General features: G+C 34.7%; 2 protein-coding genes and 1 pseudogene across 2 annotated transcripts; all 3 read left to right on the top strand.

Moving 5' to 3' along the window:
* Nucleotides 1-16,816: 16,816 nt before the first annotated feature.
* Nucleotides 16,817-26,764, top strand: LOC124087394 (olfactory receptor 9K2-like; annotated as a pseudogene).
* Nucleotides 26,765-40,958: 14,194 nt separating this feature from the next.
* LOC124087392 (olfactory receptor 9K2-like) lies at nt 40,959-41,900 on the top strand. The gene has a single exon (XM_046436284.1). The coding sequence runs from the start codon at nt 40,959-40,961 to the stop codon at nt 41,898-41,900; it is 942 nt and encodes a 313-aa protein (XP_046292240.1).
* A 25,665-nt stretch (nt 41,901-67,565) lies between these two features.
* Nucleotides 67,566-68,507, top strand: LOC124087391 (olfactory receptor 9K2-like). Its single transcript, XM_046436283.1, has one exon. It carries the CDS (start codon nt 67,566-67,568, stop codon nt 68,505-68,507), a length of 942 nt encoding a protein of 313 aa, XP_046292239.1.
* The last annotated feature ends 3,582 nt before the right edge of the window (nt 68,508-72,089 follow it).

Here is a 72,089-nt window from a genome sequence, read left to right as displayed (position 1 = left end):
TTTTATGGACAATGTTAGGGAAGTTCCTGCCTTCCCAATTCATTTCAGTCTTTTTGTCACAAAGAAATGCTGGATTTTCCAAAAATTTTTTCTGTATCTATGGAAATCATCATCTGATTCTTGTTCCTAACTGTAATTACATCATGAATTACACTTACAGATTTGCATATGTTCAACCAATCTTGCATACCTGGAATGAAATCTACTTGATTGTGGTATACAATCTTCTTAAGGTAGTTTTTAATGTAGCTTGAATATTTTCTTAAGGATTTTTTTCATTTTTTCTCATCAAGGATAATAGTCCTTAGTTTTAATTCCTTGATATGTCTTTGTCTGGTTTAGGTATCGGGTGATACTGGCTTCAGAGAATAAATTTAAAGGTTTCCACTCATTTCTAAGAAAATTACTGTGAATTCCTAGCTACTAGTTCACCCTCTCAGCATTTATAAATCCTATCCTATTGTTAGCTACTCTCCACTGTGGTCTGACATCTACATTTACCTTTGGAATGTTATTTTACCTAAAGTTAATTTTCCACAACATATAATATTAGTTGTAGTTATACAACTAATATGTACATTGCACAACATATAATATCAAGAATCTTAATTTTTAAAAAATACAAAATAGTGAATTTTAGAGACTTCCTAAGAAACTGATATTTATTAAATAATGAAGAAGAGTTTATTTTTTTTCTTTGAGTCTAGAATATATTATTCACATTGAGTGTACCTTTTATAAATACTATCAGAAATGGGACTAAGATTAAGTATCTGCATTTAACATAAAAAGAAAGAAAGATCCTAATAAATATTCTAAATAAAGATTCTAAATAAATATTCTAATTGCTGAGAGCCATTGCCAAGTAGGTATGACACATGGCATAACCCAGGTCATTTGCAGTGACATTGCATGTAAGGTGACCTTGCTCAAGGACCAGGGCGGATCCAGGTTTAGGGTGTATCCTGCTGGGATTAGGGAGTATCCCGCTCCTTGGGTTTAGGGCGGTTCCAGGTTTAACTTGTACCCTGCTGGGAATAGGGCGTATCCTGCTGCCTCAGGCGCACCCACTCCTTGAGTTCCCGGGATTCAGAGCCTGGTGGAGTGTGTGGATTTGGCCCAGAACATGGATTTGCGCAGAACGTGTGTGTAAAGTGCCAGTAACAGTTCGAGAATAAAGAGTTGCTGTTTGAATCTACAAGGTGTGTGGTGGCTTGTGATTTTGTGCCCAGCCAGACTGAGGCATCTAATAAAGATCCTAAAAATATATTCTAATGTTATAACTCAAGGCACTAGAAAAGCAAAATGAACTGATGTCAAAATCAGTTGAAGATCAGAAATAATTAAGATCAGAGCTGAAATTAATTAAATAGATGATTTTTTAAGAGAAGCCTTCCAACCAGGAAAATAGCAGATGATTTCTCAGCTGAGTTCTATCCATGTTTAAAGAAGACCTCAAATTATTCAATAAGATAAGGGAGGGAATATACCTAGATCCAATTAAGAATCAATAAATGGGTTGAATTCAAACAAAACACTTTCAGCAATCAACAATCAACAACATAAAGAAACAGGCTATCGAATAAAGGAAAATCTTTGCCACATGCACCTCTGATGAAGCATTAATGTCCAGGATATATGAAAAACTCAAAAACTTAGCACCAAATAAATAAATAAATAAATAACCCAGTGAATATATTGGCTAAGAAACTAAACAAATACTTCACAGAAGAGATACGATTGATTAACAAATATATGAAAAAAGAATGCTCAACATCTCTAGCAATTAGAGAAATGCAAATCAAAACTCTACTGTGATTCCATCTCACTCCAGGGAGAATGGCAATTATCAAGAACACAAGCAAAAATAAGTATTGGTGAGGATGTGGAGAAAAGGTACACATACTTTGTTGATGGGGCTGCAAAATGGTGCAACCACTCTGGAAAGCAATATGAATATTCCTCAGAAAACTTGGATGGAATGATATTTGACCCAGATATCCCACTGCTTCATTTATACCCAAAGGACTTAAAATTAGCATGCAGCAGTGACACAGCCACATCAGAACTATGGAACCCAATTAGGTTCCCTTCAACACATGAATGGATAATGAAAACGTTATATATATATATATATATATATATATATATATATATATATATATATAAAAGTTTTTTAGTTTGAATTCAACCCATTTATTGATTCTTGATTTTACTACTTGTACATTAGAAGTGTTGTCAAGCAATTTGGTTCCTATGCTGATATGGTGGAGATTTGGGCCTATTTTTTCTTTATTAAGTTCAGGGTCTCTGTTCTAGTGCCTAAGTCCATGATCCACATTGGGTTGACTTTTGTGCAGGGTGAGAGATAGGGGTTTAATTTCATTTACTACATATGAATTTCTGGTTTTCCCAGCACTGTACTTTATATATATATATATATATATATATATATATATATATATATATATATATATATATAATGAATATATATGTATTATAATATATACTATATATATATTCATATATACTATATATATTCATTATATATATATATATATATATATATATATATATATAATGGAATATTTCTCAGCCTTAAAGAAGAATAAAATTATGCTATTTGCCAGTAAATGGATGGAATTAGAGCATATTATGCTAAGTGAAATAAGCCAAATCAAAAAAACAAAGGCTGAATGTTTTCTCTGATATTTGGATGCTAATTCACAATAAGGGAAAGCCTAGGGAAGAATAGAAGTACTTTGGGTCAGACAAAGGGAAGTGAAATGAAGGGGACTGGGTGTGGATGTAGAAATGATAGTAGAATGAATTGGACATTATTACCCTATGTGTATAGATGATTACATGACTGGTGTAATCCTACATCACATACAACCAGAAAATGAGAAGTATTCTCCATTTATGTATAATGTGTCAAAATGCATTCTACTATCATATATAACTAATTAGAAAAAATTTAAAATTTAAAAATTTCTTAGAAAACACATTAAAAAAATGGGTTTCATTTCAGGGATGCACACTTGTTTCAACATGTGCAAATCAATAAATGTAAATTACCATGTAAATATATTTAAGGATAAGAATCACATGATGATGTCAATAGGTACATAAAAAATCTTTTGACAGAATCCAGCATCTATTTGTGATAAAAACATTGAAAGAAGTTGGGATAGTACACATTTACCAGAACATTATAAAGCCTACTTACCACAATCTTAAAGCCAACATTTAACTGAAGGGAAAAAATGGAAAGCATTTCCACTAAAATCAGGAACAAGACAATGACTTTCAATCACCACTCCTATACAATATAGTTTTATGGAAGGCTCTATGTGAAAAACCAAAATCCAACATCATACTAAACAGAAAAATTCCTGAAAGCATTTCCTCAATAATCAGGAACAAGGCAAAGATGTCTACTCTCACCATTACTATTCAATATTGCAATTGAAAACTTGAGCCAGAGCAATCAGACTAAAGAAGAAAATTAAAGGGTTAAAACTAGAAAAAGAGGTAGTCAAATTACCTATGTTCACTGATGACATGATCCTATAGGGAGAATATCCAAAAACTCTACCAGAAGACATAGAGATGATAAGCAAGTTTAACAAAGTAGCAGGATACAAGGTCATTATACAAAAATCAATAGATTTCCTATACTCCGAAATTTAATCTGATGAAAAATAAATCAGGAAAACAGTCCTGTTCACAATAACCTTAAAAAATCTATCAAATATAATACAAGGGTATAAGCCAAACCACGATGGTTAAAGACTTCTGCAATGAAAACTGTAGAACCCAGATGAAAAAACTTGAAAAGCTTAGAAGATGGAAAGCCCTTCCACGTTCTTAGATAGGCAGAATTAAAATTATCAAAATGACCCTATAACCAAAAGTAATTGCAGATTTGCTGAAATTCCTATCAAAATACCAATGGCATTCTTCCCAGAAAAAAAAAAAATAGTTATAAAATTCACATGGAAATACAAAGGACCCAGAATAGCCAAAGCAATTCTCAGCAGTAAGAACAAGGCGGTAGGTATCACATTACCCAACCTCAAATCACACTACAGAGCCATAGTTTGTTTTTTTTAAAGCACAGTATTGACATCAAAACAGACATAAAGAACAGTGTACTAGAATAGAAGACACAGAGAAAACCCCACACAGAAATAGTCATTTTGACAAAGGTGGCAAAAACATATGTTGGAGAAAGATATTCTTCTTAAAAAATGGTGCTGGAAAAATTGATATCCAGAGGCAGAAGAATAAAATTAGATCCCTATCTTTTACCCTGCACAAAAGTCAGCTCAAAGTGGATCAAAGATCTAGAAGTTAAACCAGACATACTGCAACTGCTAGAAGAAAAGTCGGGTCTGCATTCCAATATTTTGGCACAGGCACCAACTTTCTTACCAATAACCCTAGAGCTCAAGAAATAAAACCAGGAATCAATAAGTGAGATGGCAGCAAATAAAAGTCTTCTGCACAGCAAAGAAAATTATCAAGAACATACAGAGAAAGCCTACAGAATCATGTAAAATCTTTGCCAGCTGCTCCTCTGACAGGGAGTTAGTAAATTTGTAGTATCCAGAATATTTAAAGAACTCAAAAACTCACGCCCTCCAAAAAAATCAATAAAATGTGCTAAAGAACTAAACAGACATTTCTGAAAAGAAAAAATCCAAATGTCAATAGTTGAAAAAAACGTTCAATATTCCTAACAATCAGAGAAATGCAAGGCAAAACTACATTAAGACTTCATCTCACTTCAGTTAAAATGGCAATAATCATGAAGACAATAAATAATAATTGCTGGTGAGAATGTGGGGGGGGGGCAAAGGTACACTCATACATTGTTGGTGGAACTGGAAATTAGTATAATCACATTGGAAAGTAGTATGGAGATACCTCAAATGACTAGGAATGGAACCACATTTGACCTGGCTATCACCCTCCTTGGTATTTATCCGGAAGAACAAAATCAGCATACTGTAGTGAAACAGCCACATTAATGTTTGTAGCAGATCAGTTCACAATACCCAAGTTGTAGAACAAGCCCAGGTGCCCATCAAATGGATAAATGAATGGAAGAAAGTTATATATATAACTTTTGTACTAGAATAGAAGATATAGATAGATAGATAGATAGATAGATAGATAGATAGATAGATAGATAGATAGATAGATCTCACAGAGGCAGAAGAATAAACTTAGATCACTTTTACTATATATATATGTATATGTATACACACACACACACACAATAACAATTCACTCAGTCATAAAAAAGAATGAAATTATGGCACTGGTTGGTAAATGGATGAGACTGAAGAACAAGATGCCTAGAGAACTAAGGCAGAACCGGTAAATCAAAGGTCAAATGTTTTCTCTCATATGTGAAAACTAGAGCAACATAAGGAGGGGAGAGGTTTCTCAGGAAAACAAAAGAGAGATCAGTGGAGTAGAGGAAATAAATTAAAGGAGAGGGATGAGGGATGAGAGAAGGGAAAAACTGTAGAATATTATTGATCAAATAATACTATGTACATAGTGAATGTACCATAATGAATTCCACTTTTATTTGTACCTTTAAAGCCCCAATTGAAAAATATTGACAGCTTCTCAGATTTCCTTTTGTTTTTTGTTTTGATCATCTTAAAAACAATGAGGAACACTTGTCAGGTATTTTATACACTGTCTTTCCATTTATTTGTTATTGTTGTTGTTTGTTTTTAGTACCAAGGATTGAACCCAGGAGCACTTAACCACTAAGCCACATCCCCAACCCTTTTTAAAAATATATATATTTTATTTAGAGATGGGGTCTCTCTGAGTTGCTTAGGGCCTCAGTAAATTGCTGAGACTGGCTTTGAACTGTCAGTCATCCTGCCTCAGCCTCCCAAGATACTGGGATTACCTGTGTGTGCCAACATGCCCAACTTCCATTCGTTTTTGTATGATGTTTTGCTCATAGATAAAGTGTAGGTATGGGTTTTGAAAGCCAGAGAGATGAACTGACTCATCATACTAAACCAGTAAGTATATATTACCAACAAGGCTTATCAATGATATTAGCTTGATCATCTGGCTGAAAGAGTGTTTTTAAGGTTTTTCCATTATCAAGTTATTCCCACACCTTCCATACTAGAATATTATATTATAAGCAATAGTATAGGCAATGCTATATTATAAGCAATTCACTGTGGGATCCTATACTCAAGTAGGCAGATGTTCTACCTCTTTGAGACTGGAAGGTCTTTCCTTAGATTTGGAGAACTTGACAAAATGTGTCTCTTCTTGCCCATTTATTTATTTAGTCAACCATTATTTATTATAGACTTGTACATACTTATTTTTTGACTTGAAATATAATCCCAAATTGTATTCTTTAAGTTATTGCTTTATGTTTTGCAGCTTTGACCATTGGAAGCTCTATCAAATTAATTCCTGTATCCCTTTAAAATGTCTCATCTGTTGTGTTTGCTAAAAGTTTCATTATGCTTTAACATGCAAGACCCTTAAGACTTTTCTCGGATGCTCCCTGCCTGGTCATAAAAAACTGCCAGTTTTGCAGTTTTTCCTGTTTACATTTGTTTGTTTGTTTTCTTTATTTCTCTTTGATTAGGAATGTTATTAGAAACCACTGTTGGAATGCTAGATGTGCTTGTTGCTACTGGGTGGCATTGCTTCTAGGATATCTCAACAAACAACTAGAAAATACACATGCTAAGCCATGCATACATATGTGTCTAATACTATTTCACCATTCATCCATCTTTATCTATATTGACCTTACGACAAATTCACACTGATGTCTCCAGCTCCTATTCCCATATCATGATTCACTCTAGACTTTTCCTTTACTAATCTATAATTCCTCATTCCAACAGTAAGAAACCTGGTGACCTCCAACATCTACCACACTTTTACTCATTTTTTCAATTCCAGATGCACACACAGAAGTTTTGAGATTGTAAATTTACAACCTGCAGGGGAAAAAATGCCAAAGAGTGTGTTATGTTTGTGTACCTTCCTTTTGTATTTAGTCTCATAGTTTCTATTTTTTTGTTAATTTAATTTTTTTAATTTATACATGACAGCAGAATCCATTACAATTCTTATTACACATATAGAGTACAATTTTTCATATCTCTGGTTGAACACACAGTATATTAAAACCAATTTGTGTCTTCATACCTGTACTTTGATTTCCTTCTTTAGGGTTCCGTAGTTTTCATTGTATGGATCTTTCACCTCTTTCAGTTGATTCCCAAGTATTTTTTTTGAGGCTATTGTAAAGGGGGAAGTTTTCCTCATCAGGATGATATACACAATTTAAACAGACCAGTATCACTCGACGAAATCAAAGATGCCATCAGAAGGCTACCAACCAAGAAAAGCCCAGGACCAGATGGATACACAGCCAAGTTTTACAAGACCTTTAAAGAAGAACTAATACCAATACTCTTCAATTTATTTCAGGAAATAGAAAAAGAGGCAGCACTTCCAAACTCATTCTATGAGGCCAATATCACCATGATTCCAAAACCAGGCAAAGACATATCAAAGAAAAAAAAAACTTCAGAACAATATCTCTAATGAACATAGATGCAAAAATTCTCAATAAAATTCTGGCAAATCAAATAAAAAAATATATATCAAAAAGATAGTGCACCACAATCAAATGGGGTTCATCCCAGGGATGCAAGGTTGGTTCAACATAAGGAAATCAATAAATGTAATTCATCACATCAGTAGACTCAAAGATAAGAATCATATGATCACCTCAACAGATGCAGAAAAAGCAGTTTACAAAATACAGCACCCCTTCATGTTCAAAACCCTAGAAGAAGTAGGAAAAACAAGAACATATCTCAACATTTTAAAGGCTATCTACTCTAAGCCTCAGGCTAACAGCATTCTAAATGGAGAAAAATTGAAGGCATTCTCTCTAAAAATTGGAACAAGATAGGGATGCCCTCTTTCACCACTTCTATTTAACGTAGCTCTTGAAACACTAGTCAGAGAAATTAGACAAAAGAAATCAAAGGAATACATATAGGAAAAGAAAAAGTTAAATTAGCACTATTTGGTGATGATATGATTCTACACCTAGAAGACCCAAAGAGTTCCACCAGAAAACTTCTAGAACTAGTAAATGAATTCAGCAACATAGCAGGATAGAAAATCAACACCCATAAATCAAAGGCATTTCTGTATATCAGTGACAAATCCTTTGGAAGGGAATTGAGTTGACTTTTATGCAGAGTCAGAGGTAAAGATCTAGTTTCATTCTTCTACCTATGAATACAATTTTCCCACCACCATTTGTTTAAAGGTCTACATTTTATTCAGTGTTTTGGACAGGTTTGTCTCTTATGAGCCAGGCTACATGGGCAATGACCAAACAGACTCCATTTTTGCCCTGAGACTCCACGTCATGTAAGAAATGCTTCTCACCTGGGAACACCCACCTCTGTACCCATCAACAGTTGCTTAGCATAGCATGTTTGGCAACACAAAATGGCAACTCTTATACAATGGAAAAGTGTCCTCTCTTTGGTTCTCATTTTTTTTAACAATGTACCCTTTCAGAGATTGATTGTCTAGAAGTTAGTTATCATTCTTTAACTTGTACTCAACTAGGGACATTTTGGCTCACTCCCTTTTCTGCTTATGATATTAGATCTCCTGATGTTTGTTTATGGTTTTGAATCATAGCAAGAGCCATTTATGCTTTAATATCATTAGGGATTATAAAATGTGTACTCAACCCTGGGAGGTGGTTGTAGGGTATAGACTTGCAACCTACCCTTGGCCCGCCAGCTGGTGAATCCAGACCACCAACCTGTGAATAAAGGTTCTGTATCCTGCTTTAAGATGGACAGGGTGATTTATTGCCATCTCGCCTTAACATTTCAACTGTAGTTCTTTAGTATAATTTGAAGTTGGGTCTTCTGTTACCTCCAGCATTGCTCTTGTCACTTAGATTTGCTTTGGCTTTTAAAGCAAGTTTTTAATTATGTCCACTTCTGAATAAGCTGAAATTCCCAAATATTGTTATTTATGTCCATGTTTATTTTCACTCTGTACTTAGGTTGTTATTATTTGTAATGGCTTGTGCTCATATTGTGCCCATTTCATCAACTCTTTTCCCAAATCCAAGCCAAAAGTTCAGAATAATGAAACTCTTTAGGTGTCTTCCCCAAGTAGCACCCACTAAGATTTTTTCAGATAGTATTTACAAAGATTTTCGCCTTAACATTATTTTTTTAATTTTTTATTTGAGCTTTTTATAATTATACATAGTAGTTGGGTTCATTTTGACAAAATCATACATTTGTCAAATCTGATTTCAGTCCCCTCTCCCCCACATTCCCACCCCATTTGCCTGCTGCATTCTCCTTTCTCTACTGATCTTCCTTCATTCCTTTATTTATTCATTTTTACTGGTACCTTCTACATATACATAAAGGTAAAATTCCATGAGGCATATACATACATTCCCATAATGTGATTTTGTTAAATTCATTCCATATTTCCTCCCCTTTTCCATTCCTCATCCCTCTCTTTTGATCTCCTTCTTCTATTCCACTGATGTTCTCTATATCATTGTAATATCTAATCCCTCCACACACTCCACCAACCTTCTTTCCTTTATTTTGCTCTAGCTTCCACATATGAGAGAAAACATTTGACCCTTGATTCTCTGAGTCTGGCTTACCAGCAAATGCCAACATTTCATTCTTATTTATGGCTGAATAAAACTCCACTGTACATATATATCACATTTTATTCACCCATTCATCTATTGGCAAGCATCTGGGGTGATTCCATAATTTGGCTATTGTGAATCCTGGTGCTATAAATATACCTTTTGGATAAATTCCAAGTGGTAGAATAGCTAGGTCATATGTGGTTCCATTCCTAGTTTTTTGTTTGTTTTATTTTTTTTTTAATCTGTACATACTGTTTCTTTTATTAATCCAAAATGGCATGCTACAGATACTGTAGAGCATGAACATTTATTCAGTACAAAAATGGCTTCCAAGCCTTTAAAAATGAACTTGGAATTAGAGTATAAAATGGAACAGTGATTTTCACAACTGTTAGGAAACATTGAAAGGATTCACACAAAAAAAAATTCTATAGTTAGCATTTTAATAAACCAGGAAAAATTGAAATGTTTTATAATTCTTCATATCATCTACAATGGCACTGATTAAATAGTTTTCAGTTTTATACAGCATTTTGCAACTTCATCACAACTAGTGTTTGGGGTTTTTTGTTTATTTGCTTGTTTTTAAATTCACTGCCTACTTGTATGTTGTGTACATACATAAAAGTGGCAGCTGGTTTTTCATTTAAGAATAATCCAATATACAGAATTTTGGCCCTTAAGTCTTTATGACTCTTCATTTAAAATGCTTTGGAAAATCTGCTACCAAACACATTTTTTATAGGTGACAGTAAAGTTACATACAAACCTACCTACATAACATCACAGCAAAACATGATGAACAAAAAGTACAGCATTAAAAACAGAAAAAAACGCTAAAGTCACTGGGAATTTTGGCACATCAAGTTTTGCACAGTGGGTCCATGCCCCTAGGGGTCTGGTCTTTTGAATAGGAATTCAAAAGGGAAACAGGCAGTTCCCACTGTTGCTCAGAAAGCTTTGCTAAGATTTCCTCAGTAATGTTCAACTCTTGTTTTACATAAAGGCTTTTAAAGCTACTTTTGTTGATGTTACTGATCCTTAATGCAACTATGAATGTCCATTTGACGACATCCGGGTTTCATACAGACAAAATAAATTAAAAAGAGAAACAAAAAAATTTATACATTTTTACATATAAATTTAAAAACCTTATACAAATGAGTTATTATATATTAGATGCAGATGATGAGGGGGAAAAACTTTATACAGTTTCAAAAAAAAGGAATACCACAACACTAAAGAACAACACCGTTGAACAATGTATATTCATTTAAACAATAAAAAGTAACACCACCATAAAAGTTGTTTCACACAGGAAAAGACAAACACAAACACACAATGGCGCTGCATTCATTGTGACCCTTTGGTTTAAAAAAAAAATGTAAGAAGATTCGTTCTCAAGCTCATATTTAATACAAATAATACAGAACAAATTCTATCTGGAGAACCGCTTCAAATTTGCTTTTTTTTTTTTTTTTTGCTGTTTTTTAATCAGTCTTTTAAAACTAAGCTCCCCAAAACTACATAACAGTAGCCAAGTGGCACAAAATGAAGAGTACCAGAGCTTTATTGTGGGGGAGGGCAAACCAAGGAATAGCCCTCTATCTTACCTCTTGGCCACTTCTTCCAAACTGTCCCAAGATTTATCTAATAAACTTTCTGAGAGAGGTGCAGGCCTTCTGCCCACCTTCCTGGGGTGGTGGAATTGGGAATAGGGAGAGGCAAACACCACACAGAATAGTAAGGGGGAGAAATAATGGGCAAGGTACTGTGATCGAAAAACAAGAGTTACAAGTTTTTGCCATGGTGGCACCCCATGCGCATGCTGCCCACCCCGTCCCCCATTCCTAGTATTTTGAGGAATGTCCATACTGCTTTGTAGAGTGGTTGTACTAACTTTATATCAATAATGTAAGAATATACCTTTCTCCCTACATCCTGCCAGCATTACTATTATTTGTGTTCTTGATAATTGCCATTCTGACTGGAATAAGAAAAAAATCTTAGTGTTGTTTTAATTTGCACTTCCCTCATTGCTAGAGATGCTGGAATATTTGTGATGTATTTGTCGGCCATTCATGTTTCTTCTTTTGAAAATGTTTGTTTGGTTCTTTTGCCCATTTATTGATTGCGTTACTTACTTATTCGTGTTAAGTTTTATGAGTTCTTTATATATCCTAGATATTAATCCCCTGTTGAAGGAGTAGCTGGCAAAGATTTTTTTCCGTTCTTTAGACCCTCTTCTGTGTTCACTTTTATGTGCAGAAGCATTTAAATTTAATGCCATCCCACTTGTTGATTCTTGATTTTGTTTTGGTTTTTGGTTTTGTTTTGTTTTAGTTTTAAGGGTCTTATTAAGGAAGTCAGTGCTAACAGCTATATGATGGAGCGTAGACTCTGTTTTCTTTTATCAGTTGCAAAGTTTCTGATCTAATTGCTAAGTATTTGATCCATTTTGACTTGATGTTTGTGTAAGAAGAGAGAGAGATTTTTCATATTATTTTACATATGAATATCTAGCTATCCAGGCACCATGTGTTAAAAAGGCTATATTTTCTTCAACATATTTTTGACAAGTATCCAATGGCTGTAGGTTTGGGAATTACATTCGGTGTCTTCTATTCCATTGGTCTTCGTGCCTATTTAGATTCCAGTACCATGCTGTTTTATTACTATAGCTCTGAGAATAAATGAGATCAGGTGTCATGATGCCTCCTGCATTGCTTTTCTTGTTCAGGGTTGTGTTGGTTATTCTGGTCTCTTATTCTTCCAAATGACTTTTAGGACTATTTTTTCTAGTTATATGAAGATCCCTGTTTGGCATTTTGGCTTAGATCAAGTATAGTATCTAGTTTTGTGAAGAACTGAATTTTATTTTGATGGGAATTGCATTGAATCTATATACTTCTTTAGGTCGTGGACATTTTTGCAATATTAATTCTGCCCATCCAAGCATATGGAAAGTCTTTCCGTCTTATAAGATCTTCAATTTCTCTCTTCAGTGTACTATAATTTTCAGTGTAGAGATCTTTCTCCTCCATGGTTAGATTGGTTTTCAAGTTTGGGGGCTTTTTTGTTTGTTTGAGGTTATTGTGAAAGGAATGGTTTTCCTGAGTTCTTTCTCAGCAGATTCACTGTTGGGGTACAGAATAGCTATTGATTTATGAGTGTTGATTGTGTATCCTGCTACTTTGCTGAATTCATTTATCAGCTTTATATGTCTTCTCCTGGAGTTTTGGGGTCTTCAAGATTTAGGATCATATAATCAGTAAACAGAGATAATTTGATTTCTTCTTTTCCTATTTGTATCTCTTTAATTTCCTTCTCTTACCTAATTGCTCTGGTTAGAGTTTTGAGAACTGTATTGAATAGAAGTGGTGAAAGCAGACATCTTTTTCTTGTTCCTGATTTTAAAGGAAATGATTTCAGTTTTTTCTCTTTTCAGTATGATGTTGGCTTTGACTTGGTCATATATAGCCTTTATAATGTTGAGAAATGTCCTTCTATCCCTGGTGTCCTTAGCATATTTAAATGAATAGTGCTTGTATTTCATTCTCTGCATTTATTGAGATAACCATATGATTCTCATTCTTAATTCTATTTAAATGGTCAATTACATTTATTGACTTACATGCAACTCTGGGATAAAACCCCCCTAATAATGGTATAATACATCTTGATGTGTTTAATGCAGTTTGCTAATATTTTATTAAGGATTTTTGCATATATGTTCATCAGGGATGTTTGCCTGTATCTTTTCTTGATGCATCTTTGCCTGGTTTAGATATCAGGATTATACTGGTTTCATAGAATGTATTTGGAAGTGTTTCCTCCATTTCAATTTCATGGAATGATTTCAGAAAGACTGGTGTTAGTTCTTTTTTGAAGGTCTGGTAGAATTAACCTGAGAATCCATCTCATCCTGGGATTTTCTTTGTTAGAAGGTTTTTAATTGCTATTTCAATTTTAATATTTGATATTGTACAGGAAGCCACCCATGACATGTGCATGGACCTTTTCATCTTTGAAGACAGTGAGTGGGAAGGTCTGGTATTTGGGAACTTAGAGCAGCAATCCCACTGTCAAGATGGCCCAATGCACATGAACTGCCTCCCAGTTCTGTCCAAAAGAGATACAAAGCAGCATCAGAGATGTGACCTATTAGGAACCAGGCAGCCTACCTGCCCCCACGTCTATCCTGTTTTTGGCGAAAATCTTTCTATCAATTTCCTGTGATGTGTTAATATAAATAAACCAGTGTGGGCTCCTTTCTTTAGAAGCTCCACCTGTCTGGACAGCTTGGCATGTTGCTGCCCCCACTCTGAAACATACTTTTCTGTGTCCTGTGATTACTTCATAGTACTATTTTCTTAACGTTTATTTCTCAGCCAGCCCATCCCTCTGGAGGGGACCAATTTTCCTCACCCACTCAGGACATGAGAGAGAATACTGGTCTGTTTAGGTTTTCTGTATTTTCTAGTTAAACGTGGGCAGGTCATAAAAAATCTAAAACTTTTTCATTATTTTCTAGATTTTACAGCTTGAGTATAAATTTTCAAATAGTTTTTAATGATCCTCTGGAGTTTAGAAGTGTCTATGGTGATATCTCCTTTTGCATCTCTAATTTTGTCTATTTCAGCCTTCTTTCTCTTACTTTGGTGAGTTTGTTTAAGGGTTGATCAATCTTATTTGTCTTTCAAAGAACCAATCCTTTGTTGCATTGGTCCTGTGTGGTTTTCTTTATTCTCAATTTCATGGATTTGGGCTCTGATCTTAATTAGATCCCACCTTCTGCTGATTTTGAAATTATTTTGTTCTTTTTTTCTGTAAGACATGGAGAAGGAGCACCAGCTTATTTATTTGGAATTCCTCTATTCTTTTAATATGGGTACTCAATGCTATAAATTTTCCTCTAGTAATGCTTTCATACTGTTCCAAAGATTTTGATATATTTTGTTTGTCCTCATTTGTTTCCCAGAATTTCTTGGTTTCTTCTCTAATTCATTTTTCATTTAAAAGAGTACAGTTCAATCTCCATGTGTTTATGTGGTTTCAGTTATTTTCTTGGTGTTGATTTCTAATGTTATTCCATTATGATCTCATAGGGTGCACAGAATTATATTGACACTTTTGTATTTGCTAAGACATACACTGTGACTTAGAATATGGTCATTTTGGAAAAGGTTCCATGGGTTGTTTTTAAAAAAAGGTAAATTCAGCTGTAGTGGAGTGAAATGTTCTGTTGGTGTTTATTAGGTCCATTTGATTTATAATATTATTTAAGTCAGCAAAATCTTCATGGATTTTATGTTTAGAAGACCTATCTATTGGTGATATAGGTATGTTATAATCACTCCATATTATTATATTGAGATATATCTGGGGTCTCATATCAAGAAGTACTTTTTTCTATAATTACATATGCTTACATTTGGGGTATATATATTTACTATCATAATATCATCTTCTTGGATTATTCTCTTTACCAGTATGTAGTAGCCTCCTTTTTATCTTCTGGCTATTTTTTCTTTAAATCTGCTTTTTCAGACATGAGAATAGCTGCTTCTGCTTGTTTTAAGACTTTGTTTAGAATATTTTTCCTCCTTTTATCTTCCACCTCTAGGTGCCTATGAGATGAGTCTCTTCCAAACAGCATATAGTTGGGCCTTGGTTTTTGATCTATTTTGCTCATCATTTAATTGGGGAGTTGAGACTTTATACTCATTCATAGTATGGATATGTGTTTGTGTTTTCCTGCCATTTTGATTTGTTTGCTATATTTGATAGTCTTGATTTTCATTTAGTTGGTTACTCTTCTAATGATATTCATCTATTCGGGGAATTGGATTTGTTTTTAAGTTCCTCTGTTTACAGTATATCTTTGAGTATTCTTTGTAATACTGACTTGATCTTGATCATCTTTTTCAAGAAAAGCTTATATTTTTATCAGTTTTGAATGAGAGTTTTGCTAAAATAGCAATCTTGGCTGGCATTTATTTTCTTTTAGAACATGTGATATCTCAACTCCAGGCTCTTCTTGATTTTAGGGTCTAAGTTGTAAAGTCATAAGTGAACCTTATTAGTTTACCTCTAAATATAACCTGACATTTGTCTCTCACAGCCTTTAATATTCTCTCCTTATTTTCTGTGGTTGTCAATTTGATTATGATGTGTCTTGAAGAATTTCTGTTCTGATTTTGTCAGTTTTGGGTCCTGTATGCATCCTGTATATTGATGTCTATCTCATTTCTGTTATGGAGAAACTTTGTTACTATCTCATTGAAAAGATGCTTGATGCCTTTAGTCTGTATCTGCATGTTCTCTTCTATCCCAGTGACTCTTGGGTTTGTTCTCTTGATGCTGACCCAGAGTTCTTGTATATTCTGATGATGTTTTTATTTTTTTCTTTATTTCATACTTAGTATTCAAGTTCCTATATCCTGTCTTCAAAGCCTAAAGTTCTATTTTCTATGCAATCTAATCTGTTGGTTATGCATTAAGTAAATTTTTATTGGATTCATTGTGTGTTTCATTTCCAGAAGTTCTGGTTGATTTCTTCTCAATATATCTGTTTCTTTATTTAAATGGTGTTTCATTTCCTGTATGTGCTCTCTTAATTCATTCCTTATAATTTCCTTTAGTTCACTGAACATTTTTATAATCAAATGAAATGGACTCCCCTTCCTCTTTTATATTGTATACTTTTGCTTGTAGTTATCCATTGTTTTGGAACTTTTCTCTGTTTTTGATCTATAAGTAGATGCCCATGGGTGTGAACTGAGGACTCCTTCTGGTTGTTCATCCTTAGCAGTTGGTTGTTGGTTTGGGTATTTATATCTTCTATCCTATGTGATAAAGTAATGAGGTTCAGGTGGAGCTCCATCTTGTGTGGGATGAGAATCACTATTACTTGGCTGAGATGCAGGCATTTCTCTTCAGCAGGATCTCTACCCTATGAACTTGAACTGTCCCAATCAAATTTCATTATTTTTTATTTTGTAATCCTTGGGTCAAGGGTTGGGTGTTGTTAAATCCAGTGTCTTTGTGTTTCTCACTTAGCTGTGAGCCATTATGGCTACGAGGTAAAGCTGATTGCAGTAATTCATCGCAGCCTCTATTCTCCCAGCAGAGGGGGGATATAGAGGAAAGAGCTCACAAATTGTGTGTTCTTGCAACAAGGATGGTACACAGTTTTAAATTGGAAGTTCCAGTAGATAGAGTTTAGTCTTGGCTGAACTTTGGAACTCTGTCAGTGGGTATTTGAGATTTGATTCACACCCTCTATTGCTGGGGAGATGCCAGTCTCTGCAGGAAGTCTGGATCTCAAGTGCCTCCAATAAAATCCACTTTTAGGGAGTAGGGGCTAACCCTCCACAGGTTTCACCTTCACCACCATGAATACCAGTTATCCTCCCTGGAGGTACAGATGCTCCTGTGTGGCTGCTATCAGTGTCTTCCCAATAGCTCTTATGGGGGCACCAGCAGCAAATGTACCTTTCTCTTTGGATATCTGGAGCCTGTGTGGTCCAGGAACAATTTTCTTTGTGCCTATTTAAGTCATTCGGGTTCAGGTTCACGCTGGGAATCCTAATAGGTGACTGGTGAAAACGTCCTACATAAGTTCCTGATCTCTCTAATTCACAGGTCTCTCCAGTCAATTTTATTTCTTTATTTTGATCTGCCCACAGTGCAATATTCTCTGTCTGCCTGCACTCCCTCCTCCCCCCAGAGGCCTCAGCTACCAAGAAGCTAGTGCATCTGTAACATATTATTCCTCATATCATATTCCGATTTTCTGACTTCCTCTACCTTTAGTTCCTTTTATAGTCAAGTATTTTATAGTCAAGTAAATTTGACTGAGTTCTCTTAGTTACCCAGCCTTGCTGAGGAGCAGTCTTCCTGATTTATAAATTTGTTGCTAAGGACCTACTGAGAAGTGCATCCTTCCTCTAATCCACCATCTTCTCTCTCCTCACCTTAACATTAGAACAGAAGAAACCAAGACATTCTCTATATTTACCATTAACTGAACACCATGGAGAAAGCTTTCTCCATTTATCAAGCCCACCAATGAAAAGAAGTAGCAAATCAAAAAGATTTTCAACTTATCAAGATTAACTGTATAAAGGAATAATCATTAATACAAACATTTCAACAAGTCTACATTTTTCATGTGGTGTTGAGTACAGATATACACAACAGCCAAGAACAGTCATTCCTTTGAATGGATAAAAAGATTTTAATACTAAACTTAAAATACTTTGTCACTTAGTAACAATCAAAATAGTTCTTTATCTTACTGAGAATTGAGCTCAGGGCATCAAGAATGCTAAACAAGTGCTCAATGTTATGGTTTGGATGTGAGGTACCCCTCAAAAGCTCACTTGTGAGACAATGAAAGAAGGTTCAGAGAAGAAATGATTGGGATATTAAGAGCCTTAACCCAATCAGTGAATTAGTCACCTAATCACCTGATGGGATAAGCTGGTGGGGTGGAGCTGGAGGATTTGGGGCATATAGGGTGTAGTTTGGGGATATATATTTATTTTTTGCAAGTGGAGTCTCTCTCTTCTTGCTTCCTGATCATCATGTGAGCCACTTCCCGCTGCCACACTCTTCCACAATGATGTCCTGACTCACCTGGAGCCCTGAGGAATGAGCCTACTCTCTATGGACTGAGACCTCTGAAACCATAAGCCACCAAAGAAACTTTTCCTCCACTAAAATTGTTTGGGTCAGATCTTTTAGTCACAGCAGCAAAAAAGCTCACTAAAACAGTTTCTGAATTTAGCCCTATGTTTTAAAGAAACTTTCTCAATTATTTATCTTCCGATTTTTCCTCTCACTGCAGTGAAATTTTATAGTGTTTTCCAGTTCAGGGAAGTATGCCCTGCCCCATTTCTTAATTTATTCATATAAGTCATTTTGGCTAATGAGATGTTAATGTGAAAAGTACTTGCTCATTCCTCTTTTCATTAGTTCCTTTCAACCACTGCTATGGTGATGGAGATGATGCACAGTACTGCCTGATGGAAGAGGAGAAGCAACAGAAGAGACAATTTGCCTCAGTCCTCCCAGCTAAGGCCATGCATCCTTAACCAGATAACAATTAAGACTGCATCGCCCACCTCAGCAGAGTTTCCTCATTGATGACTCCAGTTACATGAGGATATATGATGCTGAGGTTTTCTGATTTTTCTCTGTTTGTTGCTTTATTATTATTTTTTATGGTACTAGGGATCAAACCCAAGGCCTTGAGAATGCTAGGCAAGCACTCTACCACTGAGCTACATCCCCAGCCTTCTACACACTATTTTCGTAACAGCCAGCCAATACATAATAGTAAATAAAAATTTGTTTGAGCATTATGTCTTATGTATTTTATTCCAAATTTTTGATAACTGAAATACACTAAAAATAACTGCAGTTTTACATGTTCATTTCCTTTAAGGGCATTAATTGTTTTATTACTTCTTGTATTTCAGTGAGTTAAGCACTTTCTGATATCTGGATCTCCAGCTTGTGGTCTAGTTATGGCCAGTGGTGACAAGGCCATAAAATGACAATTATTATTTACATCCAAATAGATTTGCTTAGTCATTGATCTTGCTCATTAATCTTAAATAGAGTTGTTATATAGTTTATGATATAACATAATCTGTAACATGATCTGTAATATATTTATGGTATAATAAGCAAGATAGAAATCGTCTAGGAAAGTCATTGATCTCTCCTACTCCACTGTTATTTTACCCAAAGCCATGGCCACCATATTTTTTTTAATTTTTTCATCCTAACATGTTATATATGACAGTGGAATGCATTAAAGTTGATATTACATATATAGAGCACAATTTTTTATATCTCTGCTTGTATACAAAGTATATTCACACCATTCCTGTCTTCTTTATACATATACTTAGGGTAGTGATGTCCATCTCCTTCCACCTTAATTTTTTAACCCCCTTACCCCCTCCCTCTCCCTCTCTCCCTTTTGCCCTATTTTGTCTAATTTTCCCATGCTCCCCCTCCCAACCCTACTATGAATCAGCCTCCTTATATCAGAGAAAATATTTGACATTTGTTTTTTGGGATTGACTAACTTCACTTAGAATTATATTCTCCAACTCCATCCATTTACCTTTAAATGCAGTGATTTTATTCACTTTTATTGCTGAGTAATATTCCATTGGGTATATATATCACATTTTCTTTATCCAGTCATCTACTGAAGGGCATCTAGGTTGGTTCCACAGTTGAGATATTGTAAATTGTGCTGCAATAACATTTTTTCATATATTTGTTGATTGATTGTAAATCACCTTCTGAGAAGTGTCTGTTCAGTTCCTTGGCCCATTTATTGATTGGGTTGTTTGTTATTTTAGAGTATAGCTTTTTGAGTTTTTTATATACCCTAGAGATTAGTGCTCTATCTCATGTGTGAGGGGTAAAAATTTTCTCCCAAGCTCTAGGTTCTCTATTCACCTCATCAATTTTTTTCCCTAAGAAGAAGCTTCTTAGTTTGCCCATCCCATTTATTAATTCTTGATTTTAATTCTTGCACTATAGGAGTCTGGTTAAGGAAGTAGATTAAGGCACTAATCTGATATGATGGAGATTTGGGCCCATTTTTTCTTCTATTAGACGCAGGTCTCTGATTTAATTCCTATGTCCTTGATCCACTTTGAGTTGAGATTTGTGCCTTGTGAGAGACAGGAGATTAATTTCATTTTGTTGCATATGGATTTCCAATATTCCCAGCATCATTTATTGAAGAGGATATCTTTTCTCTAATGTATGTTTTTGGCACCTTTGTCTAATATAAGGTAATTGTAATTTTGTGGGTTAGTCTCTGTGTATTCTATTCGGTACCATTGATCTACCAGTCTGTTTTGGTGCCAATACCATGCTGTTTTTGTTATTGCTCTGTAGTGTAGTTTAAGGTCTGGTATAGTGATGCTACCTGCTTCACTCTTCCTGCTAAGGATTGCTTTAGCTATTCTGGGTCTCTTATTTTTCCAGATGAATTTCATGATTGCTTTTTCTATTTCTATGAGGAATGTCATTGGGATTCTGATTGGAATTGCATTAAATCTGTATAATGCTTTTGGTAGTATGGTCATTTTGAAAATATTAATTATGCCTATCCAAGAACAAGGGAGATCTTTCCATCTTCTAAGAACTTCTTTAATTTCTTTCTTTAGTGTTCTGTAGTTTTTGCTGTAGAGGTCTTTCACCTCTTTTGTTAGGTTGATTCCCAAGTATTTTTTAAGGCTATTATAAATGGGGTGGTTTTCCTCATTTCCCTTTCAGAGGATTTGTCACTGATATTCAGAAATGACTTTGATTTATGGGTGTTGATTTTGTATCCTGCTACTATGCCAAATTCTAGAAGTTTTCTGGTGGAATTTTTTGGGGTCTTCTAGGTATAGAATCATATTGTCAGCAAATAATGCTAATTTGAGTTATTCTTTTCCTATTTATATCACTTTAATTTCTTTTATTTGTCTAATTGCTTTGGCTAGAGTGTCAAGAACTACTAAATAGAAGTGGTGAAAGAGGGCATCCCTGTCTTCTTCCAGTTTTTAGAAGGAATGCCTTCAATTTGTCTCCATTTAGAATGATGTTGGCCTGAGGCTTAGCATAGATAGCTTTCAAAATGTTGAGATATATTCCTGTTATCCCTAGTTTTTCTAGTGTTTTGAACATGAAATGGTGCTGCATTTTGTTGTGTGCTTTTTCTGCATCTATTGATATGATCATATGGTTCTTATCTTTAAGTCTATTGATGTGATGAATTACATTTATTGATTACCGTATGTTGAACTAATCTTGCATTCTTGGGATGAATCCCACTTGATCGTGGTGCATTACCTTTTTGATATGTTTGTGTATTCAATTTGCCAGAATTTTATTGATAATTTTTGTATCTATATTCAGTAGAGATATTGGCCCGAAGTTTTTTTTCTTTAATGTGTCTACTGGTTTGGGAATCAGGGTGATATTGGCCTCATAGAATGAGTTTGGAAGTGCTCCCTGTTTTTCTATTTCCTGAAATAAATTGAAGAGTTTTGGTATTCTTCTTTAAAGGTTTTATAGAACTTAGCTGTGTATCCATCTGATCCTGAGTTTTTCTTTGTTGGTAGGCTTCTGATGGCATCTTCTGTTTCATTGCTTGAAATTATTTTTTCAAATTGTATATATCATCCTGATTCAATTTGGGCAAATCATATGACTCTAGAAATTTGTCAATTCCTTTGATATCCTCTATTTTATTGTAGTACAGTTTTCAAAATAACTTCTAATTATCTTTTGTATTTCTGTAGTGTCTGTTTTGATATTTCCTTTTCATCATATATGTTAGTAATTTTGAGTTTTCTCTCTCCTTCTCTTCATTAAATGACTATTGTTTGCCAATTTTATTTATTTTTTCAAAGAAACAACTTTTTGTTTTGTCAATTTTTTCAATTGTTTCTTTATTTCAATTTCATTGATTTCAGCTCTGATTTTAGTTATATACCGTTTTATACTGCTTTTGATGTAGATTTGTTCGAGGGCTTTGAGATGTAATGTTAAGTCATTTATTTGTTGACTTTTTCTTCTTTTAAGGAATGAACGTCATACAATGAACTTTCCCCTTAGAACTGCTTTCATACTGTGCCAGAGATTTTGATATATTGTATCTGTGATCTCATTCACCTCTAAGAATTTTCTAATCTCTTCCTTGATATCTTTTGTAAACCATTGTTTATTCTATAGCATATTATTTAGTCTCCAGGTGTTGGAGTAGCTTTCATTTTTTATTTTATCATTGATTTCTAATTTCATTCCATTATGATCTGATAGAATGCAGGGTAGTATCTCTAGTTTTTTATATTTTCTAAGAGTTGCTTTGTGGCATAGTATATGGTCTATTTTAGAGAAGGATCCATGTGCTGCTGAGAAGAAAATTTATTCTCTCGTGGAAGGATGAAATATTCTATATATGTCAGTTAAGTCTAAGTTATTGATTGTATTATTGAGTTCTATAGTTTCTTTGTTCAGCTTTTGTTTGGAAGATCTATCTAGTGATGAAAGAGGTGTGTTAAAGTCACCCAGAATTATTGTATTGTGATCTATGTGACTCTTGAACTTGAGAAGAGTTTGTTTGATGAACATAGATGCCCAATTTTTTGAAGCATATATATATTTATAATTGTTATGTCTTATTGATGAATGCTTCCCTTAAACAGTATGAAATATCCTTCTTTATCCCTTTTGATTAACTTTGACTTGAAGTCTACTTTATTTGAAATGAGGATGGAGAACCCTGCTTGCTTCCACAGTCCATGAGAGTGGTATTTTTCCCAACATTTCATCTTCAGTCTGTGGATGACTTTTCCTATGAGATGAGTCTCTTGGAGTCAGCATATTTTGGGGTCTTTTTTAAAAATCCAATCTGCCAATCTATGTCTTTTGATTAGTGAATTTAGTCCATTAACATTCAGGGTTATTATTGTGACATGATTTGTATTCCCAGCCAAATATATATATTTGGTATTTAACTTGACTTGGTTTCTCCTTTGATAACTTTGTCCTTTAGTGTAATACCTCCCTTTGCTGATTTTCATTGTTGTTTTTCAGTTCCTCTTCATGGAATATTTTTCCCAGGATGTTATGTAGTGCAGGCTTTCGAGTTGTAAATTCTTTTAACTTTTGTTTATCGTGGAAGGTTTTTATTTCATCATCAAAGCTTAATTTTGATGGATATAAGATTCTTTGTTGGCATCCATTTTCTTTCAGAGCTTGATATATGTTGTTCCAGGATCTTCTAGTTTTCAGGGTCTGGGATGAAAAATCTGCACATAAACTAATTCATTTCCCCCATATGTAATCTGCTTCCTTTCCCTCATGGCTTTTAAAATTCTCTCCTTATTCTGTATGTTAGGCATTTTCATTGTAATGTGCCTTGGAGCAGATCTGTTGTGATTTTGTACATTTGGCATCCTGTAAGCCTCTTGAATTTGGTTTTCCAATTCATTCTTCATAATTGGAAAAGTTTCTGACATTATTTCATTGAATAAATTGCTCATTCCTTTGGTTTGGAACTCTATTCTCTCCTCTATCCCAGTAACTCCTAAATTTGGTCTTTTTATGGTATCCCATATTTCTTGAATGTTCTGCTCATGGTTTCTTACCATTTACACTGTGTTGTCTACATTGTTTTCAAGATTATATATTTTGTCACTAACACATATTTTTAAATATTCACATTTCAAGCATTTTAAAAGATATCCTAATTTTTGTGATCTTTAAATTTGACAGTTGCTTGGATTTCAATAATTTTAGAATTAGATGATGGCTTAGAACAACTGTTCTGCATGATTTATCACACATAAAAACAATCTGTAAAGCCTACTTTTTATGGGAATTAAATTAGATGACTGAGTTATTAAAAAAAAGATTATATATTTTGTCTTTTTTGTCTGAGGTCCTATCTTCCAAATGGTCTAATCTGTTATTGATGCTTTCAATTGAGGTTCTAATTTGGTTTATTGTTTCTTTCATTTCAAAGGTTTCTTTTTGGTTTTTTTGTTTGTTTTGTTTTGTTTTTAGAACCTCTATCTCCCTATTGAACTAATCTTTTGCTTCCTGTGTTTGTTTATGTAGCTCTTTGTTGAAATGATCTTTTGCTGCGTATATTTGCTCTCTTGTATCATCCCTTAATTCACAGAACATTTTAACCATGTACAATCTAAACTCTTTCTCTGTCCTGTCTTCTGCTGTGCTGGCCATGGATTCTAATAATGTGGTACCTTGATATGTTTGGGGAACTTTCTTCCCTTGTCTTTTCATATGGCTTGTAAGTCTTCCCTTATAGCACTGTGGATCTGAGGTGTTACTGTTTTTACCCCATAGGCTTATAGTCTCCCATAGGGATTCAATACCTCTCCTCTGAGGTGCAGGACAATGTTATCAGATCCCAATATAAACAGTATACATCCTAAAAACAAATGTTTGCTATTAAGACATTTACAGTTTGGTCACAATGTAGAGAATTGGTGAATTCAATTATTATCTACAATATACTCAGTTGGTTTGTAAAAGGTTTTACAGTTTGTGATCATGGACAAAGAACTGGGAGTGAGGCGAAGAATGATAAGATGAGGAGCTAGGAGCTGAGGATATAGAGTTGTTATATCTTAGGAAGTATGAAAGAGAAATCTAAAGAGGAAGATTATTAGCAGGAGAAGGGAGAGGAAGTAATATTGGGTAGACAAGTAAGTGGAAACACAGTAGAGTACATAAAACAAACACATATATATTGACAAACTTTTTTTTAAAAAAATAAAAAATAGTAAAAATTAGTTGGATAAAAGATACACACACACACACACACACACACACACACAGAGAGAGAGAGCTGTAATATACTATTGAGACATCCCAGTCCTCAAAATCCCAATTCATGCAAAGTACTTGGTTTCACATATGTTGGGAGATGTGAGGGCGGGAGAGTAGAGAGGGAGAAGGGAAAAAAAAATCTTAAAGGAAGAAACAGGATTGTTTTGGTTGGAAATCCATGTCTTTCCTGCTTCCTTCTCATCCAATAGGTGGGTCATCTGTTGTTAGCTGGCATCTCCTCCCTCAGGGTGGTAAGTTAACCAGGATGTCAACATGCCAGGATAGTGGTTGCTGGGGAGAGGGTGAAGTTAGAAACTGGGTACCTGGCCAGCCGGAGTTCCAAAACTGGAAGCCACCCCCACTGAAGATGGTGATAAAGGTGGCCCAAGATGGAGGTGCCTGCTTTCAGCAGTGGGCTATTGGGTTGTGTTGGGGGAGCCAAGTGATGGCACTGGAGGATGAGTTCAGAGATGAGCTCATGCAGTGTGTGGCTATCAGCTGACTTCAGAGCCTGTGTGAAGTTCTCGGGTACAGGTAGGCTACTGCGTGTAGAGGACTGTCTGCCTGCTGCAGAGTCCCAAGATGGCGGTGACCAGGGGAGCCCCACATTGGTAGATGGGGGTCCACACAGGAGTGGCGGCTAGAGTTCCTGCGTGTGGGAAGTTGCTAGATGTTCTGCGTGGGAATGGCGGCAGTGATTTCTGCTCAGGTGCATGGTCAAAAGTTCTGCATGGGTGTAGATGGTGCCCCCTCAGGTACCTGATAGTCCTGTGTGGGTGAGTAGTTGGGATACCTACTCTGATGCTGAGGCCTGGAGCCCTGGAGGGGCAGGTGGCCATGATTTTCACATGGGAGCAGGAATTTCACTCACAGAGAAGCAGTATTCTCACAACCTGTGTCCCAAGTCACGGAGCAACACAGAATGCTGCCTCCTCTGGCGGGCCATCTTGGATTTCCCTTGGCCAACATCTTATCTGGAAAAAAAATCATATCCTTTGCAGATTGTGTGGCTCAACTGTTTCTTTATGCAGTTTTCGTGGTAACAGAGGGGTTTGTCCTGGCAGCCATGGCCTATGACCACTTCAGTGCCATCTGCAATCCTCTTCTTTATAGTGTCTACATGTCAAGATACCTCCATAGTCAGCTGGTCCCTATTTCTGTGATGGGGTCAGTTCCACCCTCCAAGTCAGTGTAACATTCTCAGTGTCTTTTTGTGCAAAGTGAGTCATTGATCATTTCTACTGTGATTCTTACCAAATGGAGATCTGTTCTAATCTCTTTGTCAATAAGATGGTATCTCTGAGTTTGGCTATCTTCATTATTTCGCCCACCATAATTGTCATTGTAGTATCTTACATGTACATTGTGTCCACAATCTTGAAGATTGCCTCCACTGAAGGGAGAAAGAAAACCTTCTCCACCTGCAACTCCCACCTTGGGGTAGTGAGTGTGCTTTATGGGACTATCTCGTTTGTGTATCTCGTACCTCCCAGCAATCCTGAACTCCACAAAGTGGCTTCAGTATTTTACATTCTGGTGACACTCATGTTAAACCCTCTAATCTACTCTCTAAGAAACAAGGATGTCAAAGAAGCTTTGAGAAAAACCCTAGGAAACAAGGAAACATTATCCTAATTCTCTTTTCTTAATGTTTCCTCATTGAAGGGCCCACTGATTCATCCTGGTTTGCTTTTAATATGGAATTGAGTTAGAGTCATTCAGGGATTCTTTAAGCTGACCAGCTCACAAGTGAATTATTTTCAATGAAGGGGTACTATTAACCCATCAATCACTCTTTTATAAGAGCATTGTTATATATGAATTTCTTGGGCATCAATAAAACTTGCAGTCACTCCATAAATAGAAATATACTTCTCTCTCTTTTTTGTAACACTGTGCTATCGTGCATTTAACAAAATAATTCAACAAAATTGTTGATGTTTAAATATAATTTGTTATTGTTTATTTTTAGCATTGGGTGTTATTACTTTGCTGTCATATCAGAGGTAGAGAAATACATTCTGAATCTAATTTCTAAAAGCTGAATACACAAATCCACAAAAGGGAAATCTTTAGTATTAATGTCCTCTCACGAGGGGGTAAAATTGCACTAGATATTTAAAATCCCTTTCATCAATTTGCACTACCTTATTTAGTTTTCTGTGATGGTAGATATATATCTGTTCACAATTTTTTTGTGTTATGCATTTGATATTTAAGTTATGCATGACCCTTTTTGTGTTTCTAATATTTCTTGTATTGCTATTGCACTTTAATGAGTGCACTTACATTTGATGAGTTGTATTTTTGTTACCATAGTTTTCTGACACAGGCATATGCTTTAAAATGCAAATTATAAATACTTCAAACCTTCAAATTTAATAAATTGACAGAAAAGATTTCTGAAGAAAAATAGCAAGTGCTTACTCCTATGAGATCTTTCATTTCATTGGCAGAAAACTGTAATTTTACTGGGGAGATGCAGTAGCCAGGGCATGGAATAAAACAGGCTGTTCTGCTTCATGCATGTTTGCTTACTTGTGGTCTATCAAGATGTAGCAATACACTTGGTCAATTTAAAAAAAAAAAAAACAGTGGTCATAGAATATAATACCTTTCAGAAGTTAAAAAGGCAGGGACAAAATAGGGGGGATTGGGAATGGTGTTGATAACATACACTTGCTGATATGATGTGATAAGAAGGTCATTTTATTTCTCTGGCCCTCAAAACCCATATCTACAGGTTATCTAAGAGAAAATCATCATACAAAAACAAATTAAAAGGCATTCTATAAAATACCTGACAAATGTTCTCAATGCTGTCAAGATTATCAAAAACAAGAAAATATCAGTCCAGAGGAATATAGAAGACTTCAGATATAAATCAGTATTGGGTCCTGAATGGAATTCAGGATGGGACCCATCAGGATTAGAGCCATTGGGGGGGGGGGGAATTAGTGAAATTTGAATCATGGGTTGAGTTTATTTAGTCTTAATAGACTATTATTACTTCCTTGGGTTTGACAAATGTTCCATATAACTGTAAGATGTTAACACTATTTGAAAGTTGGGAAAAGGTTTGTAGGACTTCTTTGTACTAGATTTGCAATTTGTCTAAGTGTAATCAAAACAATATGCTTAAGTTCTCATAAGCTTTGCATTAAGAAAGTGTAACTTTTTCATGCGAGCTCTCATTATGATGAATTAGAAACTAGAGTAACAATTTTAAAAAAGTTCTGAACAGTTTATTTGACCATTTATTGATTGGACTCTTTGTTTTATTAATATTGAGGGCTTTTTTTGGTTCTTCATACATTCTGGAAATACGAGTAATCTGACTCTACCCTAATGGTGAACGGATTTTTATTTTAATTATTATGCTATTCAGGCCAAGTGTTCTTAACAGGTTGAAAATATCTGCTAGTCTAAACCTTTAAAATAATTTGGAGCAAACAGGTATTTAAGTTATGAATTCATTGTTTGCATAGACTTGGTCATTAAACATCTGTTCTGTAAATACACCATAAGAAATTACTTTTGTCTACTAAGGGAATATTCTATCTTTGTAACATAAAATTGGCTCTTAATTAAAAAAGGCAATAAGAGATAAATAACTTAACATGTTGGACTGAGTTAGGTAAATGTAATTACACTTGTTTGTTTGAAGCATAGAGGTAGTAAATTACCTGTGCTTATTGGCATGAGTTAAGAAGTGGGGAGCATCCACCAGACACCCAGCCAAAAATGCTTATTATTACCTACTTATTCATAAAGCAGAAGTCCCATTAACACAGGAAATGCATATATTTTATTTACCTGTTATATAGTAGGTGATTAAAATATTACTTGTGGTCAAAAGAATATTTATTGCCCAAATAAACACCTGTCTGTTGCTTATTTTAACAATCTAAATATTTTTTATTTTTTCACTCTTATATTAAAGTCCTTTGTGCAAATTCATCTTCATATACATGTATAGTTTATGCTTTATATGTATTTAATAAATACCTATGTGTCGCTTTATATATATATGTTTTATATATGTACATGAATGTTCATTCACACATATATGTTGATTTTCTATGTATATTTGTTCACACATACATACATATATAGGTACACACATGTATGCATTACTTATATCATTTCTCTATAATATCTATGAATTTATGTCATATATATATTTATATTTATATATATATATATATATGTATATATATATACATACATATATATATTCCCCCCTTGGGTTTTGCAAATGAAAATTGTTAAAAAACATATTTAAATAAAAAGCAGTGAGTAGAATTTTAGAAAGGGCTAAATTAATGTCAGAGAACTAAAATAAAGGGAAAAAGTCCACATTTTGAGAGTCTAACCCAATATGCCTAGTTTCAAATGTGTGTATTTGCTGATACCAAGAAATTATTCTAACAATGCTCAAAACAAACTATAAAGACAAAATGAAACAAACCAACAAAACTCCTCTAATAATTTCTAAATAGAGAAAAAAATTAAAAAGAAAATTTAACATATAATGTATGTAGATATGAAAACTAATAGCTATCTCTATTTTTGATAATTGATGACAAGGTCTTAGTTTGACTTTGTCCAACTTTGCTTGGTGGGGTGACAAAATTGGAATGATCACAGCCACTCCTGGTAATGTCTTCTTTTGGCATCACTGTCTAATGTATCCAGTGTACAATTCCTCAGCACTTACCACTGGATATAATAATATAAAAGGAGATTTCTTAGCTGATCTTTAGAAGTCCAGACACTGGGGTAGCTTCTCAGCTTGGTTGCTGCCTGTAGAACTTTGAGAGATCAGGTTTTTTCTATATCCACCCCCCCCCTTTCTTTTTAACATCTCTACTTAGGCAGCTACTTGACCTTTTGTCCAAAATAACTCCTTGATCTTCAAGAGTTAAGAGACAGTGTTTTTTTGTTTTTTGTTTTTTCTTTCAGTTGGTGAGGCATCTCTTCCATTAATTAAGAACTCCAGAAAATTATTGGATAGTTTTAGGGACCCAGTGGAGATAATATTAACATGAATTCCTATACCATCACCTCACTACCATAAGTTTGTCTAATGGAACACAGGCGTATTTTGTGTTTTCAAGAATTTTTAATATTAGGGGCTAGTTTTTGATGTTGCCCAAGAATGTTTGATTATTTCTTTCATTATTACTATGCAGTTGCCCTGCAAAGTAATGTGTGTTCTGGGAAAAGGCTGAGCAAAGGTTTCATGGTGCACACCTGTGTGTTATGGTAGGCTTATTTTTCAATGTTACTGTTTTCCTGAAATCAAATCAACATGTTTCTTGATTATTTTCAAATAGAAGGAATTTTTTCATGTATTCTAGATATTAATTTTTTGACAGAAATATGTATTTTTCATAGTTGTTATATTGTTTTTATATTTTATTAATAATATCTTCCATAAAGCAAGATATTTTAATTTTGGTTAATTGTAATGTTAATTTTTTCCTAATTGTAAAGTTAGTGTTTTCTTTTTACAAAGTCTAAGATATTTATGACAAATACAAGGCAACAAAGATATTGTCCTATGTTTCCTTCCAGAGGACTGATAATATTAGTTTTTGATTTAAGTTTATTACTTACCTTGAAATAATTTGGTTTAATCAAAGTTAATTTTATTCTATATGCTATCCAGTTGCCCCATCACACTTTGTTTAAAAAATTGTCCTATCTGCTATTGAATAGTCTTGGCACATTTGTTTAAAAGCAATAGAATATATATTTGGAGTTGTTTCTATCACTTTCTTCTAGTTTGTTGGTGTTTTAGAGTAATGTTTTATGTATTTTTTTAAAAAAATTGTTTGTTTGTTCTAATCAGTTATATATGACAGTGGAATGCATTTCAACTCATTTTACACAAGTGGAGCACAATTTCTCATTTCTCTGGCTGTATGCAATGAAGTCACACCATTTATGCAATCATACATGTACATAGGGTGAAAATGTCTGTCTCATTCCATGGTCCTTCTCACCCCCATACCCCCTCCCTCCCTTCATTTCTCTCTGCCCAATACTAAGTTCTTCCATTCTTTTCTAGCCCCCTCCACATTATGGATCAGTATCCACATATCAGAGAAAACATCCAGCCTTTGGGTTTGGGGGATTTGCTTACTTCACTTAGCCTGATATTCTCCAGCTCCATTCATTTACCTACAAATGCCATATTTCATTCTTCTTTAAAGCTAAGTAATATTCCATTGTGTATATATACGACATTTTCTTTATCCATTCATCTGTTGAAGGGCATCTAGGTTGGTTCCATAGTTTAGCTATTGTGAATTGAGCTGCTATAAACATTGATGTGGTATTGACACCAAAATAAACATGTAGACCCATGGTACAGAATAGAAGACACAGAGATTAAACACACATAAATACAGTTATCTCATATTAGACAAAGGTGCCAAAAACATACATCAAAGAAAATATAGCCTTTTCAATAAATGGTGCTGGAAAAACTGGAAATCCATATGTAGCAAAATGAAATTAAACTCCTATCTCTCACCCTACACAAAACTCAACTTAAAGTGGATCAAGGACCTAGGAATTAGACCAGAGACCCTGGGCCTAATAGAAGAAAATGTAGGCCCAAATCTACATCATGTCAGCTTAGGACCTGACTTCCTTAACCAGACTCCTAAAGTGCAAGAAATAAAATCAATAATTAGTAAATGGGATGGACTCAAACTAAATAGCTTCTTCTCAGTAAAGGAAACAATCAATGATTTGAAGAGAGTGCCCACAGAGTGGGAGAACATCTTTACTACATGCACATCAGATAGAGCACTAATATCCAGGACATATAAAAAACTCAAAAAACTGAACACCAACAAAACAAAACAAACAAACAAAACCCCCAAAACCCACAAACCCAATTCATAAATGGGCTCAAGACAGACCCTTCACAGAATAAGATAAACAACTGATAAAGAAATATATGAAAAAATGTTCAACATCTCTAGCAATTAAATAAATGCAAATCAAAACTACTCTAGGATTTCATCTCACTCCAGTCAGAATGGCAATTATCAAGAATACAAGCAACAATAAATGTTGGCAAGGTTGTGGGGGAAAAGTTACACTCATACATTGCTGATGGGATGGAAAATCGGTAAAACCACTCTGGAAATCAATATGGAGATTCCTTAGAAAACTTAGAATGGAACCACCATTTGACCCAATATCCCACTCCTCAGTTGATATCCAAAGGACATAAACTCAGCATATGAAAGAGTAATGCTTTATCAATGTTGTTTTAATTGTAGCCTGATTATTATAATTTTATAGTATATTTTCATATTTGGTAGTTAATTAAAAGTAACTTAAGTATATACCTTCTTGGAATTTTTATTCTGGTTATGTTAAATTATAGATCAATTTGGGGAGATTTGATGTTTTAATACTGATCATTTAAATTCACAAAAATTATATATATATAATATTTCCATTTATTTAGGTTCCTTTAGCAATACTTTGTAATTTTAAATGTGAAAAACCTTAAATGTTTTCAATTAAATGTATACCTAAGAGTTTTTTATTTTGATATTATAAATAATTTTGTTTTTATTAAATTTTATTTTGCAATTATTTGTTTTGATATATAAAGCTAAACTGATATTTATATATTAATTTTTATCCCAAGACCTTGCTAAATTCATATTTTAGTTTTAGCAGCTTTTGGGGGAGTTGGGGGAGGGTGAGAATTCCTTAGGACTTTTTGCATACACAGCTATATCATGTGTGAATACAGACATTTATATTTCCTCGCCCAATCTGTACACTTTTATCTTTTTAGTCTTCTCAATTAAAGTATGTTAACTGTAGGTTTTGGGGACAACACTGATAGTGCCCTTACCATCTTTATGGCAGTCCTGGGAATGTGTGAGATACAATGACCCATTTAATCATCATAGTCATCTGGGATTAAATATAGAGAACCCAAGTTTAAGGGGGCTAACCATCTTATCATAGGTCATCTTGCAACTATTACATGATCCAGCTGGATTTAAAAGTTATCTTTACTTATTCTGCTATTCTTCCTCTTCATGATTTTTCCAAGAATTCTGAAAAGATCTATTTATTTATTGGGGGGGAAGTTTTTTTTTTAAGCTTTATATATCAGGGAACATTTTCATGGCACCTTTTTGTCCGAGTTTACCCAATTTTTGGTCCTAAGTTCTTGGCTTAGTTCTTTTACTATAGCCTTTTGGAAGCCAAATGACAATATCATTCTTATTAAGACCCTTTCCTTATTCTGAAAAAAAATTATGTTTCTGTGTATTATCGATGTTTCCAAATTTCACTATTTATGTCTGTTTATGTTTATATATATTTTATATAAATATTTTACACAAATATATATTGAATTCCAGTAAATTCTGAATCATCATAGTTGTTCTTAAGCATGTTTCCAACTACATCTAGCCTGGGGATTAAAAAGAAATTAGAGGGAACTTTCTAGATTTATCAAAGACATCTACTTATCTAAAGATTCTTTAATTCTATTTTGTTCCCAATTGCTTTGAGGAAAAAAAAAACTATATGAAAAAGTTATTGTAGATTGAAAGTGTTTTCAGACAAACTTTGTTTAATCATGGTCTTCTACTCTTTGTTTCTACTCTTATAATGACAATTAAGAAATAATTGTAGCAGTGACACTAACTAAAGCCAAAATTTGACTAGGTCTGCAAGGCACTGTGCCAAATGGAGCAGCAAAAAAATTACCTACAAATTCATTAAAATTAAATCTTAATGCAAACTATTTTCTGCCTGAAACCAATACAGAATAATAAATCCCAGTGGGGAGATTCTGGGATAGTTGGATGGGACTGATAATGAAGGAAGTTTTTGTGTTGTAGTTGTAAATGTTAAAACTTGTAGAAGACAACTTGTAAGGGCACCAGTGATGGGGAAGCGTGTTTCTTGCATGTGTCATCCCTACTCAAAAGTGCCAACTGGTTCATAAACTACTGGGCAGGTGTTGAGTAACTTTTTCTGTGCTAAGTCAAATCTAACTTCTAAACTGAAGTTCTCCTGGGAAGTTCTCCACTGATGCCAAAACTACACGATGACTGTATTACAAAATTGTTTTTCTTAGCTCCTTCTTCTGATAGTACTTGTAAAGGATGTAATTAATATGAATAGACCCCAGATTCATAGAATAAAATGATCTCTTCTTCTTAACTATAAAAAAAGAATCATCAGTGTCCAAACATCTAAACTTTGCTTTCTTATTTTAAAAATCCAGATTAAATTGAGTTACTTTTGGGTTCTTGTGTTAAACAAGAACCACACAGGTCTTAGATACTACTAATGTTTCAGGATATGGACTGACTTTCAGGTGAAGTACCATGAAAAGATGATGGACCAGAGCTAGTTCCAGCAGATCCTGATAGCAGATCCTAGATAGTGGATAAAAACTGGTTATACCAACATTTCTAAATACTGAGACAGAACAAAGCAAGGTAGGAATATAAAACAATTATTCTCACAAAGGGAGCCATTGAGTAGAAAAGGCTCAGGAATTGGGGAGGGTTTTTAAAGAACCTACAAAACATCCAGTCGTGAAATAGTCATTTCCCAAATTAACCTGGCAGAAAACAGTAATGATGGATATTATTAATAGTATCCTTCCAACAAGAATTCCTGTTCTCCCTGCACCCTAATTATGGAGAGGTGAATTCCTAGGTAAGGCAGGAGAACTGAAGCTTGGACCTCTTGTCCCATTGCAGGCTTCCTCCCTTTAGTAGGCCATATACATGCAATGTGTTACACGCTGTGATAGAGATGTTCACCTTTTTGTGAATTTTGCATCATGGTATGCCATGATATAATTTAATATTAGCTATATATCATTTCTGTACCAAAATATCCATTACACTAGCTTATATACTGATCCTATATTTTATCTACAGTTTTATCTGTAGGTAATATGGATAAATCTGCAAGCAAGGTCTAAATTTACAATTCTTATTTAGCTGGCAATATAAAATGAAAAGTATGAAATAATCAAAGTATAAACAGGTGCTACTATTCATGGGCATGACTACAATTGCATTAAAAAGAGTAAGAGGAGGTGGTGGCAACAGGGCTTCTATAGCAAGACAGTGGTAATTCTGAAGAGATCTGAACTGAATCTTGGTAGGATTTACAAGCGGAGTGAAGGAGAAAGCAGGAAGAGTGATTTAAATCAATGGGCTGAGTCTACGCTGAGCAAGATGAATGGGTGTCAAGTGGAGCTTCTCAGCTGATTTCATGGAAGTTACAATTTAGACATTAATAGCCCAATTTGCAATATTTTAAGCTAAGTGAACACACCAAAGGAAGGATGTAGAGGTATTTTTTGTGGCATTAATAAGTAATTTTATTATAGAAGTAACAATAAGGTAGGAAAAATACTCAGGCAATAAAAGGAATGCATTAGTAACAGCATAGTAACAGCAGGAGCCCAGGAACTGCAAGGTCTGCTCAGGCAAAGGGAGTGGTATCTCAAACTGAGATGGGGAAGAGATAGTTCCAGAAACTAAAAATGCATGCTTTAAAGCAAGATTGTGAAGAGCTTATATATGAAGCTGGAATGTGAAAAATTTATTGTCTGGATTTGTAATAGTCAGGTGACACACAGGCAAAATGACTAGTACATAAAAGTTCATGTCATATATTAATTTTGTAGTCATGGATACATACCACAAGGCTTGGAATACATTAAAACTTCCTTACATCCAAAAACATGTAGCACTCACTAATAAAACTGGAAGGACCCAGAAGTACATAACACTAATTTTTATAACAGAAATATAATATAAAACCAATAGTCTAAAAGGTAAATAAAAAATACTGAGAACTGAGAAGGAATAGTCAGAGAGAAGATCATATAGGATCAATCACAAAACCAGAATAGGGGAACATCTGGTTTAGTAGTGATTCATAAGAGACCAAAATAAGATAAAAGCAAAACTGAAGGTTTTTTTGACTACAAGATATTAAAAGGGCCCACAACAACAAAAAAACCTTTTAGTCTCATATGCTTTAAGTGAAGTATAAATCACAAGTAATTAGACAGTGATATTCCAACTGAACTGAACTCCAATTGAACAGACTGCATTCAGCCTGATGTAAAATATTGGCAGTATATATGCTTTGGGGTCTATCAGCAAGATAGAAGTTATTCAGTTGCTATGAAAAGGAGATCCTAATAGAAATTAAGCAGGTTAAATCTGAAAATGAAAGACTATGGGCCAAAAGTGTCTTTTAAAAGTCTGAAAATATGTCAAAGGATAAAATAGAAGTATTTCAGTGTAGCTTCAAAAACAGAATATTGAGTAGAAGCTCTGGCAATGAGATAGGGAGAAGTTACAGAGAAGCAAACTTTAGCTTAATAGCAAGGAAAAAACTTCTAACAAGGAGTCTTGTCCAAAATAACTTTGTGATTGTCCCAAGAGCATTCCACAAGTGAAGAGATCACAGTGTTTGCTCCATGTGTGGTCCTCATGGGAGGGCCCTGAAGTTTGGTCTTGTTATGAAATTATAATTGATTTACTTTTTAACCTTCTCTCAGAGGAACTTCTTCTAAAGTTCTGAAAATCTTTATGCTGCAATTCTCTGCAACTGTTTCATGGAGTCAGAAAAAAACTAAGACTGCCACGGATTTGGGCTGCTATTTTTGAGATCATCTGGGCTCAGGCAATCTTGTTGCCCATCTTAAATTTCCATTTCCCCCCATCTTTATTCTAAGGCCTGTGAAATGGCAGCATGGAGGGGAGAGATTTTCAGTTTGACTTCATAGATTCATTGGCACTTGTTAAATTTTGGTAGAGAAATAGTTATAATCTTCTAAGCAAACAAAAAAGATTCCTAGTTCATCATCTTCACTCTGTTCAGGAAGTCAATGCAACGGGTTTCTATTATATGGAATCATTTTGAAGAAAGAGCTCGCTTTAATAACAGGTAACGGGAAATTATGGACTTAGGCAAAACCACTAAAAACATGCTCAAGTCATGACAATGGAGGTTATTATTTATTGGGAATTAAAAATCATGAGATGTTTAATTTGGGCATTGCCATTGATGGTTTAATTTTTCAAATATATCATACTTTTTAGAATGAAATAAAAAGGATTTAGAACTCTAAGTTTTTGTGTGAAGAAGTTCACAGGACATAAAAGAAACATTAATCCAGGTAAGAATAATTATAAAACATTTATCTACTTTAATCACATTTGAAGATAGCAAAAAACATTGTCTAGATGCTTTTAATATAATTTTTCTCCAGTTTCAAAATGTGTGATGTCATAAGTTAAAAATTATCAAGGTGAAAAGAAATCTTGATAATTCAAATTTCATTGCTTGAAGGAAGACTATGGCTAAATCAGAGTGGGGATGCAGTAACTGATATTTAAATTATAGTCACAGTGATATTATCTCATTCTTTCTCATTTCACTGCTCAGAAAACCTCACAACCACAGACATTTTTCATTTTCTTCATTGCAATTATTTCATATTCAACAGTATAATTCTTTCTTCATTGCAATAAACCTTTTCATAGTCTATGTTCTATAATTTTGCATGAAAGAAATAAACAATATTGCTTTGCTAGATTCTATTACTGTAGGTTAGAATCAATAGTGTTTCTTCAAAGATACTTTGATTATATTTTCTGTATCAAAAATCATGACATAAAGTATATATTTCAAACCATTTAAACTTAAGGTTGGCTTCATAAGCCTACCTTTACAAAGGGAACCTTTTTAGTCAAAAATTTTGTCATTTTCAGTTAATATTTTTTAAAAAGCTAGCAGTAAGGTATCTATTTATTATTGATCATTCAATAGTGAACTAAAATCAGTTACAATAAACATTACACATCATTTATCACATCATTCCATAAGTTAGTACTACAGTCAATCATCGTATCCAGTACCAAACCGCAATTCTTGGAACAGAACACATGCTTTACAATATTAGCAAAATACATGATTGAATGGTCAGACAGATAAAAAATGATTATTCTTGAAAATTGTGTTTCTTTTGTTGACATCAGGTCAATAAAGTGGCGTTTGATTGGGAATAAGAATTTAAGATTTTGTCTTCTCTACCTTCTCTTCCTCCTTTATTTTTAAAAATAAGATCAATCAAGAACTATTAAACTTGTGACTCTTTCAAAGCTTTATTGAGATATTTTTGTTGACAAAACATAGCATATTTTCAAGATATAAACTTTGATGTTTTAGTAATGATAATTACTAAAGATAAATGATAATTACAATCAAGTTAATCATAATCTTGTGACACTGTAAAACAAAGAGAAATGATTTTAGCATGTCTTAAAATCTTTTCTATTTTCTAAAAGAAATTTTCTTTCCCATTCCAAGCCAACACATAATGGCTGAGGCTTGAAATTATTTCTTCAGCTTTATGCCTAAAAAGTTTCAAACTTCCAGAATAAAATGTAATCATTCTTATGTATCTTAACCTGTAAAGCTAGTTTATCTCCTTCATTACAACCAAATTATTGGAGCTGGGGTTATAGCTCAGCAGTAGAGCACTTGCCTCGTACTTGTGAGGTACTGGATTCAATCCTCAGCACCACATAAAAAATAAATAAAACAAATTGTGTCCATCTTTTTTTAAAAAAAGTCTTTACAAAAACAAAATTATTATAAACTCATTTTAATGGATTTCAACTATGTGGTGGAACAGAGGGGTAAAGATGGAGATGGAGAACAGTAATATCATTTTAGTTTAGTTGTTTTTATGTTGATCTGAATTTATAGGAATTAATGTTATATCCTTTATTGAGAAAGTTGTTAGGAGTGGTAACAAATGAAAAATGAGAAAAAAGCTCATGAAGGCTTTGGGTCTTGAGGAATTTGTGTAGCCAATAGAAAAAAAAAAAACAAGAATACAATTAAATCTTTTACAACTGAAGGAGGAAAAGTAGAAGAGAAATGGCATACCTTCTAATTTTGATTACTCCCCTACCACGACTTTCAATTTTGGCCAGAAAATTTGGAGGCTCTTCCTGGCATTGTTATCCATACTATACCTTGAAAGAATTAATGACACATGGTTTACACATTACAAAAGAAGAAAATGATAGCACTATCCTTAGTGCCAGATAATTTACAAAAAGTGTGAAGCTTCATGTTCAATAAAAAGTAGAAATATTCAAAGTAACCAGCATTGTTTTGGTTTCTCAAATTGTTGCCCAAATCCAAATAGGTGAATTTGGACACCTCTAGGAAATTAATGCATATTTATTTTTAAAACTACTGAGCTCTTACGGTGAAGTTAAGAGCTCAATAAAATTTGCTCTCTACTCTAATATAATCTTTTGTGCAGTCAATGGTTTTGATTGGTTCCTTACTTTGAAGCTTATATTTTTCCCTCAAATTCAGAAGTTTCTGATGAATTTCTTGACAGATTTATGTAGAGAGACTAAATCAATAAACTTCACTGGATTAAAAAATATAAATGACTCATTCACATTTTGCTTTTGCATCTAAATAAATTTATACTAGTTTTAGGAGCTGACGATTGGTTGCATTTTAAAAGACTTAAGTAAAATTATTAACTTCCTGCTAATTTATTCACAGTTGCCAAGACCTCTTTTTATTTATTTATTTTATAATACAATTCTTAATATACCATTATACAATAATTTATCATATCTCTGATTATATATAAGGTATATTGACACCAAATTCACATCTTCATACCTGTATTTTGTATAATGATGAGAGTCTCCTTTCACCATCCATGCTATTCCCCTTCTCCCTCCTTTTCCCTCCCACCCCTATTCTCTATCTAGAGGTAATCTTCCTCCCTTGCTCTCCCTCCCAACCCCATTTTGAGTCACCCCCCCTTATATCAGAGAAGACATTCGGCATTTGGTTTTTTGGGATTTATTAACTTCACTTAGCATAATCTGCTCTAATGCCATCCATTTCCCTGCAAATGCCATGATCTTATTATTTTTTATTGCTGAGTAATATTCCATTATGTATAAATGCCACTTTTTTAAATTCATTCATCTACGGAAGGGCATCTAGGTTGCCTCCACAGTTTAGCTGTTGTGAATTGTGCTGCTATAAACATTGATGTGGCTGTGTCCCTGTAATATACTGTTTTTAGGTCCTTTGGGTATAGTCCGAGAAAAGGAATAGCTTGGTCAAATGGTGGTTCCATTCCCAGTTTTTCAAGGAATCTCCATACTGCTTTCCAAAGCGGCTGCACCAATTTGCAGTCCCACCAGCAGTGCCAGGACCTCTTTTTGACAGAAATTTCATGTTCCTTTGGAATGTACTTTAAGCTACTTTTTTTCTTTCTTTATTTTTTATTACTATGGTGAAGAAAAGTGTTATTAAAAATCATAAATATTAAGTGGTAAATTAAAATTTAAGGAAGTATCATTCTTAAGAATTAAGAAAGTACCTTTTTTAGGAATGTTCAGACTTCAATAGTTGGAAATTATTATCGTATTTACAAATTACATGTCATAAGCCATGTCATATAAAAAGGTAGAAAGACGTAATGAAGCATCCAACCATTTTATTCTAGTCTTGGACATGGAATACTTGACCTTGAGTTTGAATTCCATTGGTAGCTAGTTGTGTTACCTTAGGCAACAAAATAGCTCTCATCCTTAGTTAGCTGGTGTGTATAAACAATGGATATGAAAGCATATGTCAACTGTAAAGTGTTCTTTCGTGTGAAGTGCTGTTATAGTAGAGTTAACAGTGGAAGGTTGATGTGTTGACTTTCTCTTATACCTTGAAGCAGAAGTTTGCCATGGGTGACAAGGGAGGAGACAACCATTCAGAAGTGACTGACTTCATTCTTGTAGGCATCAGGGTCCGTCCAGAGCTCCACAATCTCCTCTTTCTACTATTCCTGATTATTTATGGGATGGTTCTCCTGGGGAACCTTAGCATGATTGGCATCATTGTGACCGATCCCCGGCTGAACACACCAATGTATTTCTTCCTAGGCAACCTCTCCGTCATTGACCTCTCCTACTCCACTGTTATTGTACCCAAAGCCATGGCCAACATCCTGTCTCAGAAAAAGACCATATCCTTTGCAGGTTGTGTGGCTCAGCTGTTCCTTTATGCACTTTTCATGGTCACAGAGGCCTTTGTCCTGGCAGCCATGGCCTATGACCGCTTCATTGCCATCTGCAACCCTCTTCTTTACAGTGTCCGCATGTCAAGAAGTGTCTGCATCCAGTTGGTGGCTGGTTCCTATCTCTGTGGCTGGGTCAGTTCCATCCTTCAAATCAGCGTAACCTTCTCCATGTCTTTCTGTGCCTCGCGAGTGATTGATCATTTCTACTGTGATTCAAACCCGATTGAAAAGATCTCCTGTTCTAATACATTTATCAATAAGATGGTGTCATTTAGTCTGGCTGTCCTCATTATCTTACCCACAATAGTTGTTATTGTAGTATCTTACATGTACATCGTGTCCACAGTCTTGAAGATCCCCTCAAGTGAAGGGAGAAAGAAAGCCTTCTCTACCTGCACCTCCCATCTGGGGGTAGTCAGTTTGCTTTATGGGACTGTCTCCTTTGTGTATCTCACACCTCCAAATAACCCTGAGCTTCGTAAAGTGGCTTCAGTCTGTTACATTTTGTTCACACCTATGCTGAATCCCTTAATCTACTCTCTGAGAAATAAGGATGTCAAAGATGCCATGAAAAGAGTCTTATGGAAGAAAAAACTTTCATTCTAAATCTGCTTCCGCTTGCTTTATGGTTTCTCGCATTAACTGAATTTTGTCTGCCTGATCTCGATAGGCATTTAAAATTCAAGTGTATTTAAAAAGAGAAACGAGACATCCTCAACTGTTCTATCCCACGGCATTAAACATTTCCTGAAAAGAATGCTTCAAATAAATTACTGACTCTTCCTCAAGGCAATATTAAATCTGAATACTCAGGACATTTATGAAAAATCTGCTGCATTTTTAATAACAGTTACATATCTCTTAACCATCAGGTAATAATATGTTGTGTGAATGAGGACAAGTAGTATTTTATTGTTTTTCTTTCCTTATACTGAAGTAAAATTTAGACAGAAAATATTCTATGAAGTGATTAGTTTGAAAACTGCATGTCCCATCTGGTTTATATGAAAATGATTCTGGATATAATAATAGTGCTGTGTTTTGGTTTTGATGTCATGGCGAAGATGTTAGAGCATGTATGCATGATGAAGAGGAAGTGGAAGGAAAAATTAATGAGGATACACTGTTTAATTAAAGAAGAAACATGGAAATTGACTTTGGTTTGATTTAAATCAAGACATTTTATATAGTGTTCTTTGAATGGAAGAGTCACCTCTGCTTTGCTCTAGTATAATGAAAATATCTCATGGTGTTTATAGTGTTTTTCAGTTCAGGCCTCCTATCTTTAGGATAATACAAATTATTGGTTGTGAATATGCAATAAGTAAAAGTACTATATTGACATGAACGTTTGAAAATCTCAATTAAAAGTAATGTAAGACTTTACAATAACCTATATAAATAGTTAGATTGTATGTATGTGTGTTTACATATGTACATATGTGTACATGTGTAGAGATATGTGTATAGTTTGGTGGTTACAGAGTAATTTAACAACATGACTAATTCTAAACATCAAAAATCAATGAGAAAAGGGTCATTTAGATTCTCACAGATTTGACAGGTGTCAATAGCAGCCAGGTTTGAGAGAAGATCATGCCAGAGTCACCAGCGTGCAAGTAATTTAAGTAATGCTTCAGATAAATAATTCCAATACCTAAATCTAGGCAATATTATCATAGACAAAAATTCAACCTAAGAAATCAAGAATAATTTCCAGTTTAGTCCATATACCCAGCAATATGTAAATCTGAAATATGGATTGTCGTTTGGGTCTCTTTTTCTGTTTCTGTTTAGGTAGCAAAACATCCTTTTATGGATGCACAATGTCATGTATATTTGTGGGTTAATGTTTATTGGGATAGGGGATTTGAAGAATAATTCCTATCTAATAAATAAAGAGGGAAGCTAAGTGACCTAACAAGATGAAGTTATATTTAATCCCTTTCTTTATAAATTTATTAATCTGCTATTTCTCTTGATGCTTAGTTTCACAAAAAATACCACCTGAGAGCAAATTTGGGATCTCAGAATGTGGTAAACTGATCTTTGGAATGAACTAGTGCTGGTCTGGAAGACTCCTTTTCTAAATTTAGGATTTACTCATTTCCATGGTACCCTCATTAGCCTCAGGATGTTGCTTCTCTGCTGTATCTCCCAAGCAAGGGTTATTAAGGACTACTGAGAAAATAAAATCAGGTATTGGATAAGAATACAGCCTAGATCCATTTGCTTTTCTTTTAAATACAGTGCTTTCCATTTCCTGCTTGTAGTTATAACAGATTTCAGTATTCCATTGTATAACCTCACATATATCATTGCTTATTATTCTCAATGTTCAAGGGAATCCAGAAAAGTTGAAAATCCAAGGCAGAATGCTTCCAAAAATGTTGAATTCAGATTTATCTCTCTTTTTAAAATTTCCATAAGCAATTTCCTTGGTAATTGTTTTTCTGGATACACAAGCCTTGTATATGAAGTAATGCCTAACTTATCACTTGTCACTTGTGCCATCGAGATCCATCCAACCTACCCACTGTAATACCAACGTGCTGTATTTTGTTTTTCGGTGGTGCATGAACTGCTTTTAAAATTTTGCCACATCCTAGAGAGTTTGAAGATTCTCTTCTGTGTCCTGAACATTATAAGTCATTGTTTAGAGGTAATTTTAAAACTACCCAAAAGTATACCTAGAGAAAACTTTGAACATGGTGCTATGACCTTAAGAGGCTGGAGACTGCATTAGGCTTTCTCAAATGCTCTTACTTGTACTGCATTGCTCATCTTCCCTGGTTACAACTGTTTGGACATGCTTGTTTATCTATTGTACTATAACATCATGTGATGCATTTTAAATGTTATGACTGGGTGCAGTGGTGCACATCTATAATCCCAGTGACTCAAGAGGCTGAAGCAGGAAGATTGCAAGTTTGAAGCCAGCCATAGATATTTAGTGAGACTCCGTCTAAAAAAAATGAAAAGAGTCCTGGATGTAGCTGGGTGTTAGAGTTCTCCTGGCTTCAATTCCCAGTACCAGGAAAAAAAATTTATGTATAGTAGGTATTTACCAAATATTTATTGTATTGATGCAGTGTTTAGTGTATTTTGTATCGCCAGGATTTTAAGCTTCTCTGTTAATTAAGTACTGAGTCAAACTTCACAAATATAAGTCAAATTTATTAAATAAAACATTGCAGACTGGCACCCACAGCTTGTTCCGTTTGCATCCTGTTAGGCTAGGTTCAACTCATTATGGGATTTGAATTGTTACGGTGATTGAAGTAGCTAAAGTGATAAGGTATCCTAAAAACATCTTAGTGTTGAAACAACGTTGGGCTATGTTATTCTCATTCTTATGAGTGTGGTATCCTCTGTCGCCAGTTTGTCAAGTTCCATCAGTATAGGTCATGAAGTCAATAGAAAATTTTTTAAGATGTAATTTTAGTGAGGACAAAGCTATGTTGAGGGTAAAAAAGGGAGAAGAAGTGGAAAAACATGAAAAAAGAAAAACACATGGTATCCAGGAACTGAAAACAACCTGAGGACAGGAATTCATTTTGAGGTCATTTCTTAATTATTCCAGTTTAAAAAAAAAATAAGACAAAGCAACAACAGCAAATCAAAAACTTTAACCAGACTGATTTCCATATTTATTATTTTTATAGAATAAGGCTTCTAGATTTTGAACTAGTTTCTTCTTTCCTTTCATCAACATTTTAAAAACATCCATTCATACACACCCTTTGACAATCAAATAATTGGCATCTGTTTCCTCCATTCAATGTCTGGAGTTAGGTTTCTTTTGTAACAACCTACATAAATTACCTATAGGTGGCTTACACAAGATATAAATATTTACACATGTGTATTTTCTTTGCTTTGTGTGCACATATGCAATGGTAAGTTTGGAGAAGATGAGCTCCTACTCAACATTCCAGGAGGTTGGAAAATAGAAAACAGAGAAGCAACTTCCAAGCAGCCTCCCAACTTGTCAAATGCCACAGTGCTGAGATATTTGTTCCAAGAAATTTGGGGCTTTTGGTCCTTCTGTTGGAAACTCAAATTTTGGTGACGGAGGCACTTATGTCCTAGCTTTATGGTGGGTTGCATTCATTTTCTCTGGGAAGGCAAGGTTCCTAACTGAAACTCTGTTAGCCTGTTCAATGCTACCCCCTATCTTCAAGGGATACATTTCAAGTTCCCAGTGGATGCCTGAAACAGTGGATGATGCCAAACCTTCTCTCCACTATGGTTTTTCTAACTCTATAAACCCCAGGAAAGTTTAACTTATAAATTAGGCACAGTAAGAGTTTAACAATAATAACTAATAATAAAATGGAACAATTATAACAATACACTTAATAAAAATTATATGAATGTGGCCTTTCTCAAAATATCTTATTTTGCTGTCCTATATTTTTGAACTGCAGTTGAAATTGAAAGTGTATAAAGTGAAACTGTGAATACAATCCTGAAGTGCTAATTCTTCTTAAAATAAGAAAATCAGAGAACTCTTTATAAGGGGAAATTTATGGTAAACAGATTAAAACAATATTCTCCCAATAACCCATCTATTTTACGGTTCAAATTCTGTATGTTCTTCTTCCACATATACAATGCCAAATTTTACATGCTTTTCTTTCCATTTATAAAATACTCAGATTTCCAACATCTAATATAATGCCAAAATTTTGTGTTCTTACAAAACTATAGCCTGTCACCTAAGAGATAAGGCCCCAACTATTACTCATTGTTATTCAACATCTTGTGTAAGATCTCTAGTTGATTTCCATTCCCCTATTGTTTATTTTAGTATCCTATTTTAAAATTTTAGGATGATTAGAATAACTATTATCACTACTATAATCAATAATAAATTAAATGATATACATATATATATAGGAATATATATCATTTAATAATGCTAAAACATAAGGCATTGAAACTCTATTAAAATATTTCCCAAAGCAGTAGATATGACCCATTCAATAGTCCTCATCTATGAATCTGACCATGGCTTATAGTGCATATTACAACATTTTACACTTCTTTTCTGTACTTGGTATTCTTCTGGCTTTGATTTCTCCTGTTCGTATTCCCATTTCTGGTGAGTTCTCTGTAATTCTATTCTTTAAGGGATCTATGCGTTGGATGGCCTTAGCTTTGTGTAGTACCTGGAGGGTAGTACTCATTGGCTGACTCTATGGTAGGCTCTCTCTTCTTTTCTATCTGATTTATCTTGAGTCAGAAAAGTTCTTATCCTCAGGGGTTGTTTTTCAGTCTACTCTGGTTATGATGTTTTTATTCTTCTTTAGTGGTCATTAATTTAGGAATGGGAACATGTTCTACTAAAATATATTTAAATAAAATATGAGAGACAGCCTAAATATCCCTAAAGATCTGTAAAATGTTTGAGTTTATACTTTTATTCCAATTTGATCACTCATAAATCAGCTACCGAAATAGTTGGGAAGATTTTGGTTGACACCTGTGTAGTGTTAGGGTGGGGTTCTTACTGGAGGGTAGCCAAGCTTCTCTTCATCTTATGGCTCTGTGTGAAGCAACTTGGTTCTAAGAATGTGGAGATGAACATAATCTGAATCAGTAGCTTATAATGAGTCTCTGTTGATCAAATTCATTCTCATATTCTCTCATTCATATTCATTCATTCTCTCTCTCTCTCTCTCTCTCTCTCTCTCTCTCTCTCTCTCTCTCCTTACTTCTTTCCTAGATATCCTGGTATAAGAGGACAGATAGATGAGGATGGTGGAAACATGGTTAAGAGAATAATTCTATAAAAAGAGCCCACTGTATTGACTCTCCACATGCTTACTTTTCCAAAAAGTAATCTGCCTGCTGCCCTGTTTGATCTGTTAGGACAGGACATATCACATCCCTTGATAAACTGACAAACTGAGGCAGGGGGCGAAGGTCTAGCAGGTAGTGTAGGTAATGCATGATGGGGTGGAGAAGATGAGGGCTGGTTATCAAGGAAGAAACTATGGGTTGCTAACAGCTACCCTCTAGGGATCACACTGCCTAATTCAATGGATTGCTAACCCTTATCCCTTGTGCTCCTGCTCCATCCTGTCTTTAGGCCTAAAGGAGAAAGAGAAGGTGGGGAGTCTTGGGGTCTACAAGAGTGCAAGACACACAACCCCCATGGACACCCAGCTCTGGGCTCCTGCCTACTCAGAAAAGCCTGTTGCTATTTCTTTTCTTAAATAAAACTTGCTTTCTACACTTGCCTCCACATTTCTTGTGTTTAGTCTTCAACAAGAACAAGAACCCATTCCTGATCTCCAAGACCAGAATCACTGGTAACTTAACTACCACAGGCGGACAGCATATCTATCCATCTGACTAGTAAGCCAAAACTTCTACCATCATTGAAAACCAAATATTTTTTGCTATGTTACACAAATGACATGATTTGGACTCTGTCTTTCCAGTATTCCCAAGATGTCAGAGAGGCCATTTGGACTTTTTTGTCTCATACCAATGTTCAAAGAAAGAAGCACCACAGCTGTTCTGAAAGTCGATGGCCATTCCTTTAATCATTGCTCAAGAGAAGATTTTCCTCAAATGTTTCAAGTGCCTCAACTTCCTCTACTGAAACCCATCATTAGTTAACAGTTTATCAATCTAGAAAACTGTCAGATCTCTGTTTATTTACATGAGTGAGACATAAAATGTCAAATTCCTTCAAGTGCAAATTCTGCCCAATATCCTTCTTGCCTCCACCCGCCAATAACCAGTGAGGAACTCCCATAATGTATTCACATAAAAATACCTTGCATTTCTATCAAAATGTATCAGAAAACTTCTCAAATTTTAAAACCAGTCTGCTGTGCATTCTGAATCTGTAATCGAGGAGTACTCCAGTCCAGCTTGCTGGGATCATTAAAATAAGAAGTGAGGTGTGAGAAAATTAATAGCTTCTTTCTTCAAGGTAACTTCCTTAAGGGAAGGAGTAAAGAAGTATGTCTTGAGAAGAGCTTAATCAGAGAAATGAGTAGTGTTTGCTTCCTTATGCAGAAGGAGTTAGGATGGAGTATAAAAAATCCCAGGGTATATGATGTGTTTTTAATTGTCTGACACACTCAGAAATCCATTGTGTAGTTGTATAACGAGATGTTGAAGTTCAGAGTTCAACACAGTTTATACTCAAAAACTGTGGGTTTAGTTTTCTGCTATTTCATATCAGCAGGTATAAAATGTAAAAAATTGCTTTTTATGGAGACACAAATTCCCTGTCTAGAGATGACAGTGTTAATGCTCTCAAATAAATTTTTGCTTTAAGTTATCAGAAGGTGGGCTTTTTGTAGGCAGTGATTCATTTAACCATGTGATAAGTTATTCGACAAAATATCCTCAAATAATGTGAACATTGTTTCCATAATCAACACATAATGAGTTCTTCTTTTTCTTTTATCATATTTTCAGCCAGATAGACAGTTCCAAACCTTAATTTTCTTTGGAGCAAGTATATCATGTATACCTTGGCACCAATTTTGGGTATTTGTTCAGAATTTTGGGTGGATACAATAGAAGCTGATTTCAGGTAACCTAAGCAAGAAGTTGTATTAAAAGGATAAGGATATTGGTACCAAAGAGAATTGATAGGGGGGCAGAAAACTAATTGAAAGTAGGGTAAGAGCAAACACACTACAGAGCAAAGAGAAGTGGGACACAGACATCATGTATAACAAATTAGAATAAATAAGTAATTCATTTAAAAAAAATAAGTGGGACATACATCCATCTGAAAAGAATGCCACAAATTAGACATATGAGCTTCTAACATCATCAGTCTCTGAAGCAATCTGTCAAAACTTCATTCCATTCAGGAACATTCTATTGGCCTTCCTTTCTAATGGGTGCATTTACTTGCTGAAGAATAGAACCATAAAGTGAGTTCAGAAGACTATATGAAACTGGAAATGGTCTATACCTCAAAAATAAACCAGGTGTTACTAAGAAGGAGAAACTGAAAACAGATGGCAAAAATACAATACTAGTAATTAGAGAAATGCAAATAAAAACTATGCTGAGACTTCATCTTACTCCAGTCAGAATGGCAATTATCAGGAATACAAATAACAATAAATGTTGAGAAAGATGTGGAGAAAAAGGTACACTCATACGTTGTTGGTAGGACTGCAAATTGGTACAACCACTATGGAAAGCAGTGTAGTGATGTAGTGAGTCCTCAGAAAATCTGGAATGTAACCAACATTTGACCCAATTATTTCTTCAAGAGAAAAAATCCAAGAGTCACTGGGATAGAAGAGAACGTGCAGATACAAACTAAAGGCATCAAGCATCTTTTCAATGAGATAGTGATAAAGTTTCTCCATATAAGAAATGAGATAGACATCAATATACAGGATGCATACAGGACCCAAAACTGACAGAACAGAACAGAAATTCTTCAAGACACATCATAATCAAAATGACAACCACAGAAAATAAGGAAAGAATATTAAAAGCTGTGAGAGAAAAATGGCAGGTTATATTTAGAGGTAAACTAATAAGGCTCGCCTATGACTTCACAACTTAGTCCCTAAAATCAAGAAGAGCCTGGAGTTGAGATATCACAAGTTCTAAAAGAAAATAAATGCCAGCCAAAATTGCTATATCCAGCAAAACTTCATTCAAAGTTGATGAAGAAATAAAAACTTCTCTTGAAAAGGATTAACCAGATCATCAAGCCAGTATAACAAAGAATACTCAAAGATACACTATAAACAGAGGAACTTAAAAACAAATCCAAACCCCCATATAGATGAAGATCACTAGAAGAATAACCAACTAAATGAAAATCAAGACAATTAAATATAGCAAACAAATCAAAATGGCAGGAAAACACAAACACATATCCATACTATGAATGAGTGTAAAGTCTCAACTCCCCAGTTAAATGATGAGAAAAATGGATCAAAAACCAAGACTCAACTATATGCTGTTTGCAAGAGACTCATCTCACAGGCACCTAAAGGTGGAAAGTTAAAGGATGGAAAAATATTCTAAACAAAGTCTGAAAACAAGCAGAAGCAGCTATTCTCATGTCTGAAAAAGTATATTTATTTATTTATTTATTTATTTTTATTTTTTTTTATTCTAATTTTTTATTGTGGGTTGTTCAAAACATTACAAATTTCTTGACATATCATATTCCACACTTTGATTCAAGTGGGTTATGAACTCCCACCTTCACCCCATACACAGATTGCAGAATCACATCAGTTACACATCCATTGATTTACAAATTGCCATACTAGTGTCTGTTGTGCTCCGCTGCCTTTCCCGTCCTCCACCCTCCCCCCTCCCCACCTCTCCCCTCCCCTCCCCTCCTCTCTCTCTACCCCCTCCACTGTATAACCCTGAGGGTCTCCTTCCATTACCATGCAATTTCCCTTCTCTCTCCCTTTCCCTCCCACCTCTCATCCCTGTTAAATGTTAATCTTCTTCTCCTGCTCTTCATCCCTACTCTGTTCTTAGTTACTTTCCTTATATCAAAGAAGACATTTGGCATTTGTTTTTTAGGGATTGGCTAGCTTCACTTAGCATAATCTGCTCTAATGCCATCCATTTCCCTGTAAATTCTATGATTTTGTCATTTTTTAATGCAGAGTAATACTCCATTGTGTATAAATGCCACATTTTTTTATCCATTCATCTACTGAAGGGCATCTAGGTTGCTTCCACAGTCTTGCTATTGTGAACTGTGCTGCTATGAACATCGATGTAGCAGTGTCCCTGTAGCATGCTCTTTTTAGGTCTTTAGGGAATAGACCGAGAAGGGGAATAGCTGGGTCAAATGGTGGCTCCATTCCCAGCTTTCCAAGAAATCTCCATACTGCTTTCCAAATTGGCTGCACCAATCTGCAGTCCCACCAGCAATGTACAAGTGTACCCTTTTCCCCACATCCTCGCCAGCACTTGTTGTTATTTGACTTCCTAATGGCTGCCAATCTTACTGGAGTGAGATGGTATCTTAGGGTGGTTTTGATTTGCATTTCTCTGACAGCTAGAGATGTTGAGCATTTTTTCATGTACTTGTTGATTGACTGTATGTCCTCCTCTGAGAAGTGTCTGTTCAAAGTATATTTAAAGAAAAATTAGCCAGAAGATAAAAAGGAGGCTACAACATACTGGTAAAAAGAACAATCCAAGAAGATGATATTATGATAATAAATATATATACCCCAAATGTAAGCATAAATAATTACATAAGAATGTACTTCTTGATATGAGACCCCCAATACACCCCAATACAATAATATGGAGTGATTATAACATACCCATACCACCAAAAGACAGTTCATCCAAATGTAAAATCAATGAAGATATTTCTGACTTAAATAATATTATAAATCAAATGGACCTAATAAACATCAACAGAACATTTCACCCCACTACAGCTGAATTTACCTTCCTTTTAACAGCCCATGGAACCTTTTCCAAAATAGACCATATTCTAAGTCACAGTGTATGTGTTAGCAAATATAAAAGTGTCAATATAATTCTGTGCACCCTATCAGATCATAATGGAATAACACATTATGGAAGAACTCAACACCAAGAAAAATAACAGAAACCACATACACACATGGAGCTTTAACTGTACTCTTTTAAATGAAAAAAAATGAATTAGAGAAGAAACCAAGAAATTCTGGGAAGCAAATGAGGACAGAGATAAAATATATCAAATTCTTTGGAATGGTATGAAAGCATTACTAAGAAAAAAGTTTATAGCATCGAGTACCCATATTAAATAAATAGAGGAATTCCAAATAAATAAGTTTGTGCTCCTCCTCAATGTCTTAACAGAAGAAAGAACAAAATAATTTCAAAATCAGCAGAAGGTGGGATCTAATTAAGATCAGAGCCCAAATCCACGAAATTGAAAATAAATAAAACCACACAGGACCAATGCAACAAAGGATTGGTTCTTTGAAAGACAAATAAGATTGATCAACCCTTAGACAAACTCACCAAAGTAAGAGAAAGAAGGCTCAAATCGACAAAATTAGAGATGAAAAAGGACACTTCTGAAATCCAGAGGGTCATTAGAAACTATTTGAAAATTTATACTCAAACTATGAAATCTAAAAGATACTGAAAAAAATTTTAGACTTTTATGACCTGCCCAAGTTTAACCAGGAAATACAGAAAATCTAAACAGACCAGTATTCTCTCTCATGTCCTGAGTGGGTGAGGAAAATTGGTCTCCTCCAGAGGGATGGGCTGGCTGAGAAATAAAAGTTAAGAAAATAGTACTATGAAATAATCACAGGACACAGAAATGTATGTTTCAGAGTGGGGGCAGCAACAGGCAAAGCTGTTCAGACAGGTGCAGCTTCTAACATACTGGTAAAGAGAACAATCCAGCTTCCAACAAAGAAAGGAGCCCACACTGGTTTATTTACTGAAAAAGATCAAAGGAATTTCATTGAAAGTTTTTCACCAGAAGGAGGGCAGGTAGGCTGCCTGGTTCCTAACAGGTCACGCCCATTTCTGATGCAGCTTTGGACCCCTTTGGGGCAGAACTGAGAGGGAGTTCATGTGTATCAGGCCATCTTGACAGCAGGATTGCTGCACTAAGTTCCCAAATACCACACCTTCCCATTCACTGTCTTCAAAGATGAAAAGGTCCATGTACATTTCACGGGTGGCTTCCTGTACAATATCAAGGAATAAAATTTAAATAGCAATTAAAGGCCTTCTAACAAAGAAAATCCCAGGATGAGATGGATTCTCAGCTTAATTCTACCAGACCTTCAAAAAACAACCAACACCAGTCTTTCTGAAATTATTCTATGAAATTGAAACAGAGGGAACACTCCCAAATACATTCTATGAAGCCAGTATAATCCTGATATCTAAACCAGGCAAAGATGCATCAAGAAAAGATACAGGCAAACATCCCTGATGAAAATAGATGCAAATCCTTAATAAAATATTAGCAAACTGCATTAAAAAACACATCAAGATATAATATACCATTATTAGGGGGTTTCATCCCAGAGTTGCAAGGTTGGATCAACACATGCAAGTCAATAAATGTAATTGACCATCTAAATAGAATTAAGAATGAGAATCATATGGTTATCTCAATAGATGCAGAAAATAAAATACAACAACCATTTATTTAAAAAGTGCTAAGGAAGCCAGGGATAGAAGGAACTTTTATCAACACTATAAAGACTATATATGACCAACTCAAAGCCAACATCATACTGAAAAGAGAAAAACTGAAAATATTTCCTTTAAAATCAGGAAAAGAAAAGGATGTCTTCTTTCACGACTTCTGTTCAATACAGTTCTCAAAACTCTAGCCAGAACAATTAGGTAAGAGAAGGAAAGTAAAGAGATACAAATAGGAGAAGAAGAAATCAAATTATCTCTGTTTACTGATTATATGATCCTATATCTTGAAGACCCCAAAACTCCAGGAGAAGACACCTAAAGCTGATAAATGAATTCAGCAAAGTAGCAGGATACACAATCAACACTCATAAATCAATAGCTATTCTGTACCCCAACAGTGAATCTGCTGAGAAAGAACTCAGGAAAACCATTCCTTTCACAATAACCTCAAACAAATAAGCCCCCAAATTTGAAAACCAATCTAACCATGGAGGAGAAAGATCTCTACAGTGAACACTATAGCACAGTGAAGAGAGAAATTGAAGAAGGTCTTAAAGACAGAAAGACCTTCCATGTGCTTGGATGGACAGAATTAATATTGCAAAAATGTCCATACTTCCTGAAGCAGTATATAGATTCAATGCAATTCACATCAAAATAAAATTCAATTCTTCATAAAACTAGATACTATACTTGATCTAAGCCAGAATGCCAAAAAGGGATCTTCACAGAACTAGAAAAAATAGTCCTAAAAGTCATTGGAAGAATAAGAGACCAGAATAACCAACACAACCCTGAACAAGAAAAGCAATGCAGGAGGCATCACGACACCTGATCTCATTTATACTACAGAGCTATAATAATAAAACAGCATGGTACTCAATCAAAATAGACACAAAGACCAATGGAATAGAAGATACGCAAAGAAATCCCCATACTTACAGACAATTGGATACTTGCCAAAGGTGCCAAAATATGCTGAAGAAAATATAGCCTTTTTAACACATGGTGCCTGGACAGCTGGATATTCATATGTAAAATAATAAAACTAGCTCTCTATCTCTCTTCTTGCACAAATAACAAATCAAAATGGATCAAAGACTTAGGAATTAGACCAGAAACTTTGCAACTGATTAAAGAAAACATAGGGTCTATGCTCCATCATATAGGTGTTAGCACTTACTACTTTAATAAGACCCTTAAAACTAAAAAAATAAATAAATAAAACCAAGAATCAATAAGTGGGATGGTATTAAATTTAAATGGTTTTGCACAGAAAAGTAAAAAATTAAGAACATAGGAGAGGGTCTAAATAATGGAAGAAAATCTTTGCCAGCTACTCTTCAACAGGAAATTAATATCTAGACTATATAAAGAACTCATAAAACTTAACACCAATAAGTAACCCAATCAATAAATGAGCAAAAGAACCAAATAAACATTTTTCAAAAGAAGAAACACAAATGGTCGACAAATACATGAAAAAATTTTCAGCATCTCTAGCAATCAGGGAAGTGTAAATCAAAACAACACTAAGAATTTTTTCTCATTCCAGTCAGAATGGCAATTATCAAGAACATACATAATTGTAATGTGGCAGGATGTAGGGAGAAACGTATACTCTTACACTGTTGCTATAAAATTAGTACAACAACTCTACAAAGCAGTATGGAGATTTCTCAAAATACTAGGAATGGGGGCTGCGTGGGCAGTACTGCATGCAGAAACTTGTACCACTGTTTTTCGGTCCCAGTACCCTTCCCATTATTTCTCCCCCTTCCCCCTTCTGTGTGGTGTTTGCCTCTCCCTAACCCCAATTCTACCACCCCAGGAAGGTGGAAAGAAGGCCTCCACCTCTCTCAGAAAGTTTAGTAGATAAATCTTGGGAAAATTTTGAAGAAGTGGCCAAGAGATAAGATAGAGGGTTGGTCCTTGGTTTGCCTTCCCCCACCAGAAAGTTTTTGTACTCTTCATTTTGTGCCACTTGACTACTGTTAAGTAGTTTGGGAGAGTTTAGTTTTAAAAGACTCATTAAAAAAACAGTAAAAAAAAAAAGCAATTTTGAAGCAGCTCTCAAATAGAGTTGGTTCTGTATTATTTGTATTAAATATGAGCTTGAGAACAAATCTTCTTATGTCTGTTTGTTTTAACCACAGAGATACAGTGAATGCAATGTCATTGTGTCTTTGCTTTTGTCTTTTCCTGTGTGAAACAACTTTTATCGTGATGTTACTTTTTATTTTTTAAATGAATATACCTTGTTGAATGGTGTTGTTCTTTAGTGGTTGCTTATGGTGTTTCCTTTTTAAATGTTTTCCTGGGGCTGGGGATGTGGCTCAAGCGTTAGCATGCTTGCCTGACGTGCGTGTGGCCCAGGTTCGATCCTCAGCACCACACACAAACAAAGATGTTGTGTCTGCCGAAAACTAAAAAAAATAAATATTAAAAAAAAATTCTCTCTCTCTCTTTAAAAAAAATGTTTTCCTGGTTGTTTTTTTTTTTAATAAGCATCTTATATATGACAACACATTTGTACAAGGTTTTTAAATTTATATGTAAAATGAATAAATTTTTTTGTTTCCCTTTTTGATTTATTTTGTCTGAAACCCAGATGTCATCAAAGGGCATTCATAGTTGAATTAAAAACAGTAGCATTAACAAAAGTTGCTTTAAAAGCCATTGTGTAAAATAAGACCTGAACATTACTGAGGGAATCTTAGCAAAGCTGTCTGAGCAACAGAGGGAACTGCCTGTTGCCCCTTTGAACTCCTACTCAAATGACTGGACCCCCTTAGGAGTATGGACTGACTGTGTGCAAAACTTGATGTGCCAAAATTCTCAGTGACTTTGGATTTTTCCCTGTTTTTGATGCTGTACTTTTTGTTCTGTTATGTTATGTAGATAGATTTGTATGTGGCTTTCATGTCACCTATAAAATATTGTGTTTGGTAGCAGATTGTCCAAAGCATTTTAAACAAAGAGGCATAAACACATAAGAGCCAAAATTCTGCATATTGGATTATTCTTAAATGAAAAACCAGATGCCACTTTTATGTATGTACACATACAAGTAGGTAGTGAACTTAAAAACAAACAAAGAAAAAAGAAAAAAACCAAAAACCCTAGATGTGATGAAGTTGCAAAATGCTGTATAAAGCTGAAAGCTGTTTATTCAGTGGCATTATTGTTGACATGAAGTGATTATAAAACTGCCTTTAATTTTTCCCTAGTTTATTAAAATCCTAACTATAATATTTCTTTTTTTGTGTGAATTCTTTCAATATTTCCTAACAGTTGTGATATTACCATTCCATTTCATCCTCTTATTCCAAGTTCATTTTAAAGTCTTGGAAGCCATTTTTGTATTAAATAAATGTTCATGCTGTACAGTGTCTGTAGCACACCATTCTGGATTAATAAAAGAAACTTAGTATGTGTAGATTAAAAAAAATAATAAAACAAACAAAAAACTAGGAATGCAAACACCATATGACTTAGCTATTCTACCCTTGGAATTTATCCAAAAGGTATAAATTTATAACAGCATGATTCACAATAGCCAAATTATGGAATCACCCCAGATGCTTGCCAACAGATGAACAGATGAATAAAATGTGATACATATGCACAGTGGAGTTTTACTCAGCCATAAAGAAGAATGAAATTTTGGCATTTGCTAGTAAGCCAGACTCAGAGAATCAGGGGTCAAATGTTTTCTCTCATATGTGGAGTGTGTGGAGGGATTAGATATTACAGTGATATAGAGAACATAAGTGGAATGGAAGAAGGAGATCAAAAGAGAAGGAGGAAGGATGGGAAAGGGGAGGAAATATGGAACGAATTTAACACAATCACATTATGGGTATATATGTATATCCCTCAGGGAATTTTACCTTTATGTATATGTAGAAGGTACTGTCAAAATGAATAATAAACGAATGAAGGATGATCAATAGAGAAAGGAGAATGCAGGAGGGAAGTGGGGTAGGAATATGGGGGAGAGGGGATTAAAATCAGATTCCATGAATGTATGGTTTTGTCAAAATGAACCCAACTACTAAGTATAATTATAAAATGCTAAAATTAAAAATTAAAAATAATGTTAAGGTGAAAATCTTTGTAAATACTATCTAAAAAAATCTTAATGGGTGCTACTTGGGGAAGATATCTAAAGAGTTTCATTATTCTGAACTTGTGGCTTGGATTTGGGAAAAGAGGTGATGGAACAGGCACAATATGAGCACAAGCCATTACAAGTAATAATAACAACATAAGTACAGAGTGAAAATAAACATGGACACAAATAACAATATTTGGTAATTTCAGCTTATTCAGAAGTGGACATAATTAAAAACTTGCTTTAAAAGCCAAATCAAATCTAACTGACAAGAGCAATGCTGGAGGTAACAGAAGACCCAACTTCAAATTATGCTAAAGAACTACAGTAACAAAAACAGTAAGGGACTGGTATCAAAACAGACACTTAGGCCAGTGGAATAGAATAGAGGACAAAGAGACAAATTCACATAGACACAGTTAACTGATTCTTGAGATGTTAAGGCGAGATGGCAATAAATCACCCTGTCCATCTTAAGACAGGAGACAGAACTTATTCACAAGTTGGTGGTCTAGATTCACCAGCTGGTGGGCCAAGGGTAGGCTGCAAGTCTACACCCTTAAACCCCCTCCCAGGGTTTGAGTACACAATTTATAGTCCCTAACCATATTTAAGCATAAGTGGCTGTGATTTAAAACCATAAGCAAACACCAGGAGATCTAAAATCATAAGCAGAAAAGTGAGTGGGCCAAAATGTCCCTAGTTGAGTAAAAGTTAAAGAATGGTTACTAACTTCTAGACAATCAATCTCTGACAGGGTACATTGTTAAAGAAAAATAGAAATCAAAGAGAGGACACTTTTCTATTGTATAAGAATTGCCATTTTGTGTTAACAAACATGCTATGCTAAGAAACTGTTGATGGGTACAGAGGTGGGGCTTTCCATGGGAGAAGCATTTCTTACACGACGTGGAGTCTCAGGGAAAATGGAGTCTGTTTGGTCATTGCCTGTATAACCTGCCCCATAAGAGACAAAGCTGCCAAAAACACTGAAGAAAATGTAGACCTTTAAACAAATGGTGGTGGGAAAACTGTATCCATACGTAGAAGAATGAAACTAAATCCTTACCTCTGACTCTGCATAAAAGTCAACTCAATTTTTTTCAAAGGATTTGTCACTGATATACAGAAATGCCTTTGATTTATGAGTGTTGATTCTCTATCCTGCTATGTTGCTGAATTCATTTAGTAGTTCTAGAAGCTTTCTGGTGGAACTTTTTGGGTCTTCCAAGTATAGAATCATATCATCAGCAAATAGTGCTAATTTAAGTTCTTTTTTTCCTATACGTATCCCTTTGATTTCTTTCATCTTATTTCTCTGGCTAGTGTTTCAAGAACTATGTTAAATAGAAGTGGTGAAAGAGAGCATCCCTGTTGTGTTCCAGTTTTTAGAGGGAATGCCTTCAATTTTTCTCCATTTAGAATGATGTTAGCCTGAGGCTTAGTGTAGATAGCCTTTAAAATGTTGAGATATGTTCCTGCTTTTCCTAGTTTTTCTAGGGTTTTGAACATGAAGGGGTGCTGTATTTTGTCAAGTGCTTTTTCTGCATCTATTTAGATGATCATATGATTCTTATCTTTGAGTCTATTGATGTAGTGAATTACATTTATTGATTTCCTTATGTTGAACCAACCTTGCATTCCTGGGATGAATCTCACTTGATCGTGGTGCACAACCTTTTTGATATGTTTTTGTATTTGATTTGCCAGGATTTTATTGAAAATTTTATTGGTCTAAAGTTTTCTTTCTTTGGTGTGTCTTTGCCTGGTTTTGGAATCATGGTGATATTGGCCTCATAGAATGAGTTTGGAAGTGCTCCCTCTTTATCTACTTCCTGAAATAAATTGAAGAGTATAAATTGACTTAGTTCTTCTTTAAAGGTCTTGTATAACTTGGCTGTGTAACTGTCTGGTCCTGGGCTTTTATTTGTAGGTAGGCTTCTGATGGTGTCTTCTATTTCATCACTTGATTTTGGTCTGTTTAAATTGTGTATATCTTCCTGATTCAGTCTGGGCGATGACTTAAGAAATTTGTCAATGCCTTCACTATCTTCTATTTTATTGGACTATAAGTTTTCAAAATAATTTCTAATTATCCTCTGTATTTCTGTAATGTCTGTTGTGATATTACCTTTTTCATCACGTATGCTCATAATTTGAGTTCTCTCTCCTTCTCTTCATTAGCGTAGTTAGGTGTCTGTCAATTTTATTTATTTTTTCAAAGAACGAACTTTTTGTTTTGTCAATTTTTTCAATTGTTTCTTTTGTTTCAATTTCATTGATTTCAGCTCTAATTTTAATTATTTCTTGCCTTCTACTGCTTTTGCTGTTGATTTGTTCTTCTTTCTCTAGGGCTTTGAGATGTAAAGTGAGGTCATTTATTTGTTGACTTTTTCTTCTTTTAAGGAATGAACTCCATGCAATGAACTTTCCTCTTGGAACTGCTTTCATAGTGTCCCAGAGATTTTAATATGTTGTGTCTAGGCTCCCATTTATCTCTAAGAATTTTTAATCTCTTCTTTGATGTCTTCTGCAACCCATTGTTCATTCAGTAGCATATTGTTTAGTCTCCAGGTGTTGAAGTAATTTTTATTTTTTATTTTGTCATTGATTTCCAATCTCATTCCCTTATGATCTGATAAAATACATGGTAGTATCTCTACTTTTTTATATTTGCTAAGAGTTGCTTTGTGGCATAGTATATGGTCTATTTTAGAGAAGGATCCATGTGCTGCTGAGAAGAAAGTGTATCTGCTTGATGCAGGTTGAAATATTCTACATATGTCAGTTAAGCCTAAGTTATTAATTATATTATTGAGTTCTCAAGATTCTTTATTCAACTTTTCTTCCAAGATCTATCCAGTGGTGAGAGAGGTGTGTTAATGTCACCCAAGATTATTGTGTTGTGATCAATTTGACTCTTGAACTTGAGAAGAATTTGTTTGATGAACATAACTGCACCGTTGTTTGGGGCATATATATTTATGATTGCTTTGTCTGGTTGGTGTATGGTTCCCTTGAGCAGTATGTAATTTCCATTTTTATACCTTTTGATTAACTTTGGCTTGAAGTCTACTTTATTTGATACAAGAATGGAAACTCCTGTTTGCTTCCTCAGTCCATGTGAGTGGTATTATTTGTCCCAACCTCTCACCTTCAGTCTGTGTATGTCTTTACCTATCAGATGAGTCTCCTGGAGGCAGCATATTGTTGGGTCTTTTTTTAAAAATCCAATTTGCTACTCTATATCTTTTGTTGGTGAGTTTAAGCCATTAACATTCAGGGTTAGTATTGAGACATGGTGTGTATTCCCAGCCATATTTGTTTATTTTTGTTATTTAACTTGACTTGATTTTCTTCTTTGATTAGTTTTTCCTTTAGGGTACTACCTCCCTCTGCTGATTTTCATTGTTGTTTTTTGATTCCTCTTCATGGAATATTTTTCCAAGGATGTTTTATAGTGTCGGTTTTCTAGCATAAATTCTTTTAACTTTTGTTTGTCATGGAAAATTTTTATTTCATCTTCAAATCTAAAGCTTAATTTTGCTGGATACAAGATTCTTGGTTGGCACCCATTATTTTTCAAAGCTTGATATATATTGTTCCAGGATCTTCCTGCTTTCAGGATCTGTGTTGAAAAATCTGCTGTTATCTTAATTGGTTTCCCTTTATACATAATCTGATTCCTTTCTCTTGTGGTTTTTAAAATTCTCTCCTTATTCTGTATGTTGGGCATTTTCATTATAATGTGCCTTGGTGTGGATCTGTTGTGATTTTGTACACTCAGCATCCTGTAGGCTTCTTGAATTTGGATTTCCAATTCAATCTTCATGTTTGAAATATTTTCTGATATTATTTCATTGAATAGATTGTTCATTCCTTTGGTTTAGACCTCTATGCCTTTCTTTATCACAATTATTCTTAAATTTGGTCTTTTTATGCTGTCCCATATTTCTTAAATGTTCTACTTGTGGTTTCTTACTATTATCACTGTGTGGTCTATATTTTTTTCAAGATTATATATTTTGTCTTCATTATCTAAGTCCTATCTTCCAAGTGGTCTACTCTGTAGGTGATGCTTTCATTTGAGCTTTTAATTTGGTTTATTATTTCTTTCAATCGAGGATTTTCTGTTTGGTTGGTTTTTTGTTTTGTTCTTATTTTTTTAGCACCTCTATCTCCCTGTTGAGGTGATCTTTTGCTTCCTGTATTTATGTATGTAACTCCTTGTCAAAGTGATCTTTCATTGCCTGTATTGTCTCTCTTATATCTTCCTTGGGTTCCCAGGACATTTTAACTATGTATATCCTAAATTCCTTCTCTTTCTCTGTCATTTCTTCTGCTGTGGCTGCCAATGATTCTAATGATGTGGTGTCTTCATTTATTTGGGGCACCTTCTTCCTTTGTCTTTTCATGTTGCTTTTGTGTCTTGCTTTCCAGCTCTGTGGGTCTAGATTGTTATTGTTTTTACCCCATAGGTTTGTAGTGCTCTTGTAGGGTTCCAAGACCTCTCCTTTGTGGGAAAGGACAATGTTAACAGATCAAAATATCAACAATATACCACCTATGAACAATTTGTTGTTATGAATACATTTATAGATTAGTCTCGATGTACAAAAATGTTGGATTCAATTATTATCTAGAATATAATCAGTAGCTTTGTAAAAAGGTTTACAGTTTCTGACAGTGGACAATAACCTGGGGTGGGGCCTAGGACAATATGCTGAGGAGGTAGGATGTGAGGATATAGAGTCAATATATCTTAGGAAGTATGAAGGAGAAATCTAGTGAAGAGGGTTAATAGCAAGAGAATAGACAGGAAGTAATTTAGGGTAGGCAAGTACGTGGGAAGACAGTAGAATACATAAAACAAACTGTATTTTTAGAAAAATATAGATGTTAAAACAGTAAAATTTGGAGGGGGAAATACAAATGAAAGAATAAAAAGGAAAAGAAAAAAGGGGGGCATATACAACACCTCTATATTATATTATTCAGATGACTCAGTCCTCAAAGTCCTATTTCATGCAAAGTTCTTGGTTTCACATATGTTGGGGATGTGAGAGCCAGAGGATGGAGAGGTAGAAGAGAAAAAAAACAGACAAAAACACAAAGGAAGAAACCAGGATTGTAGCTAGCTTTAGCGATCCGTATCTTTTCCTGCTTCTCTTCTCATTCAGTAAGTGGCATCGTCTGTTGTAAACTGGTGTCTCTGCCCTCCAGATGATGGAGGTAAACAGGGCGGGAAGGCTGGTCCTGGTGCAGGGTGCCTGGATGCGGGGAGTGGCACCCACCAGTCCCCTGCAGAAAGACTGCACCTCAAGGGTCTCTTTTTGAGACCACTCACTCAGGACGTGAGTGCCCGGTACTATCTCCATCTCTTGCCTAGAGATTTCTCAGTTCCTGGTTTTTCCCTCTCCCCTAGCATTCATTTCCCAATTGAGGAAACTCTCACCCTGGGGCTCCTGTGGGCAGCTCCCTGGTTGCACTGCACACCTGTGTTGGGCAACTATTGTGTTGGGTTACCACAGCTGGGGAGGGGGAAAGGTTGGAAATCTGGTACCTAGCTGCGAGAGATCCAATCTGAGAACTGTCCCCAACTAATTGGCGAGAATGTTGAGTCAAGATGGCTGCGGTCTGCTTTCAGCACTGGGGTGTCTGGTGAGGTGAAGGGAGCCTGGTGAGGTGGGGGGAGCCAGGCGATGGCGTTGTGCTGTGGGTAGGTAGCAGCTGAGTGACCTGCGTGGGAGCGGAGCAAAGTCCTGGCGATCTGCAGATGTGTTGATAGGTGATTCTGCTAAGGGGCTCACAAAGTCTCGCGTGGACAGGAACTTCCGGGCTTTGGGTCCTGCTCCAACGCCGGGAGTTCTACTCGAACCCTGAGGCCTGGAGCTCTGTGTGGGGTCACAGCACTGGTGATTTTTGCAGAGAGCAGCTGGATAGGGGTCCTCTAACACTCTCGAAGATGTAGTATTTTGACTACGCAAGATCTCCGGGTCTGGCTGTGTGGGCACCGGGCAGCTCACTCCCTTCCTGCCACCATGATGGATCCTCCGACTCCTAAATTTTAACAAAAAAAAAAAAAAAAACAAGAATCAGTAAGTGGAATGGTATCATATTTAAAAACTTTCACATAGCAAAGGAAGCAATTAATAGTGTGAACACAGAGTGTATAGCATGGGAGAAAATCCTTGCCAATCCTTCTGACAGGGAATTAATATCTGAATATTTAAAGGACTCAGAGAACTTAAGACCAAAACTCAAATAATACAATCAGTAAACTGGCCAATGAACTAAACAAACATTTACCTAAAGAAGAAAGGCAAATGGCCAACAAATATATGAAAAAGAGTTCAACATCCTTAGCAATCTGGTAAAGGCAAATAAAAAATACATTGAGATTCAATCTTACTCCAGTTAGAAGGCCAGTCATCAATAATACAATTAACAACAATTGCTGCCAAGAATGTGGGGGAAAAGGTACATTTATTCATTGTTGGTAGACTATAAATTAGTACAACTATGGAAATCAGTATGGATTTCAATAACCGAAAGTCAGTATATTATAGAGTAAGATTTGCTACAGTTCTACATATTTATTTCCTCCAATTTATCACTCCTTTGATTATTTCTTATATTTTAGGGAAAAAGGACATTCTGATATCTGGATCCTCATACTTGAGTATTAAGTTCACCAGTGGCAACAAGGTCTTACATTCATATATTTATTTGTAAAACATTGATATTAATTTATATTTTGGCTATATTAATAACATGGTATATAATATAATTTATGCTATAATATGCAAAATAGAAATCCAGCAAAAGTTAGGATCCTATGAAAAATCAGGAGAAATGAATTATAAGCTGACATGTAAAAGAAGCAAAAAATAAATTTATTGTGACTGTTGAAGGTGTAAACTGAAGAATGAAAACTTCATAAAATATATTTTCTAAAGCAAGTTTTTCTATCCATGAGTCATATCCCAAAAGACCCTGAGTTAATTTAGGTGAGTAATAAGGGTAGATATCATCCTTTTTTATTATCTGTCCCTGTTGGCCCACATGGGATAGACCTGGAGCTTTCTGTTCTAATCACTCATGGTTGACTTATTCCTCTCCTCACCCAGAGGGACAACTTTCTACTCAATCTTTGCTGTAATTACCTGAAATTGTTGCAGTAATGCTAACTAAAGATAGCGTTGATTTCTCCTACTCTATTCCTGCAGGTCATTAGGGAATCTCTCTATTCATTGGTGATTTTATTTTTCTGTTTTACTTTCATTGGTTTCATTTTCAGGCCTATAAAATATACCCTAATACAGAAGAGTCATGCTCACAGAGTGTGATTTAAAGGTTCAGTTGCATTTTCTTTTTAGTCTTAATAAGAAATGTTCAAAGGCCTGGAAGAGGTCTTAAGAGATCAACTCTTTCATCTCTTGTCTGTAGGAAGGGGTGCACATTTAAAGGGGATTTTCAGGCACTACTAAGAAAATTAAAAAGAACCACTCAGTTAGAGAATGAGATATTAATTTATGGGCAGAACCTAAAACTGAGAATAAAATGTCTAATCCAGCTTTTAATATCTTGTGCTTAACTTTTGTGTATAATTCTTAATTCTGAAGTTGGCTTTAAGTACCTTTATCTAGTTGTACATTTTTTTTTTACCTTTCTAGAATTAAAGGCAGTAACTTTTGTGTCCTTGCATCCACTATTACAAAATCACTATTCAGAAGCAGTAAGGAAAGAAGAAATATTCAGGTAAGAAGTAACATAAACTTATTTATTTCACTCAAATAACTAGTCATCCATGAGTTTGTGTGCTTTTTTTAAAGTAGATAACCAATAACTTATTTTGTAGACTGGCACTATGGAGAGGAGCATGGGATAGAGCAAAGCTGTTCACGTGGCAGCCAAGAAGCAGGGGTAGAGGCTTGTGTATGCTTCAAAGAATAAAATTTATAATGAGTAAAACTTTCTTCTTATCAATTATGTAGAAAAAAAATCAGTACTCACCTTAGAAAGTAATACCTCTTTTATTGAAAGGCAGATGATTATATCTTGGTTATTTTTAAGTGAATGTAGACAAAAAAGAAAAAGCAATGCATTTGTACATTCTTAAAAATCATTTTGCAGTTCTGGAGATTGAACCCCTGGCCTTGAGTAGGCTGGGTGTATGCTCTACTTCTGAGCTACTAACCTAGCCTTGCCTCTGTACTGTGAGAAGAAACTTGTTGCAAAGACTGCCACATTCTCTCATCCTGGCTGGTATACAGTAGGTGGCCCACAAGTGTTTACTGATTTAATAAATGATTGGGTGAATACACATTATTCTTGAAAAAGTAATGATCTCAAAATAGTAATTTCCTGTCCACTAGATACTGGCTGATGTAGTGACAGATAACATACTATCACCTGAGGAACAAAAATGGGAATTAGAAATAAAATGAAAGTTTACAGCTAAATATTGTCAAATATTCATTTGTGTGGTGTGAATCTGGTGCCTTTGACAGGCCTTCTTATTTTCTCTAAAAATTTACAATCTTTTTTTCCTGTTCTGTTGTCACTGTTTTACCACAGTATTGGAGTGGAATTTTTCTCACACCCCAGTGCCTTTTTCAAAAATTAATTTAAGATTGAGAGGATTTTAGAGAGAAATGATAGCCATGGGGTAGACAGAAGTTCTAAGAATCATAACTGAGCTGTTACCCGCTGAGTGTCTTCTTGTGAATTCTGTTTTTAACTTTTTAAAAGAAAAGCTGGTATTGAGAAGATAGAGGAGAAAGACCAAGCGATGAGAAGGTGATGATAGCAACAGGAGTTGAGGGTTTGGGGAGTAGACAGAGGAGACAGAGTGGTCACCAGTGTGAGGGAGGATAGGATCCAAGGACAAAGGACAGTGCCTGCTGCTTTTGATAAGTGACATAATCTCTCCATTCTGCTGAGGAAGGGACTATTAAAGGAAGATTTTAAAATCTGAATACAATAAATAAATGACCATGTCACTTCATTGTTCAAAACAGAAAAAAAAGCTTTAAGACAAACAAATCAGAGTATTTAATTGTGATAGACTCAAAGCAATTATTATGACCATTTAAATACCTTTAAAAACCTTTAATGTTAGAGATCATAAAATCAGCTTTCACAACTGATATTTCTTCTTCCTAACCAAAAAATTTTGTACATACATTGTTTTAAAGTCTCCCTTTTTTTTTTTTTTTTTTGGTTGCACAGATGGTCAATCTAGTTTCTTGTACAGAGGTTTGTAGGTTTGTAAAAATCATAGGCTCTTTCTCTGAAAACACATCTGGACATTGTTCATGTCAAGAAATTAAAAGGCATGTTATTTTTAAGGTTTTCTAGTTCATGATATATAACTAAAGTTATTTAAAATTCTCAGAAATTATGAATACTATACTGACCTCTAATAATATCTCATGTCTATTCATGGAGTTTTAAATCACTCTTTAACTTTGATACTTCTTTTGCAATAATAATTTTTGTTTATTACAAGATTCATTTAACAAAACATGACAAAAATTATTATTACAAAAGAAGCATTATTGAGGATAAAATAAAGTGTAAGTTACCAGATAAATGTGCAAAAAAAATTGTACATCTCTCAAAACTGTCAGATATGTTAAGCTTACCACATAAATAAAGTGGTGACCTCAATAGGTAGAAAGAAATAGCTCTTTAATAGTGAAAGGCATATGTGATATACTGGGAAGAGCACTGGATGCCAAGACATATATTAGAAAGCCATGAGTTTGGTAACTCACAGGTTGTGTGATGATCAGCAATTTCAATATACCTCAGATTCAATTCCTATAAAAGGATATAACAATTCAAACCTATAAGAAGTGGGTGGCTTAAAAGAGATGAAAATACAAATCTCAACGTCTTCTCCAAGAAAAAAAGGATATTTTATGATACTAGAGCAAAGGTATAAAATTTAATTCTTAACCTTGTCTCATACCTCCTAGTAGGTTCTTGCCATGAGTGACAAGGGAGGAAACAACCACTCGGATGTAACTGACTTCATTCTTGCAGGCTTCAGGGTGCCTCCAGAGTTCTACATTCTCCTCTTCCTCCTGTTCCTACTGATCTATGTCATGGTCCTTTCGGGGAACATTAGTATGATGGCAGTCATTGTGACTGACTCCCAGCTGAACACACCAATGTATTTCTTTCTAGGAAATCTGTCTTTCATTGACCTCTCCTACTCCACTGTTATTGCTCCTAAAGCCATGGTCATCTTCCTGTCTGAGAAAAAAAACATATCCTTTGGAGGATGTGCTGCCCAGCTTTTCCTTTTTACACTCTTCATTGTAACAGAGGGATTTGTCCTGGCAGCCATGGCCTATGACCGCTTCAGTGCCATCTGCAATCCTCTTCTTTATAGTGTCTACATGTCAAGACGCCTCTGCAGCCAGCTGATGGCTGGTTCCTATTTCTGTGGCTGGGTCAGTTCCACCATTCAAGTCAGTGTGACATTCTCAGTGTCTTTTTGTGCATACCGAGTCATTGATCACTTCTACTGTGATTCTTACCAAATTGAGAAGATCTCCTGCTCTAATCTCTTTGTCAATAAGATGGTATCTCTGAGTTTGGCTATCTTCATTATTTTGCCCACAATAGTTGTCATTGTAGTATCTTACATGTACATTGTGTCCACAGTCTTGAAGATTCCCTCCACTGAAGGGAGAAAGAAAGCCTTCTCCACCTGCAGCTCCCACCTTGGGGTGGTGAGTGTGCTTTATGGGACTGTCTCATTTGTGTATCTCATACCTCCCAGCAATCCTGAACTCCGCAAAGTGGCCTCAGTATTTTACGTACTGGTGACACCCATGTTAAACCCTCTGATCTACTCTCTAAGAAACAAAGATGTCAAACAAGCTTTGAGAAAAATGCTAGGGAACAAGAAAGCTTTACCCTAATTCTCCTTTCTTGGTGTTTCCTCATTGAGGGGCCCACTGATTTATCCTGGTTTGATTTTAATATGAGATCAAGTTTGAGTCATTCAGGGACTTTTTAAGCTGACCACCTCACTAATGATTTATTACTAACGAAGGGGTAGTATTCGTCCATCATTCATTCTTCTATAAAAGAGCAGTGTTATGTCTGCATATCTTAGACATCAGTAAACTTTGCAGCCATTTCATAAATAGAAATACAATTTTCACTCTTTCTCATTTTATCTTTATGACAGTGGGAGAAAGGGGGATTTAACATTATTTTTTCCTCTGGGTTTACTGGCATTGTGGGAGAAAATTTGCTTTGGTAAAATGTTAAACTCACACATAAACTTCTGTGATTTGCAGAAACACCATCCCAAAGAAGAATGCTTTATGAGTTGCAAAACCTGATTATTTTATAAAATATATTCACAGAGATTTTCTTTCAGTCTATTCTCCTTAAAAAAACTGTCATTGTGAAAGAGTCATTATTTTCTGTGTCATCATGATTTTAACAGAGTAACTCAACTAATTTCATTGATGTTTAATTGCATTGTATTGTTTTTTATTTTTAGTATTGATTGCCACTGATTCATTGTCATATCAAAGAGGTTTAGAAACATTTTGTATCCAATCTTCTAAAATCTGAATACTTAAAAAATACAAAAGGAAAATCTTTAGTACAGGTGTCCTCTTATGAGGGAGCAAATTGAAGCAAATTGAATTAGGATGCTTTCAACCATTTTCACCAGTGTGCCTTGAATTATTTAGTTTTCCTTAATGATTGAAATATATATGTTCACAATTTTTGTGTAAAGAATTTGATATTTAAATCATATGTGATCTTTTTGTCTTTCTAATATTTGCATTGATGGTCTACTTTAATGAGAGCATTTGACCTTTATTTTTTTGAGAAGTATTTGGTATCTCCAAATATTATAAAAATCAATGATAAATATACAAAAGAAAATGTCAAGTGTTTACTTTTATTATTTCCTTTTTTATATTGTGGTGTAAAATCTAATGTTGATGAGAAAATGTACAAATGAAAGGATGTTGTAAAAGGTGTTGTATTCCTAGTTTCAACCCTACTAATTCTTATGCATGTTGTCTACTTTCAAACTAACACAATGTTTCAATAAAGTCAATCAGGTTCTCAAAAGACCCCAGTGATTACAGGAAGTATACAACTCCTTTGATAGATTAGGATCACAATAGGGAGGAATAGTAAATGGTAGAACAGAAGTATTCTGGAATTCATAAAAATAGGCTTCAATTCTAATGTGTTATAATTAGAAAAATTCTTTAATCAAAGAAAATCACTATTATTTTCACACAAAAGTGTTTTTGTACTATTCTGAATATGGCTCAAGATTTTAAAAATAGGTTTTACTTACCCCTTATGAATATTCCAAATGAATCAATTAATACTACTTCACCATCTCTACGTATCAACCATGAGTATATCTTTTTTACTTGCTTTATTGAGTGAATACCTGATAGGCTTACTTGCTGAAAATCACTTGCTTAACGTAAGAAAAGGAATATATTGGAAGGGTATGTGGAACACACTGAATCAGTAGAAATGCTAGAAAAAAAAGGCTTCTATTTGAGTAAGAACCAAGTAACCCCAAATAATGAAGAAGCAATACCTGTTCAAGAATCAGATATCCAAATTCAGTCTTATTACATTTGCAATATGTGAACTTCAAGTATTTTCATTTTTTATTCCCTTTTCTATAAATTTAAATTATGATAGACACTATCATATAAGCCTCTTTACTAAGGATGGCAAGATCCTTGACTATGATCTTATCTAATTAGAAAAAAATCAAATATTAGAAGTATAATGGTATGGTTATTGAAATGGCTACACCTGCCAGATCCAATAATATCAAATACTGGTGATGATGCAGAGCAATATGTTCTCTCATTCATTGATGGTATGGATATAAAATCCTATAGCAGACAACTTGTTAGCTCCTTGCAAAGTCAAACATAGACTAACTCTGTAAATCAGCATTTGTGCTCCTAATATTTACAAAACTTATTTTAAAACTTATGTTCATATAGAAACTGTAAATGAATGTTTATAATATACTTATTCACAATCCCCCTGAATTGGAAACAATCATGTTTTTTTTGTAAGTGAATGATATGTATTCATACAATAAAATTTAGAAATTAAAGAACAAAGTTTTAATTCACATAGCAGTATGAATAAACCTTAAATGAATTTTTCTAAATGAACATATGATTGTATTCACATAGTATTCTGGAAACAGCAAATCTATAGTGAAGGAAAATAAATCAGTATTTCCAGGGATTTTGAGAGTGTTGACTAGAGGATGCCCTGGAGATTTTCAGGGTGGATGAATTAATCTATATGGTGCTATAAAGGCAGAGACATAGTAATAAGCATTTTTTGAATCCCATAGTTTCACTGCACACAGAGTAAATGTTATGTATTTAATTTTTTAAAAAAATGAACTCTGAGGATAGGGAACCCTTATTTGAAATGAAGACTCTGAGAAAAGAATCACACTATATTAAAAATGTATGACCTAACATCAATGTTTATAGCAGCAGAATTACAATATCTAAGCTATGGAACCAACCTACATGCCCATCAACAGATGAATGGATACAGAAATTATGGTATATGTACACAATGGGATATTACTCAGCCATAAAGAAGAATGAATTAATGACACTTGTTGGTAAATGGATGCATCTGGAGATTATCATGCTAAGTGAGATACACCATTAACACCATTAACAAAAATGTTCTCTCTGATATGCAGATGTGAACACACAACAAGTGGGTAGGTTGGAGAATAGAGGTTCAGTGGATTAGACAGACAGGAATGAAAGGTAAGGAAAAGTGATGAGAATAGGAAAGACAACAGAATGAATAGGACATAACTTTCCTATGTACATATACGAATATGCCACAGTGAATCTCATCTTTGTGTACACCCATAAGACTGGGCTCCTAATTGAATAAGATATATTCCAAGCTTTGTATAATTATATCAAAATGGATTCTTCAGTCATATATAATTAACAAGAACAAATAAAAATTACAAAAAAAAAATGTATGGCCTAATCTCACTGAAACAATTGGGGGGAAAGTGCTGGTCTAAATAACTTTTGAAAACAGTGTATTTGTTGTTGTTAGAAACTTTGAGACTAAATACAAAAGGAAGGTACACAAACATAACATACTCTTTGGCAATTTTGTTTCTGCAGGTTGTAAATTTACAATCTCAAAATTTCTGTGCATGCATCTGGAATTGAAAAAATGAGTAAAAGGATGGTAGATGTTGTAGATCATCAGGTTTCTCACTGTTGGAATGAGGAATTACAGATTAGTAAAAGAAAAATCTAGAGTGAATCATGATATGGAATAAGAGCTGGAGACATCAGTGTGAATTTGTCATAAGGTCAATATAGATAAAGATGGATGAATGGTTAAATAGTATTTGACATATATGTATGCATGGCTTAGCATGTATATTTTCTAGCTGTTTGTTGAGAGATCCTAGAAGCAATGCCACCCAG

The sequence above is a fragment of the Marmota monax genome, unplaced genomic scaffold, assembly GCF_021218885.2.
Source record: "Marmota monax isolate L192 unplaced genomic scaffold, Marmota_monax_Labrador192_F-V1.1 WCK01_AAM20220418_F8-fsc00012, whole genome shotgun sequence".
NCBI lineage: Eukaryota > Metazoa > Chordata > Mammalia > Rodentia > Sciuridae > Marmota > Marmota monax.
This window is presented reverse-complemented; position numbering and strand designations above follow the sequence as displayed.

Coding starts and splice junctions, on each gene's coding strand:
- LOC124087392 (XM_046436284.1), top strand. CDS start 40,959: ATGGGTGACAAGGGAGGAGACAACCATTCAGAAGTGACTGACTTCATT.
- LOC124087391 (XM_046436283.1), top strand. CDS start 67,566: ATGAGTGACAAGGGAGGAAACAACCACTCGGATGTAACTGACTTCATT.